At 39.4% G+C, this 60,948-nt stretch overlaps 1 protein-coding gene and 1 pseudogene across 2 annotated transcripts; both read left to right on the top strand.

Annotated features, from left to right (window-relative positions):
• The first annotated feature begins 25,085 nt into the window (after positions 1 to 25,085).
• On the top strand, positions 25,086 to 28,218 carry LOC148999275 (phosphopantothenoylcysteine decarboxylase-like). Its single transcript, XM_089141310.1, has 3 exons — positions 25,086 to 25,178; positions 26,954 to 27,322; positions 27,925 to 28,218. Exons 1-3 carry the CDS (start codon positions 25,086 to 25,088, stop codon positions 28,216 to 28,218), a joined length of 756 nt encoding a protein of 251 aa, XP_088997436.1.
• Positions 28,219 to 32,446: 4,228 nt separating this feature from the next.
• LOC148999276 (glucose-1-phosphate adenylyltransferase large subunit 1, chloroplastic-like) lies at positions 32,447 to 60,251 on the top strand (annotated as a pseudogene). Its single transcript, XR_016170982.1, has 12 exons — positions 32,447 to 32,757; positions 33,815 to 33,824; positions 37,394 to 37,486; positions 37,790 to 37,903; positions 37,979 to 38,152; positions 44,845 to 44,937; positions 45,085 to 45,169; positions 45,253 to 45,308; positions 46,028 to 46,121; positions 46,207 to 46,319; positions 46,600 to 46,672; positions 59,992 to 60,251. The product of XR_016170982.1 is annotated as a glucose-1-phosphate adenylyltransferase large subunit 1, chloroplastic-like (transcript).
• Positions 60,252 to 60,948: the final 697 nt, after the last annotated feature.

The raw sequence follows: 60,948 nt of genomic DNA on the forward strand, positions 1-60,948 counted from the left end.
GAAGAACATCAATCTAAATAAGGAAAGTGAATGAATACATGTTTTCCTTCAAAAGCGAGTGATGATCTTGATGAAGATCATCCATCAAGCTTTAGATCCTTAGGAAAGAAAGGGAAAGAGTATAGTGATAGTTGCAACAGAGATACAACATCACTTCTACTGTCCTCAATCAGAAAAGGAAAGAAATGTAATGAAGAATCAAAGATGAAACATAGAAGAGGATGATCACATACCTTTTTGTGTAAAAGCACGAGATTTGACAGAGATCCGTCAAGAGAACCACCAAGGATGCAAGGGAGATGACTTGCAGAGGGCTCTGGTACGTTCCAAAGAGTTTGGAGGCAGAAAATACGAAGTAGACTCGAGATTGGACTTACATAGAGCAAGCAAAGACCTAATCAGCAAAATCAGATCTCATTGGTCGATTGATTGGTCGACTGGCCCAGTCGACCAATCAGGACAGCAACTCCAAAACAGGGAAATGAAGGCTCAGATCAAATCAAAACATAAAGGGGCTTTGCACACACACCAAGTGACTTACCAAGTAGGTAGAAATGCCTTCGAACCAAGCCAGAGAGTACTCCAAGTCTATCAACTAATTCCATCTTCATTAGGGTGCAGTTTCCATAAATGGAACACTGACATCAACTCTCATGGATTCTAAGCCAGCCACCAAATCTTCCACTGGGATGGCCCATAATTGACTTCTTGCTTTACTTCGGGTTGTCGGACCTACAAACAACAGGGTTTCCGGGTCAAGGTTAGGGTTGGGTTTCACATTCGGTATAGCCTTCCACTCTGCATTATAAATCGTGCTTCCCGTACCTTGATTAACCTTGCTTCCTTCGGATCTTCCGGTAGCTTATCATCTCTGAGATACTGCACGATCGGGTCCATCCAGCATTGTTCGGCTTCAATATAGGATATCTCCTTTTCCTGATTGCTTGGGAATGTTACTTCCTCAATATAGACCGAAGGGTCTAAATTCTTTTGCTTGGCATTAGCTAGTCTTAATAGCTCATCTGCCATTATATTTTCTTTTCTTGGGATCTAACATACTTTCAGATTCCTGAATTCTTTCTACAATGCTTGCACCATCTCTTGATATTTTTGTAGTCGGGGTTCTTTGACGCCATACTCCCCTTGTACTTGATTGACAATAAGCTGCGAGTCACTAAAGATAGTTACCTCTGCTATTGCCAATGCTTTTGACAAGTGAAGTCCTACTATTAGAGTCTCGTACTCTGCTTCATTGTTACTTGCTTTGAATGCGAACCTTAACGCATAACGAATAATAAAACCTACTGGGCTTTTCAAAAGAATTCCAGCCCCTGCTCCTTGTTTATTGCTCGAGCCTTCCACGTATATCTCCCACATGTCGGAATACTAGGCTCGACAATCTCCTCTATCGGTGTAGTAGTTTCTACTACGAAGTCGGCCAATGCTTGAGCCTTAATTGCCGTTCAAGGCTTAAAGCTTACTTGGAATTCGCTTAGCTCGACCGACCATGCCACCATTCTTCCAGACAAATCAGGTTTACGAAGAACTTTACTAAGAGGAATTGTAGTAAATACCTCGATTGGATGTGCTTGAAAGTATGGCTGTAGCTTTTTGGCTGCTATCATAAGAGCCAAAGCCTGCTTTTCGGTTTGGGAATATCGCGTTTCCATGTCGAGTAATACGTGGCTGACATAATAGATTGGCCACTGTTTTTTGTCTTTCTCCCGAACGAGTACCGCACTTACTGCCGAGGGGGATGTTGCCAAATATAGTTGCAAAATTTCTCCCTTCTCTGGTCGGGACAGTAGCGGTGGTCTTCCCAGTGTTTCCTTTAGATCTTCGAACGCCTTTTGACACTCTTCTGACCATTTTGCCTCCTTAATGCCTCTCAAATCTTTAAGTGCCTTGAAAAAAGGTAGGCACTTTTCTCCTGACTGTGAGATGAACCAGTTCAACGCAGCTACTCTCCCTGTTAGGCATTGCACATCCTGAACAGTCTTGGGTGCTTCCATGTCTATCAAAGCTTGTATTTTGGCCAGATTAGCCTCGATACCTCTTTGAGACACCATAAAACCCAGGAACTTGCCAGACGATATGCCAAAGGCGCATTTTTCCGGGTTCAACTTCATCTAGTATCTCCGGAGTACTAAAAATACCTCTACTAAATCTTCAATATGTTTTGATCTTGCAGTGCTCTTTACCAGCATATCATCAACATACGCTTCCATGTTTCTCCCGATCAGGTCTTTGAATATTTTGTTGACAGCCCTCTGATAAATAGCCCCTGAGTTTTTTAGGCCGAACGGCATGACTTTGTAATAGAAGCTTTCACGATCATTCATGAAAGCAGTAAACTTTTAATCCTCTTAATTCATGAGGATCTGGTTGTATCCCGAGTATGCATCCATGAAACTTAATGTTTCATATCCTGCGGTGGCATCTATTAAAAGATCTATCCTGGGCAACGAATAACAATCTTTTGGGCAAGCCTTGTTGAGATCTGTGTAATCTGTACACATTCACCACTTTTCATTTGCCTTCTTGACCATTACCATGTTGGCCAATTAGACTGGGCATTCGATGGGTTCAATGAACCCAGAGTTCTTCAATTTTTCAACCTCGCCTCTAATGGCCTCATGCTTTTCTATGGAGAAATTTCTCCTCTTTTGAATAACTGGTTTCACCTTTGGATTTATCCAAAGTTTATGCTCTACAACCTGCTGATCAATTCCTAGCATATCCTCTGCAGACCATGCGAACACATCACTATTTTGCCGAAAAACTTCAGTTTCTTTTTGAATTCCTCTAGCTGCTCAGATCCGATGTAAGGTAATTCTTTTTTCATTATCAGGATACAACTGGATTCGTTCCAACTTCTCGACCGGCTCGGGTCTTTGTATCTTTGCCTCGTCCCGATCGTCTCGTACTTCTATTGGTAACGCAATTACCTTCCTCGGGCCCTCCTTATCTTTCAAATATGCTACATAGCACTGTTGGGAAATTCTTTGGTCGAGAAAACCCTGACAAATTCCCATTTCGGTTGGGAATTCTATCTTCAGGTGCTTTGTCGAAACTATAGCACCTAACTTAGATAGGCCTTCCGAGAATGACGTTGTAAGCCAGAAGTTCTCGAACCACCAAGAAGTTTACTTGAATAGTAGCCTCTTTAGGGAAGCTTCCAATTGATAAATCCAGCTGTACAGATCCTTCAGCTATTGCGGACGATCCAACAAAGCCATATAGGTGTGTGGATGATGGCTCCATTAAATCTTCATCCACTTTAAGCTTTTGATAAGCTGTATAAGATAAAAGGTCTGCAGCAGACCGTGTGTCAACTAACACTCTGTGTACCTCTCGGTGTGCGATTTCTACTTTGATGACTATGGCATCATCATGAGCTAAACAGACGCCTCTTTCATCTTCTTCACCGAAGGTGATCGAACCCTCACCATTTGGCCTTTTCCGCTTCTGCATTTCTCCGGTTCCAACGAATTTGGATTTGGCCTTTAGCTTCCTGAGCGACTCAGGTTCAGGACCTCCAAATATTGTAAGTATGGATGACCGAGTGGCATTGATCACTTCCTTACCTTTCTTAGATTTAGGAGCTTCGGTTGGTCATTTTGGACTTACCGAACATTCCCTCTTGTTACTTGTGTCTCGCGGTTCCATTCGTCTCCCCCTATCGAAACTGGACAAGTGGTCTTGCAATATCAATCCTTCGATATCGGCTTTTAAGTGCCTGCAATCATTGGTATAATGACCGTAATCCTTGTGGAAACGGCAATACCTCTTGGAAACGGCAATACCTCTTCCTATCTTGCTCCCTAGGCTTCGTGGGAAGCTTTGGTGGCCATTTCAGGATATTCTGCCTCTTGATAATGTTCAAGATGTCAGCCCGAGGAGTATTCAATGGAGTATTCTCACTCTTGTCGGGAGACCTTTGCCGCCATGCCTAGCGAGGCTTTCCAACTCGATCACAAACATTTTGCTTCGGCCTCTACTTGTTCTCAGGGGCCTTCTGTTCTTTTGTAGAGGCTTTGATGTCTCCCTAGCGTGCATCTAGGATCTCCATCACCTCTGCATGCTTCTGACACCTTTGCACCAGTTCAGCATAGGTGGTAGGCATGTCTTGAAGTAGTAACTCCAAGAGTCGCCGGTTAGTGAGTCCAGTGAACAAAGTAGTTTTAGCTACCTGTTCATCTAGATTTTCTATCTCCATTGTGACCCTGTTAAATCTTTTCAAATATTCCCGAATCGATTCACTTTTCCCTTGTTTGATAGTAAACAAGGTCTCCTCGGTCTTTTTGATCTGGATTCCACTTTGGAATCGTCTGATGAATTTTTGCGCCAACTCTTCAAAGTCCACGATCTTTCCCGACGGGAGATTTGAAATCCACTTCTGTGTAGCTCCGGTCAAAGATGAACGGAAAACCCTGCAAAGGATTTCATCTGAATTACCCGCAACAGCCATAGTCTGCTGGTAGTAACTGATGTGAGAGATGGGATCTCCCAAACCGTCGAACATGGAAAAGGTTGGCAACCGAAAATTATGAGGAAATTGATATCCAGCTATAGCCTCGGCAAACGGAGTCTTTCGAATAACCGAATAAATATCATCAGTTATTCTCCCTCTCGCCAATTGTCTGAGTCTTTGATTGATATTGGCCAATTCATGACCAATATGGATCGATCGATCACCAATGATACGATCATTATCCCGAACCGCGTGCCTAATAGTTGTTGAGTGAGTTCACACTCATGCACCCAACCTTGTTGTTGAATGAGTTGTGCTTCCTTACGGTCCTTCAAACCGCTCATCTCTTCTAGGGAGTTCTCCCGTTCTCCTAGGTTCTCTTTCTTGTCTCCGGGCGCCTTCATCGATCAGTCTTCACTCCCTTTGTGGAGAACGTCCTGGGGGGAGTGAAGTCAATACTTCCTCCCTCTGTATTACGTGCCTTCCCACTTCGAGTTGATCAGGTGCTTGCGGCACCACCACTTGCTTGGTCAACGTACGAAGTGTCTGAATCACCTCCAATAGCTGGAGCTTCAGTTGATCTAGCCGGTACTGGAGTGGATCAGGAGGATTATTACCTCCCTGATCACCATCTTCCCGTACTTCATGAGGTTGACTTCTCTCAGGGATATCTTCTGGATTATTTCCTCCTGGGAGTTGAAAGCCAGCTTCTCGCTTGGCCGCTGCAGCTGCTACTGATCTAGTAACCATGGCTTTCTAAAGCGTTTCCCACAGACGGCGCCAAATGATGCGTCCAAAATCTGCTAACCCTTAGATCTCTTGTGGATGACTTGCAAAAATGAATGTTAGATGTGGCCCGACCGTTGGGGTCAGGAGTCCACCTCTGAAGGCTAAGTCAGTTGATGAACTGATCATAAATGGCTCTACTTGAGCACAAAGCAAAAGAATGAATATTGAGAATACGATTCAGATTATATCTGTCCTCTCTACCTTGTGGGCAGGTGATGTCTTATATAGTGTGTACCTTCGAATCTCCATCATTGGATGTATTTGAGCCTTCTTCGGATAGCCGTCAGATCTTAACGAATAGATCCGTTTGTGGTTGGGCTAATAGATAACTCCTTTGATAATATGAATGTTATATGGTAGTTATCCATATAATAATGATCAGTATCTTCTGCAAGTGTTGTTAACCTTCTCCTTGACGATTCGTCCACTCCGATTATCGCGGATTTGGGCGTGCTTGTTGACTTAGTCAGTTTACTTCCTCAGCAAGCTATCTTTTGAACCCGGCCAGCTAGGAATTAAGCAGGTTGATTCCTTTCTTCCCAACCGGGGTCGAGGGTCAAACCAAGGGCGAACCCGGTTCGATTAAATTTTCTCCATATTAGATGTAAAATCAAGATTCGCCCCTACTTTTTTTTTCTTGGTGTCTGAGGTTCATTTGAGCCAGCTTGCGCGCACCTCAATTACATCCTCAAAGGGAGCTTTATCGTCCTCAAGGGTCAAACCCATGACCTCTCCACTGAGAAGTATGGATCTTACCACTCTACCAACCTTGCATTGACTCCATACATGTTTTTTCAGGATGAATCTATAGAATTCATTCAAAAGTTTTAGGCTAACCAAACAGTTAATTTTATGAACTCCATAAATTTGAAATCTAGAGATTTGAAATCTCTAGATTTTTTAAATCTTCAGACTCAAGTAACCAAACAGACCCTAAGGAAACAACCTTAGAGGTAGCAAAGTTATGGTCTAACAAGAATAAGGGTGGACAGTTCCACCATACCCTCAATAAGATGAAAGTTTTAGCCATACGGACAATATAATCTGCATAAATATTACAATCTCTAATAACAAAACTAAAAAAGACTGAATTAAAAGATTTCTTAAGTCTTAGAATTTAATCTATTAAGCAACAACATGCACAGACCAAAGAGTGGCCGCTACCTTTGATGGCATCAATCATACTCGTGCAGTCCGAATGTAGAACTAGATTAGTGATTTGCGAATCTCAAGCAAGCAACAATCTATCCCAAACCGCTTCCAACTCCACCACTGCAACTAAGAGGCCTGAACCATGACATAATTTTGCTGCCAAAAAACTCGCATGGAAATCCCAAATAATGCAGCTTCATCCTCCCTTTCTACTATGCTTAACCCAAGCTTCATCTACATAGACTTGAAAATGAAAGCCATTATTAGGAGAGTTAAGTGAAGGGGGGAATGTATTAAGTATCTCTCCAGGAGGGTTGGAAGTATATAATGTCACATCATTATAGGGAGCCCAAAGGCCGCTTCCCTTCAAACAGAAAATCATTTTGAGCTCTCCAAACAATCTTGCAAAGAGTACTCCATGTCACGCCAATAGATGAAAAATCATCTGTGTTTTTATATTTGGCATGTAACAAAACTATTCAGTCATGAAAAGATGATCTCGTAAATTCTGAACAGTTAAGTCTAAGTGGGGAAGCTTGGCAACAATATTGTGCAAAATTATAGAAAACAAGAGCATGCAATGTAAATTCAAAAGCTTGACCACACAAAAGACATAAAGGAGAGAGACAACTTTGTCTATGAAATAAATTTTCACTAGTGGGAATGACCTCACTAACAGCTCTCCATATAAAGTGTTTGATTTGTAGGAGATCGGGAATGTTCTAGATCTCCTTCCAATATGATGATGGTGAAGAAGAGACGGCCTTAGAACTAGTACTATGGGCATGTGAAAGGCATAGAAACTGAGCTGACCTCATTGTGAATTTGACTTGTATCGGTAACATCATAATCTCTTCCACTTCCAATGGGGAAAAGAGGGAATCCAATAAGAGTTTATTCCATGAATTGTCATTCCAATTTATAAGCTCACTAACATAAATGGGTCAATTAGGGAGGGGATGACTCACTATAGTTTTGTAAGGAAGAGAGGGAATCCATGTATCAAGGTAAATGAGTGTGTTAGTGTCATTGCCCACTTTCCTTCCCAATCCCGAGAAAAGCAAGTCCCTCCTTACGAGGACACTTTTCCAGCCCCAACAACAACTCCTAGGTAGTCCCACTCTTAGAAAATCTTGGTTTCTAAGGTATTTGGCAAACATGATCCTAGCCCAAAGGGAGTCAGGGGTAGTAATAAACCTCCAGGCCTATTTGGCCAACAAAGCCTTATTAAAGCAACTAAGGTCCTTAAATCCCAAACCCCCATCCATTTTCCTTTTACATAATGTCTCCCACTTGACAAAGTGTAGTCCCTTCCCTTGATTGTTTTTCCACCAAAATATTTTCATTTTCTGATGGAGTCTATTACAAAGATCCTGAGGCATCAAAATACATGACATAACATACATTGGTAGAATACAAGCCACAACTTTAATGAGGATTTCTTTCCCCATTTGGGTAAGATGTCTCTCCCTCCAACCAGACAACTTAGAGCTAAGTCTATCTAGAATGAATGAAAATGTACGAGATTTTGACTTTTCAAAGGTGGTAGGAAGTCCTAGATAGACGACATGTGATTCTACCTCCTAGATTACCTTGGATTTGGTGGTGGTGGGAGTAGCAGGACTAAAGAGTACTTTGAACTATTCAGAGTTGATGTGAAGCCCTGACACTAATTCATATTCCTGCAATAGAACATTTATTTGCAAGGCATTTTAGATAGATGCAGGGGTGGAGATGAGAGAGTCATCAGCAAAAAATAAATGATTGACTTCAGGGCCATATCTAGCTATGCTAAAGCCCGGTAGTCTGGGGATTCGAACATTTGAGGAGAGCCTTTGGCTAAGTGTCTCTTGACAAAGAATAAAAATATGAGCTCCATTTGCAAAATAAAAATAACCACAAGCACATGGTATTGTGTAGCTAACGGGTCGATCTTAAAGGGATATGTCACTTCAGAATTTAACCTCTTAATGGTAACGTTTGAGAGTGCAATGATTAAAAATTTTTACTAATTAATTAAACTAAATGAGTGGCTCTAACACATACATCTAATGCGATCGAATTAAGACTAAAAATAACACAAACATAATCTAACTATTAATCATCTAATAAATAAATAAATAAAAATGCATAAATAAAAGGCAGGAATAATAGAAAAATGCAGGAAGTAAATAACAAAACAATAAAAGAAAAACAAAAACCTTAACCAGAGAGAGGCACGACTTTAGGCTAGTTTCTAGATTCTCTAGCAATATTTTCGCCATCTAAGCAAACAACAACAACAACAACAACAACAACAACAATAAGCATTGTCCCAACTAAATGGGGTCGGCTACATGTGTCACATCCACCCAGCCTATACCCTATCTGGCATACCCAATTGTGTGATCCACAGCCCTAAAGATCAAATATCAAGGAAATCATCCTCCCACATATACAATAACATAATCATGAACAGAATATAATCAAAGTTTAAATATTATAAATAAAAGACCCAAACAATAAAATGAATAATAGTATAATCAAAGTGCGAAATGATACCAAGATGTAAACATCAAAAAGGAGTAGAGTGAGGCGGAATCTCACTCCATAATTACAGCGGAATGTAGCACATAAATCTAAAAAGAAATACAATTGTTTCTAAAGGAAAGAAAGGAAAGTTAAACTAAACTAAGAGTTTTCTATTCTATAAATAACGTCTTCAAAATAATGGACTTCATCAATCCAACACAAACGTTCCCATTCTACGTTAGGTCTAATCGTAGTACGCAACGTGATCGCTTGTGGAATCATCAATGTGATCTTCATTGTTGCCAGCACCTTGTGTGTAGTATGCTTCTTCAGCTTGCGCTTCATCATATTGTCCTTCATAGTAATCAGTACCTGTAGAGTAATCTAACAAAAAGGTTGCACAAAAAGGAGTTAGTTCGAATGAACTCAGCAAGGCAAGTTAAATCATAACAACATAAATAACATGCTGCAGAACATAACAACATGCAATGCAATATGAAACAAACAATGTATGTATGCATCTAAACTCTATGTATGCTGGTCTCTATAGGCAGACATGCTTTAAGTCAGAGCACCGTACTTCTTTAGGAAGGTCTCATCTCACAACGTCGGTTGGTAGTGGGTCCTCCATCCCTCGGGACAATCCATGGCTAGGGGTTAGGTCACCGGTCTATCACATCGCCATTGGTCTAAGTACTGGCGCATGTCAAGGTTAAGCCTAGCCCAATGCATGTCATTGACTTAGTCATATCAACTCAATTCCAGATACGTCCATTCCTCGCCCCTGGCGATCCTTTCCGGTATCCTTCGCACTAGAGTCAGCATAATCCCTGACTACGGACTCATTAACCCTATTGGTCATCCACATATAGTAAACGGGAAGCTCTCATGTCCCCTCACGGGTTGGTTACCGGTCTTGAGCGCCCATGAGCCCAAGTCTATCCATATGCAACCCTACCAATAAATGGTCCCCACAATGTAATTCCTGTCCTCTCACGGGTTGGTTACAGGTCTTGAGCGCCCATGAATCCCCATTGTTGCCACGGGTCGTTCGGTCTTAATGCCCTTCCGAATCAGGTCAGATATAACGGGGACATCCTAGCCAAACACTGCTAGACAGCCCTAGGTATGACATCCAATAATTCGGGAAAGCATCGATGGTCATCTTCGGAGAACATCCCATACTATTCCCTCCAATGTCCAAGGATAGAAGTGTCAAAAGGACACCTCCCAATCCCAAATCATACCTAATCAATCACATTCTCAGATCATTCACATCATATGTAACCGACATCTCATAATATAAGAGAATATGTAGAAACATGATCAATTCATTAACAACATACATGAGTAAACATGTATATATATATATATATAAAAGAAAGTACAAGTAAAGTACTACTATACTTACAGCAATGCATCATAGTAGAAAGTACAATATCAGTAGCGTATCTAAGAGTTTCCGAAATTAGAAACTAACATACACACAATCTATGTCATTATGGAGATAATTGTCCTTACCTTAATTATCGTCGATGATTATCCAAAGATCAAAGAGAGGTTCCAAACCTAGCAAATAAACCCCTAACAATCATAGATACAACATTAGGAATGAAGCCTAAAAGATCGGAGAGCAAACGAATCAAATCGAGCGAAAAACAGAGCTACTGACTTGATTGGTCGATTGGTTGGTCCACTGACCCAATCGACCAACTGAGTCAGTACAAAGCAAATACGCGAATTTTGATCCGAAACTCAATCTACAAGGTTTGGAACTTCACGAAACTTGGAGGAAACCTTTAGAACAATATTCTAACAGTAAAGGAGTATAGATTAGGCCTTAATAATGACTAAAAACATACTTTCCAATTTGAAATCATGGTTTCCCCAATTGGGTGAAAATCCTAGAATTTGATGAAAAATATACTATGAAATCACGGAAAAGACTAGGGATGATTAGATCTCATCCTAGTAGACGGTAATCAAAATCATACACAAGTACGTCATGAGAATTGGATTCAATCATGTTAAGAAAGCGAATCAAAAGGGTAAAATTAGGGTTTCAAAAGGGTCTTACAAGGTTTAGGGTTGAGATCGTGATGTTGATCATAAACCCTTAAGAAAAGAATGAGATTATGGAAGAGATGGTTGCAAGGATGCAGCATCTTCTTCCCAATCTCAATCAAGAAAAGATCATAATAGAATAATTCACAACACCGAAGCGATTACTAACCTTAGATTGACAGATCGGAGATGAGAAGCTTCAGATCTAGCAGAGATCCTTTAAAATCACCAAAGAGAGCTTTGAAAGAGTCTTCCCACGTTCTCTGAGTGTTTTGGAGGCAAAAGATACTAAGAAACACGAAGTTTGCTTAAATAGAAAGTGAAAAACCCTAAAATTGGATTTTCTCGGATTTAACAATCTGTTGGTCAATTGCTTGGTCGATTGGGCCCAATCGACCAACCAGTCGACCAAGCTGGTCTGCAAGGCCCAAATAGGGAATTGGAGGCTCAACTCAAGTCCAAACCTCATGGGCTTCTCCCAACACAACTAATGACTTATCTAGTATAGAAAAATGCCTTCGAATCATGTCTAACTATACTTCAAGTCCATCAGTTTGACTCACCTTCGTCAAGCTGCAGCTTTCTTTCCAGATCTGTACAGACTTCCAAGTATGGAACTCCATCATCAATCTTCATGGGTTCTGGGTCAAACACCATGTCTTCTACTAAGATGGTATATAGTTGGCTACTTCCTTTACTCCGAGTCTTCGGACCTCCAAACAACCTGGTTTTCGGGTCAAGGTCAGGGTTTGGATAGGGCTGGATTTCACAACATGTATTCTTGCCCTCCAATCAGTTCTATTTGAGGCCATGCTAGATACAAGGCCCATGCTAGATACAAGGCCTATGCTATACATATCATTTCTCACCACTTCTCCTAAGATACAAAGCAGTGGGGGAAAAAAAACATATCAGAACAATGAATGTAACTTGCATGTAGATACACTCGCAAGCAATATGATAATAAAAACTTCCTTTTCAATTGAATCAACAAGGAGATTTTGATGATGCTTCACGGCAAGCATTCTAGTCTTGGAATCTCCCATGTATACAATGTCCTATTCATGAAATCAAGAAGAACAATTAACCTGACTGTATATATGCATTCTATCAGTCACACACACACACACACACACACACACACACACACACACACACACACACACACATAATTATAATAATAATATAATAATAATTAGAAAAGAGAGCAAACCTTTCTTTCATCTGTTTCCTGAGTTGTGGTGGTGGTGGTATTGGATGCAACTGATCTTTCATGGAGAGAAGATCTAGTAGTAGGTGACTCAAAAAGAGAATAAGTAGAAAAAGATGGATATCCTCATCTTCTCTCTTTATACGCACCTACTCACCCCAAAATGAAGAGGAAGAAGCATTCATAATTTATAGAAAGTAGAGTCAACTAATAATCGTACTATATAATCTTTTTTTATTTTTTATTTTTTGGGTGAAATTGTGTTTTGGTTTCTTTCTGAATTTCAGATTTATGTAGCCTTTTTTTTTTGGGGGGGCAAAATGTCAAATCTTTCTAATATAATATATTAGTATGGTTAGAAATTAGAAAGCGAATTAGGAAACTTATTGTAAAAATGGAACTGGCCTAACCAAGAAGTACCTATCTAACCCTAACCAAAGCCAACAATTCTTCTTTGTTCTCTTCTGAGATGTCAACCAAAGTCTGACATTTTCACAGCAAAATTTGGTTTCTCACAAGATAATTCCAACTCCTTTATAACTTCTAAGCAGACCTCATCGTCTGATTCATCTGTGTTAACAAAGCAAATTCTAATTATCTGACTCATGTAGAGGTCTTGTATTTGATACTTTGAGTTGCTGGCCGGATATGGTTCATGGTTGAAGTATTGTGCCAATCCGGTGGTCCATGTTGCCGCAATCCGATTAATAATAAATTATTAGTTGTTGCTTAATTACTATTTAAGGATAAAATTAGGGTTTCTCGGATAAAAAAAATTAGACATCTTTACGTGTTTTGACCTTATTTACCATAATTTTCAGCAATAAAAATGATTCCTATCTCACCCTGTTAGGATTAGTTATTTGTAGTCTAAATCTGCCCTTCGAATAATTTTGATTTCTTGATGTTTGGCCTTATTTAGGAGTGTGGTTTCTTGATGCTTATAGAAAATGAACCAGTGGCGCCATCCATCATGATTGTTCTCTGTTTTGATTTACTGGTGTAGTTTTGAAGGAGTTGGATGATTGCAGTAATGAAACACTTTAGGGATGGGTGGGGTAGAGTGTTCTTCTTTTCTTTTTAAGCATTTGCATATGCTGTAAATCAGTTGAAATCAAGTCCCAAATGGACCTAGCTCTGAAAAGCACCCAGCAACTCTAACCACTCCTCCAATGCCAACTGGTTAGGTGTATTGGCTGGAGTATACACAAGTTTTGGATACATGAACAAAAAGGATTTATTTGCATCATAATATTTTTATGTTTGTCATTAGGGTGGCATTTGCACGTGATATAATTTTCTCATATAGACTAATAATTTTTAATTATTTAGAGATAGAGAAAAAACATATCACAATATTGTTCCTACATTTTTTTCTACGATATTGAACTTAAAAATGGTATTCCCAATATTCGATTAGAATGAGGTGTTAGAGATTATAGAAGGCACGATTCTATCTTTCCTAATGAGGATGCATTCCATTTTACTTAGAAAATTATCATTTCTTCACTTGTGGTTGTTTTTATTTTATTGCATATGGATATCTGACAAACAATTTCCAAGATCTCACTCTCTTAATCATTCATACGTGGTCACGTGCAGGGGCGGAACCAAGATTCAATATGAGGGGCCGAAGAATAGAAGTTCAGATTGGGGAAGCACCAATGCTTTTTCGCCACGTACACATATTGTGTGGGCCCTTATAAGACCCATTGGGCATTGGGGGTCTCACCTATGAATTATATTACTATATTAAGGAATAGGTCCACATATATTTTGTGGGGCCCATAGATTTTTGACAAAAATAGGTAAATTATTGATAATAATATTTTTTTCAACAAAATATAGGTAAATTAAAGCATAAAAAAATATATAAAAAAATAAAAGACTTCAACCCTAAAGCAAACCATTTTTTTTTTTAAGGTAAGAGATGCAAACTAACAGTAGTTAGTTACTTTACTAACTATAGACATTTTATTCACAATATAAAATCAAATAACAAAATTACATAAAAAATAAATAAACAAAGAATATTTAAAAAATAAGAAAGAGAGAAACAATAATTAAATTGAGAAAGAGAAAAGTACCCAATTGTGGAGAAGATTTTTTCCCAAATTTTCCTTAACCCACACTTGTAAAAAGGGAAGAATAAATATGAAAAAAAAATGGAAGAGAATAAATAAGAAGAAAAGATGAGAGAGGAGAGATGAGAGATGAGAGATGAGAGAATAAATAGGTATTGAGGAGTTTCTAATTAGAAATGACATTTTAAATATCTAATAAGAGTTTTTTTTTTCAAAAATTTCCTTTAATTCATGTTTATAGAAAGATGAGAGAATAAATTGGAAGAAAACATGTGAGAGAGAAAAGAGAGGAGAATAAATAAGGATTGAGGAGTTAGTTTTTAGATAGGGATGACATTTATTCCCATTGTTTTACCCTTCAAATTTGTTCTCAATATTGGGGGGGGGGCAAATAGTGAAATTTCACATGTAAGAAGAAAAAAACTGGGAAAATAAAAGAAATTAATATAAAAAATGAGAAAATTAAGACAATTATGAAAAAATTCTAAAAATTCGGGGGGCATGGCCCCACCCTTAGTGGGTCCACCCCTGGTCACGTGCATTTGCACGTGTGCTACTTAACTAGTATATATATATATATAACTTTTCAATTAAACGGAACTTAACAGAAACTGGTAAATTGGTTAATTCAATGAAAGCCAATCAAGAAACATCCATAATACTAGGAAGAGTTGACGCTAATTGCTACCAATGCAAAGGAATATAAATTGGATAGAGGCATTACCATAGTCTTATCTTTTTGATAATATCCTATGGGTTTTAATGTAGACTCAGTTGTGTTGAGATGGTTATTTTTGTTTAATAAAACTCTCTTGAATGGACATAAAAGTAAATTACATACAAACTTTTGTCTATCAATTGACTTCTTTATCATTTATGTCAAAGGTTAATTTTTTTCCCTCTCTCTATAAAAAATGATTAAGTAGATTTAAGAATTTAACAGATTAACTTTCTTAGACTTTTCTTAGTCTTTGATTTTCTTACAAATTTTCACCATTAATTTTCTCTTGTATTTATTTCAATAGTAAATCTAAAAATACACATTCTTTTAGGCTAGAAGTTTTTCAAAATAAGAAAACAAATTCAACAACTCAACTTTTAATTTAATAATAAAATGTTAGAAAGGTTATAATCATATTTGCACGGTATTAGATTGTCAATGGATTTGATTCTCCTATATATTTAGGAGAATCAAATCCATTGACAAATCCAATGACAATTTAATACCTTGTGGATATATACATATATGGATTTAGATGTGGATCTTAGTTAGCAATTTATGCTCCTATGACTTATTACATGATCTGATCTTCTCAAGACTAAAAAAATTATTCATTGGATTTCCTTTTACTGTTATCTCTTTTCCTTTTTTATTAAAAAAAAATCTCCCATACAAATGGATTCAAAACAACCCACACCTCTTCTATTCTTCCCAAAAAGGGAATGCAATTCCAAATTGAATTGTAAATGAAATCATTTAGAAAACCCTAGCCACTTCTTCTTAGGCATATGTGGCCAGTGTTGCTCGCTATCATCTACTCACTCAAGAAATTCGTCTCAAGGATGAATAATCCTATGACTTTCTCCTATGGCTAATCTGACTTAGATGGTAATACTAGATCTTCTTGTCCTCCCTTTCAAGGTCAACCAAATAATAGAGGCAAGCCTTATTGTAGGAGACCTAATTGCTATCATCCTCCAATTCTTGCCACACCACCTCCTCCCTTTAATGGTGGTTGTGGTTACAAACAACAATAGCCTTCATGGTCTTGTTCTCTCTCTCTCTCTCTCTCTCTCTCTCTCTCTCTCTCTCTCTCTCTCTTCCCCCCCCCTCAAACATCTCTCTCTTAATCATTGCCATGGTTTTGAACAGTAAGCAATGTGGTTATTTTTAGTGCATAATATGAGAATGGGTATCGACTAGTTCATAAAGTTTTCCTTTTTTCCTTTGGTGGAGCTGATTCATAAAGTGATACACTATCTGTATAAATCAATGGTATTGATAAATTTTGGCTTTGATTCTCCATTAAGGATAAGACTTTGACACCGGCGCAAACGAACAAACGACAGACGAAAACGGGGAAAACAACAAAACGCACGAGGAAAAGGGGGAGGGGGGGGAAACGAGCAAAGCCCACACAAAAAGCGACAAAAAGGAGAACAGTCCAACCACATAACCCAGTTGAAGTTAGATTTGATCTCTATTTTGAATCTCGGGCCAGGAAACAAAACGGGCCCTTAAAGGATTGGCTCAGTTGGTAAATACAAAATTTTTACAATATGAGTAAAAGGTTTGAATCTCTTAGGGGTTAGGGACAAGTCCCACATATATAAAATAGTTATCAGGTCCCAACCTAATATAAAGCTATCAGTTCCGACCTTTGTTTGAATCATGTTTCAGCTCTTACTTTAAAGTGTGAGTCCATTAGAGACTGAGTTCCTTTAGCTTTTTCCCATTGGTTATCTTCTTTGATTCCTTGGTAGCTATTTCTTTTTTTTGTCAAAGACTAGAAAACTTCTTTAAACTGTTCAAGCAAGGAGACTTGGACGATAACAAAGATGGATCAACCATAAATATTGGTGGCATACTCCAACAAGACCTAGTCAAAGAAAGACAACGAGCTCCCTTAGCCAGAAAATCAGCTAGAATACCCCAAGAAAGAAAGAAAGAAAAAAAAAAGTAGTTAATCTAACAATCTCTTGAACTAGACTATAACACACCCAATCCAAAGATGACGGAAAATTCTATAGAGCAAGAACTGATGGCATGCAATCCGGGCTGATTTGCAAATTTGAGATACATAAAGCAGGGGCGGACCTAGGATTCAATATTGGCGGGGGGCAAAGAATGGAAGTCTAGATTGGGGAAACACCAATGCTTATTCGTCACACATATTGTGTGGGCCCTTATAAGACCCATTGGGGGTCTCACCTATGAATTATTTTATTATATTAAGGAATGTGTCCACATATATTTTGTGGGGTCCACACATATTTAACAAAAATAGATAAATTATTGATGATGATATTTTTTTTTCAACAAGATATAGGTAAATTAAAGCATCAGTTAACAAAAAAAATATACATGACTTCAACCCTAAAATGTTAGTTGCAAGCCATTTCTTTCCCTCTTTTTTTAGGGTAAGAGCTACAAACCAATGGTAGTTAGTTACTTTATTAACTATAGACATTTTATTTACAATATAAAAAAAATAAACAATAATTAAAAAAAAATAAACAATAAATAAATTGAGAAAGATAAAGAGTACCTAATTTTAGGGAAGATTTTTTCCTAAATTTTCCTTAACCCACACTTATAAAAATGGAAGAAGAATAAAAAGGAATAAAGAAATCGAAGAGAATAAATAGGAAGAAAAGAGGAGAGAGATATATAAGAGAATAAATAGGAATTGAGGAGTTAGTTTCCAATTAAGAATGATATTTTGAATATCTAATATGTTTTTTTTTTTTTTCAAAAATTCCCTTTAACCCATGTTTACAAAAGAGGAGAAAATAAATAGGAAGAAAAGATGTGAGAGAGAAGAGAGGGGAGAATAAATAGGGATTGAGGAATTAGTTTTTAAATAGGGATGACATTTATACCCATTATTTTATCTTTAAAATTTGTTCTCAATGTTGAGGGGGAGCCAAATAGTGACATTTCACATGTGAGAAGAGAAAAAAAACTGGAAAAATGAAGAAAATTACTATAAAAAATGAAAAAACTATAGGAATTATTAAAAAAAATTCAAAATTCGGGGGGGGGGGGGGATGGCCCCCTCTGGCCCCTTAGTGGGTCCACCCTTGACCCATAGAATTCCCGAGAAACAATCCATCTCTCAGAGCTTCTAGCTCAATTGCCGTAGCTGAGTTGCCATGTCCCTCTTTGCATTGTGTTGCAACAAACATCCATTTGTATCCCAAGTAATGACTCCCATCCCTCCCTTGTTTGTCATGGTATCCGACAACCCATCCAAAAACTTTGGAAACATTCCACATCCTCCGTAAGGCTTTTCGGAAGACTCTGCTATATTCTCCCCTCATTGATAAAACCATTTAAATGGTTGTAAAATATTTGCACACAGAAACAAAAAATTAGTCTTAATAAGCACAACAGAGGCATATTTACCATGATATAGAGCTGCATTTCTGGAATTCCAATGCCCGCCACACCAATGCGCTCCATATTTGATTCACCCAGTCCATATTTTGACTTACTCTAAACTTACCTTGAAGAATTCCATCCAATCATGAAAAATTTTCCATGAAAAAATCAGCTGTATCAATATGTAAGGGAGAAAGTTTCCAATAGTCTTTGACATGAAAACAATTAAATAAAGCATGACTCATATTCTCAACACCTCCACCACAAACCAAACACAAATGGGCTCAAATATCCCTTTTTGCAAATAGAGAACTACCAATAGCCATGGCTTCATGTGAAGCTCTTCAAAGAAAATATTTGAAGTTCGGGAGTGTGGGGGTCTTCCAGATTTCATTCTAACAAACAAATGAAGAAGAGGAAGTGCAAGCAATTTCTTCTTTTAATGGGTTTGCCCCAATCCAATCCATCAATTCGGTTAGTGTAGGTATCTTGGGGGGATGTAATAAGGTTTAAAACTTGTTGGAAAATGCCATGTCAGCATTTTGCCACATCAACCTCCATTGGTTTTGATGATAACAAACATGAAACTTGAATTCACCATGTTTTGATGATAACAAACATGAATTAGAATTCACCATGGAAAAACATGTAAATAACATGCATATGAAATGAGGGTTTATTTTCTATTAATTATCATTCATATTTTCCAATCATTCATGTGTTTATCATCATCAAAAAGGGGGAGATTGTTGGGAAATGCCATGTCAGCATTTGCCACATCAGCCTTTATTGGTTTTGATGATAATAAGCATGAATTACTAATGGCCATATTGAGTTGTGATGTTTTAGTTCAAGATGAGAACAAGTGGACCAACTCCAAGTCAAAGCCATATGCTCAAGTCAAGCCAAAGCCAAGATCATGCCAAGATGGACATGAAGTCTAAGTCAAGATGACCATGCCAAGATGGAGATGAAGATAATCATGAAAGATGGAATACAAGAAGACTCAAGAACTTCAATGATCAAGACTTAGATGAAGTTAAGACTTAGGACACCTCCATATGCACTCTCATGTAATTGTATGTAATCATGTGCATATCATGTCACTAGATTGACCTAGGACATAGTAGGAAGGTGTATGAGGCTTAGGGTTGAACAAAAAGTCCAAAAACCCAAGCCAAGTCCATGTCCTAAAGTAGGACAGCAAACAAGGCACCAGACGGTCGACCGTCTGGGCAGACAGACGACCGTCTGGTTTGTTGTCAGTGATTCTAAGTCACAGAAACTCAGACGGAATTCCATCTGAGACGGATGACCGTCTGAGACGGAATTCCATCTGGGTTAAAAAATGCCTATAATGGCTAGTTTAATGGATCTTTTCCAGACGGACGACCGTCTGGGCTGAAAACAGGACAAAAATTATGTTCATTTTCTATCCGTTGGGGATTGGGCTTAGGCACTCAAAGGTGCTCTATATAAGCCCAATTCACCTCATTTGAGAGGTTGAACACTCACACTTGATCACCCACTCCCCAAGTGATCCTAAGCTCTCAAATTGCAAGAAAGCCTTGTGTTTTGCCTTTCACCTTCTTCCCAACCTTGAAGAACATTCCAAGGTATTAAGCAAGCTTGTGGAAACCAAGCTCGAGGTGACTAAAGCGTTGTGCTTTGCCTCTCACCCTCTCCCAACCTTGAAGAACAATACCAAGGTGTTAAGCAAGCTTGAGGAGATTGAAGGCGTCGATGGTGCATACATTTTCATATGAGCATACAACTCACATTGCATCACATTCACACAAGAGGTAAAGTGTCACACCTCTTGTAAGGTAACATCCTTCCTTTGTAACTGTTTCAATTCTAATCTAGGTTGGTAGATTAGAATTGGTCATTGGGTGCTCTTGCCCGTGAACAAAGATTGCTTGGGTGCTCTTGCCCTACTTGCTAAACAAACATTGTAAAGGGTTCTCTTGCCCCTTTACAAAGATTATTGTAAGGGTTTGATCTCTACCCATTGTATTGACAAAGATTATTGTAAGGGTTTGATCTCTACCCATTGTATTGAAAGAGAATCAATAGTGGAATACTCTCTTGAGGCCAAGAGAGGAGTGGACGTAGACTTGTATAGTCGAACCACTATAAATCCCGTGTTGTGGTTGTTTGAAATTGTCTAATTCGTTTGAATTTTCAATTTACATTGTATTTCCGCATAAACCGCAAAATAGGGATATTGCACTAGTTGCAACCGAGAAGGACCCCCCAAGGTTGCACCAACAAAACTCATTTTCAACATCTTCAGTTTTGTTATGTAAATAGGTTGAACAATGTGTTAGGGATAATGGATGCACAACCACGAACAGAGAAGAACACAAATAAAATACACAAGAAGGATTTAACGTGGTTTGGTAAAACCCTACCTACGTCCACCAAAGAGAAAAGAAGTTTTTTTTTTTTTTTTTTTTTTTTTTTTGTATAAAGAGAAAAGAAGTTTCATTATTGCAGAAAACCTCATACCACTCTCACACCCCTAAAGTATTACCCTTTACTTGCCTTGGCCACTCCCTATCAACGGGATGGGTTCCCCATTCCCTTATAGGGATTGATACCTATAGGTTATCCCACAGAGACTATTTATAGGGAAACCTAAAACACTAATCCCAATATAATTATAATTTTACCCCAGTACTAGTAACCCAAACTCTGTTTCAACTACAAAATACAATATAAAACCATAATTACATGTACCCACTATTAGAGTAAAATCTAATTTATGGGCAATATATTAAATAAATTAATATGTATTTATGCTATCTTATAACATAACATATTAAAGTTAGCAGTTTAGTTATAAAGCATCGTAAAGTGTGGCCTCCTATGTGTAGAGACTAAAATGCAAGTTAAGGTTATTTATGAAATTAATCTAATTACTAAACTTTATGATGGGTTAAATTAGTAATTGAAATTGCTCATATTGAGTAGTATATAAAGGGTCATGGTCCCCAAGCCAAATGCATTGCTTTTCTCTTTAACTCACGTCATTAGAGAGAAAATAGAGAGATCAAAGATCTTCTCAAAAGGAGGGCTTGCATTCAAGGCTTGGAAGATCAACGATCATCATTCAATCTCAGGGATTCAGATCAACGATCCAAATTGAATTGTTTCTAAATCTTATGGATTCAGGTGAATTTCCGCACTTAATATTTTCTCGATGATTTGACATGTTTGATCCTGGGTTAATAAAGATTCTACACCCACAAAACACAAGACATCCAAACCCAACACAATATTCATGTTGATTTTCTAGATAGAGGAGCTAAAAAGTTTTCTTTGAGTCATGTGTGGTGGTTGTCCCCAGCCCCCTTCCTTGTTGGACAGGTTTTAACACCTCTAGTTTGGGGCTGGAGAGTTTAATAAAATTTTCAGCTGGATCATAAAGGCAAAAAAAAAAGAAAAAAAAAAGAGAGAATCATGTCACCATCTGGTATTGAGATTGGCTTTCAAAATAAGACTATGTTTGCATATGAGTGACACACAGAATATTAATACTTGAAATTTGGAATAGATTTACTATTGATTGTGTTGTAGCCTTATTATGTTTATTCAATTACTTTGGAGAATTTCTACCAAAAGAGTCTTTGAAGCTTCCCCCTCCCCCCTCCCTTTGTTGTAAATAAGTCTATCTATTAGTATATCAAAGTATTTTAATTCGGGTCGGTTTATACAATTTATTTTTTTCTAAAAAAATAATAATAAAGTTGACATAAAAGATTTGCCCCCTACTCATAGAATCAATTTGTAATAATCTTATGTACACAGATGGTCGATAGGTCTTCCCTTTTAGTTCTTTTTTTTCTTTTTTCATCACATAAAGAAAGTGATAAAATAAAATTTTGGGTTGCAAATTGGTGAAGTTAGGTTAGTTGGAATTGGGAATTGTCATAGCCAATTATAGTACAAATTGGTTGATTCCCCACATTATTTTTGTGATAAAAGTATTATTTGATCAAATCAACCTTTTAATGAACCATTCTTCAACAAATTCTATTTTTGTGAAGTGTTTCTAGCAATTAAGGGTGGCCAACAAAGGGTGAAAGTTTACTCTATTAGGAGACTTAAAAACAAAGTTGAGTGTAGGAGATCCATTTTGATTCATTAAGGATTGAGAGTTGACTGAAGGATATTAGAGGAATGCTATTCTAATTCCACACAGTTCAAAAGCAAATGAAGGAAGTGCAGGGAAAATCATGATTTTGTTTTTTTCATCCGCTCATGTAATCCTTCTAAATGGTAACAGAGTTAAGCTTGTAGGGGAGAAAATATCATCAATAACAATAACAACAATAAGCCTTGTCCAAACTAAATAGGATCAATTACATAAATTCTTATTTTCCAAATCAACTCCATTTGAGACCGTACTAAACACGAAGCCAACAAGAAACTAACCATATGACTTCTTCTTTTTTTTCGCTAAAAGGGTCATTGTATAACGAAAAGAAGAAAAAGAAAGAAATACAGCAATTAGTACTTACCTTGCTCACCCGCAACAACAGTTGCCCCCAATACACCCTTCCTCACTTGTTCCTACTCATAATTGACAACAACTAAGTCATCAAAAACGAAATGTAGGACGTCTAGATGCATCCAAATCAAGATCTTTAAGTAAAGCTTCATAACAATAGTTACATAGCAGCACTATCCTCTCCCAATGGGAGGCTCGATGCACCTGTGGATACTTTCGCTAAAGCTGCATCTACCTTCTTGAATTCCTCTGCTATAGAAACCTTTTTACTTGTTACTACTTTCTTCACTGCGTGAGCCTTCTTCTTCGGACGACCAGGTTTCCGACGAGGAGAACCTTCAACCCGCACTGATATAGACGAAGACGAAAGTGGAAGAAGAAAACATGTTATGGTTAGTGGGATTATCATAAGACATTTCCTTTTGCCTTTGACATCTTATGTCTCAAACCTCAAACGCTAAAATAATAGGACTAACTAGTTGTTTGGTGTAGTATATATACCAAAATAGAAATAGAAACTCAGAGAGACACTTTGCCTTTTTTTTGGGGGGGAGGGGGGATGGAATTTGAGGTTAATCCATGCCAATTTATGCATACCATGCCTACATCTTCAAGGTAAATTTTATATATAATTTAAATATACCATCAAGAGTTGAATCCATGACCTAGTTACGAAAAAGAATTGGTTATTGGCAACTAAGCAACCCTATGATAGTCTTTTGGCTACTTTTCCTAATGCACTTTAGAAGAAATACTCGATCTTCCATGGAGACTGGCCTCTGGGGGAGAGAGAAATTAACAATTTGAAATATATATATACTAGTAATGATGCATGTGCATATGCACATGTGATGTGTTCTCCCTAATCGGTTTGAAGGAAGAAGAAAACATGGATTGTGATCTAAATTATTACCGTCCACATTGTTTTTGTTTGAGCTTGTTTAATTGCAAATATTTTGAACGAAATTAAAGTTTAGACCATAATTTGAATTGCAACATGCTATCTATGCTTGACCTAAATTAGAAGGCATACAACCCAACTTTAGAGGACAATGAAATGGTTGAATGTCATGTGTGTGTGTTTATTGAGTATTTAATTTTTGAATCACAACTCCAGTTCTGCAGTTGTACCATATGAGCTCCTTTGAAGCTTTGACTAATATAACATTGTGTAATTCCTCCGACAAGCTTGATTACTAGAGCCAAACTTCTACTATATTACTCCTACCATACCTGTATATTATTATCCTTCATGATGCAAAACTCTAATATTATATTTTCTTTGGCTAAAAAATCCTTTGTGTATTGGTTTTTCTGTAGCAATTGGAGATTTTACCACACCATTGCTGAAGAATATACCAGGTTATCCTCCTTTTCTGAATGAGGACCACCACTGCTATAGAATCGCACTCAACCCAAACCTTCTTCACCTGTAATTGCATTGCCCAAATTATACCATATATAAAATCCTCCAACTCAGCCTCAAAGTCCAATTAGAGAATCTAAATTTGATAAAAGTTTGATGTATGGTATGGTTCTAGATGATGGCCAACCTTACAAGACAAAGCTTTGTCCGATTTTCAGCAAAATTCGTTGTTTCTCTAGTTCTTCCGAATGGCGTAATAGCAAAGTTCGTTATCGCACATTGCTTAAAACCAGTGTACATTGTGTTGGCGATATATATTTGACACACGGCGATATATTGTCGTGCCGGCTGGGGGCGACACAATTTCCCCTAGCGACACGAAAAAAACATAAAGTCAGCTGACGGTTGATTTCTTCGACGCCAGCACCACCCACTATCCCGACGGTTGACATGTCATTCGTTTCCTCATCTCTTTTCTGCATCTTCCAACCCAATTTCTCTGAGAAAGCAAGCATCTTCTCCTGACTGAATTTTGACCTGAACCTCTTTTGTCCATTAGGAGTTGCAGTGTTTGCTCCTGCAGTCACTTGATGACTGTAATTATTAACCGGTTGAAGGGGAATCTGATGGAGCAGAGACCCGAGCTCAAAGCCAATAACATGTGAGGTGCTGATGGGTAGTAAAAAGAAGAAAGTGGAGGTGGGGAAGGTGAATTGGGGCTTCGAGCACAAGTGGTGTTAGAACTTAGAAGGTGGTGGTAGTGGAAGTCGAAGGGAAGGGAGGATTCTTCAGGTTCATGATGGTAGAAGTTGCGATGGCAACCACAAGCGGCACATTTGAGGAGAAGAAGAAGAAGATGAAACACGCACCTGCATATCACCAAAAGTCGCCCGACACGGCGGCACAGGTCAACATATCGGACCTTGCTTAAAACTATGATTATGATTAGATGCCATAAAAGATAAGCGGAAGAAGCTGGAATATACGGATCTAGCATGTTTGATACGAACCGTAATGGGCTTAGGTGATCCCGATTGAACTGAGTCGACACAGTGAATGGACACCGAGTTTCAGTTAAGTAGTTGGTTTACCAAAAAAAAATACGAAAAATCGCAGCCATAAATGCAAGAAATGGATACCGATAGTTTGACTTGCATGCTGCGCATTAAATGCGCAGCATGTGCAGCGCACGGTCGAGATCGAAATCTCGACCGTCTGTCTCGACACCGAGACGGACGGATTATAAATGCGCAGCACTGAAGCACGACCCGGATACCGAAAGGATAACATATTTATGTGAGGGTATTTTCGTCCTTTTCACTTAAAAAGGCAACCGCCAACGAGAAGATGAAATGAGTTTCGAAGGAAGAGCATAAAGCTCTATTTCCTTCAGTTGCGTTTTGATTTCGTCTGATTTTTTTTATCGCTGTTGAAGAATGCGAGAGATAGCCAATCAACTCAAGATAATCATTCTTGTGTTCTTGTCGCCGGCGAAGTCAAATTTGCCGTTAAACTAGCCATCGTTTGAAACTTGAGTAGCATTCAATGTACTTCCCGATGCTTTCCTTCTGCTTTCTGTGTAGATAATACATAAATTTCAGTTTATCGGCATGTGGTTTTCCCTGTGTTCTATTCTGTCTTCTAATTGTTGGTTTCGTTTTTGGTGATTTGGTCAAAATTAATCTGAGTCTGTTTACGGTAGTGGTAAGGTTTGTAAGTCTGGAAGAATTGGAGTTTATTTTGGCTCCATAGAAATCAAGATTGGTTATGACCAAATCAGAAGTTGAATTGTAGGGCTTTTAAACGTCCCACGTATCAGAAACTGGTCTTTGTTTTTCCTTGGAGTTGTGATCTTAATACCGTTTCTTTTACTCACTAATTGTTAGGTCTCTCTCTCTTTCTCACCTTTGAAGCTTGGAGTTCAACTATCTGTGGTTTCTGGTGCAGTTGAGAATTTGTGAAGGCGAAGTAAGTGGACCTTAAAGTTTCTTCCCCCCCCCCCCCCCCCCCCTATTCTTCGAGTGCTGATGTGATTATCTGATCTTCCTATGAATTCTACTAAAAAGTATATACAGGTTTGGCATATTTGATCATTTCTGAGTCCTTGGTATTCCTTCTTCTTCTTCTTTGTTTTCTTGGGTTGTCTTTAATCATTATGGATATGCACTCAGTCGTATTAGTAGAAACTAAATATTTATGATGAACACCTTTGATCCCCCATCTCTATTTGATTTTTATATGTTAATCTGATTTCTTTTGAATTTTCATTCTTGTTCAATCTTCATTCATTACGTAGGGAGCAGAAAATAAACCAAAAATTGTAGCTCTGAGACTACATTGAATAACATTAACTCTAGCAAGATTTGAATTCTTGATTAATCAAGAGAAAATTGAAAACAAGCATCAGACTTTTGTGCTTTCAGATTTCTATTTTCACTCTCTCTGTAACAAACTCACCTACGGCCCTTACCAGGATTCTTGGAGATAGATTGAGTCTGTTCACAGATTCTGGTTACTATTAATTCTTGATGTGTTAATGGGACAATCTCATTTCTTTCTGCGAGTTTTCCTGCTTGTCCATTGTGGTATTCAGTTGCTTGTTAACAGAACAAATAGCACAATGTCGTGCGACAATATCTTGATTTTGCTTTTATCTCTGACTCTGGGAGTGTTCCTGTGTAGGTTATGGCCCGTCAGGAATCAGTTGGTAGTTCCGTAGGGATTTCGATACAAAATAATGTAGTTCCTACAATTAGAAGGCCTCGGATTTTATTAGCTGCAAGTGGAAACGTACCTCCTGCGCATGCAATATATTTTCAGGCTTTAACGCGTTCTGTCTTTTACTGGACAGACATTGCAATGCTCGTCAGCAATTCATTTTTACAGTTAATTGATGTACAAGAAGTTCCTACAAGTATTTATTTTTACGTTGATGACACTCAATGGCTTCTTCGGAATAAACCAGGAGAGTACAATTTGCTTCATATTGCGCTTCGTGATTGGGCTGATATCATGGTTATCGCACCCCTGACAGCCGATACACTTGGCAAGGTACATGTTTTCTAATTAGTAGACTACGGTTCACTGGGTTCTTGATTTGTGGTAAACTAGTGAAATAATTCAGGGAGCTATAATATATTTAGAAGGCTATCAATTCCATCTGGAGTTATATATTTAGCATTTTTGGGTGTTCTCTGGTCTTGTTCATTTATGCTTCTTAACGAATTAAAGCCTAACATACCTTCATTTTCGTGTGAACTGTTTTCCCTGCATACTTGAAAGTAGGAACTCATAGCTGAGATTTTCTTCATTGGAAACTCAACTGCTAAATTTGGTTAATGCAATTGAAAACGATTTTCATGTCAAGTTTACTTGAGCTGAATCTAAACCTGATTATAGACTTCAACCCCCTTCCCGATTTGAGTTAGATATAACTTGCACAACTCTTTTAATGTTTACAGTACCATCTATGTTTAGTTCAGTTCTTCCCGTCTTGCCCTAGAGGTTGTATAAATCATTAATATAGTTCAGGTCTAATTGTTAAATATGCTTGAAAAATCTTGTTTTTATGAGTTAGCAAGTCTTTGTGTTCTGTTTTTTTATGTAATGTACAGTGCTCAATCTCATGTTGGTTCTCCTCTGGATTCTGATAGATTGCACTGGGCTTTAGTGATAACCTCTTGACATCCATTGTTGGAGCCTGGGACTTTAGTGATAAGCCGCTTATCATTGCACCATATATGAATAACTTCAAGTGGTGCAATCCTCTCACACAAGAGCATGTTGAGATGATCGAGAGGCGTGGTGTTCGTCTGATTCCTCCAACGATCGCTGATGCTTCTGGGAATTGTAGCGCTGATGCAATGGCAGGGCGTCCTTCCATCAGTGGTGTGTTGCTAGACTGTTTGGTTTCAACTGGTTGGACAATATTAAGAGCTGCATTATAAGTAGAGCCTAGTGGCTGTTGTAACAATTTACACACATGGGTGGGAATTAATGTTGGCAGCTCACTGTTTCATTCCTGGAATCGTTTGATTTGACCCAGTTTGCACGACTGAATTTTTATGAACGAATCCCTAGAATGAAAAACACATTGATAAATTGTATACTTAGACAGATGTATACATATATCCACAATGTTGAATTTATTTAGGGTTCCGCAAGTCATGACAGACTAGTAACGTGATAAAACCTCGGCATTGAAGGTTGCAGGCTTGTTCAATCTTAGGGACCTCACCACTGAGACCGAGGTGGTACCTAGAAATTTAGTTATTAATCGTTCAATGGGTTATGCAGACTTGTTCAATCTTAGGACAATTGCCAGGTATTAGGAAAATTTTCAGATTCTCCACCTAGATGGAGACAAATCTTATCTCATGAAAATTTTTAGAGAGTTAAGAGAGTCTAGATCCACGAGGAATTATCCTCCAATTACATTGAGAAAGAAAATTTTCAAACCACATGATTGCATTCATAATACATGTTAAGCTTAAAAGTAAGATCCCTTTTTTCTTTTTGGTTTTTTAAGTAAATTAACCAAAATAGAACTTTCTTTTTTGGTACAAAAATAGGACTTAATTGCCTTCCCCCTCCCCCCGGCAAACAAAAAAAAAAAAAGAACTTAACATTATGCACCACCATTTCTTAAGAGTTTTTTCAGGACATCCACTTAAGTTAGGCTGAAACTCTTGACTATGCTCACTTTTTACAGACTGTCGACTTTTCGTTTTTCAAAAAACCCACGGTTAACTTTTCTATCATTGACCGTTATATTTTTAAATTTAAGTGGTTAACTGACCAAAATACTCCACATATAGTCAAATTACTAAAATGCCCTCAAACATTTCCTGGCTCACTCACTCCCCTCCCATCGTCTCTCTCCACTGGCAACTCACTGTCACTGACCTCCAGTAAAGACTCTTCCATCACCGAGAACAACTGGTGAAGCAAACAATCCTAATTGCCTTTAAATCTTTCCTACGGCCCAAGTAATCAACGAGATATGAGATCGTCTCATCGTCGTGCTTGAAACTAGGTCGAAATTGTTGCTTCCTTCGGATCTCTAGTGATCTACAATCATAATCTCTAGTTCCCCAGAGATGTGAATAGCCTCTTTAGGCGATTTTCTTTGTTGCCCACCTTCGTCGTTGTTGCAAGTGCTATGGCAGTATTTGCAGGAACTATTGCTCCATCGGTTTTTGCAGGAACTATTAATGCTCCAACGGAAGGTGAGAGCTTTTTGGGCTGATGATAATGGTAAGGTTGAGGATTTTGATAAAGCTTGGTATGATGAGGAGAAAAATTAACAAGGCTTATTAGGAAGCTTTGGTGGTAGATCAAAAAAGGTGTAGATGTCAAGAAACACAGCCTCATCAGATCCTCCATGTCTTCGTTTTTTATGGGCACTTGGTGGCTTTAGTGGGTTTTTGCTTTGTGATGAACTGTCATTGGTAGACTGAGATTTTCTTGGCCAAAAGCTTTGACGTTTGAAACTATATAAAAGCATAGCTCCACAACTAGACGACTGGAAAATATATTTTTGGTAATAGATTACTTTATTAGAAAGAAAAGCCACGAGTACAACCTAGTTCCATTACACCAAAGAACAGAAGCCAACGTAAATGAAGAGGAGGATTTCGGGTGTATAGAAAGACATTCTGAGTGGAAGCACCCTCCTTAGCCAAAGCATCAACCACCATATTTGCTTCCCTGTGTAAGTGTGAGAAGGAGACAAACTAGAAAGCCTGTGACACACCTTGGATATCTGAGATGATGGGAAAGATTTCCCATGGCACCTTTGAGACCTACTTCTTAAGGATGGCAATTAGGGCAAGATTATCACTTTTTTTGGCAATATGGGTTAAGGAGAAGTCTTGTGCTCATACCATTGATTGTCTCATGGCCATGGCTTCGATAGTAAGAACATCCTGGCATATTGTTCCCTGACCAAAACCAAACAGCATCTTACCCTCGTGATCTCGAGCTATACCTCCATAGCTAGCATGGTGGGTCTCTTTGAATAACGACCCATCAACATTGATCTTTGGAATAGGATAATTAGGGGCCGTCCATTTGATCAAATTGTGGTTGTACTTCATCTCTAGATCCTTCAGAGAGTTTGAAGAATAAAATTGAAGACCTTTCCAAATCAGAAAACTACAGGCTACCATCAGCTGATTTGAGGCTGATTTCAATTTTGATGTATAGGATTTCCACGGGAACTAGAGAATAAGTAGTATGTCCATTGTTTTTCTGCTAGCTCCTTTGTCTAGCCAAAGAGATAGAAGTTGAAGGCCTTAAAAGACATACATAACATATGATCTAGAAATGAATCATGTTGCCCATAGAAGAAACAATGAGTCGAAACAGGAATTCCTCTAGCTGCAAAAAGAGATGTGGTGGGAAGCTTTTGATGCAACAATATCCATAGGAAGTGAATTGGAAGAGGATGAAGAGGGAGTCCCTAAAGTTTGAGCCAAACCTTCGGATGTGAGTGTTGCAGAGACTGATCATATATAGAACTATAGGCAACCTATAAGCCGATTTCACGGTGAAGTTTTCTGATGTTGTCCAATGCCATATGAGACAATCAGGGGTGGGCAATCGTGGTAAGGGGATAGCCAATATTTTTTCCATAATACTTTTGGGCCACCAAGATGAGAGAAGCTCTCAATCCCAATTCTGTGATAGAGGGTTAATAAACTGGGCCACTGTAGTGGAAACATTGGATGCAAAAGGGAAGCAGCCCACATCAGGTGGATGATCAGGGATCCAATTAGAAGTCCAAGGGTTGATGAGAGTACCATTGCCAACTTGAAGAAATATTCCTTTCTTGATAAGATCTATGCCCTTTAAAATAGATCTCCACCCCCAAGAGTCCATCTGTTGGGGTTGAACTTCCATGAAGGAGAGTTGTTTGCAATATTTTTGTATCATTACTCTACCCCATTAGGAGTGTGGGTGAATGAGTAATTCCCATGCCTTTCGAGCTAGAAGTGCCAGGTTTGAAGCTTGAATATTTTGAAATTTAGACCCCCTTCAGCCTTGGGGTTACAAATTGCTATCCAGTCCACTGTATGAACATGTTGTTTTTCGCCGTTGGACCAAAAAAAGGATCGTATTCCTTTGTCAAGATCTTTTAGAACTGCTGCTGGCATTTGAAAACAAGACATAAAATGATTTGGCATTGCTGCAAGAGTTGCTTTAAGGAGCCGAATAATATAGAAGTTGTTGGTGCTATTTCTGCCGATCGCCTTGAACCGTAGTTTTCCGCACCGAACTCCTCAAATCTGATTCGATCTGGTTTGCTCTTCGATCGATCAACCTCTCACTCCTGAAAGAAACAACAAGCTTTGATTTTTGCTGGCAATTAGAGTAACGGTTAAATTCCTCTTCCTTCTCTATCTCTTCTTCTTTCCCTCTCCATCGGCTCTGAAGATTCTTTTATCTGCTTTCATCAAGTTTGGACCCTTTGATTGCAGTAATTCTTTTGCTATCATCTTGAAGAAGTGAAAAAGAAATTTTGTCTTTTCTTAAATCTCACTCTTTTCCTGTTTCTAATTCCATCTTGAAGGATACAAACAAGAAATTCCCACATATTTATGTTCAGTGAATCTCTCATAAAAATCATCATTTTTTATCTAAGTCTCTCGAGAAAATCAATTGTTTTGAATCTGTAGAAGAACTATATTAGATAAGAAACAGAGGAAGAAGAAAGTGTTGAATATGTAGAAAACTATATTATAGAATAAACGGAGGAAGAATAAAGAGATGTTTTGGAAAAAAAAATTCTTTTTCTTTTACATAAAATTGTTTTGGTAAAAAATTTTCTTATTTTCATACGATATGATCAACCTATGCCAGTGGGTTTTCTTCTACATTTGGGGGTTTTACTTCTCCCAGGTATCTTATATGATTGATTCTCATTCACTAGGATCGAAGAACTTAACCTAGCCTGGATTTTTTTCACATGAACAAAAGAAGCATGGCTAAACATGAAAACTACCTGAAACATGGCTAGTAGTTATTAAGACATGGCTGAAATCTCTGGTAATTTGGATAATTTGAATGGTCTAACAAAGGCGCGGAACTCGTGGACAGAGTTGCGTTTGGATAACGCCAGCCAAATCATCTTAGAGGAAAACAAATTCTCAAGCAAGCATCTCTCTCTATCTCTGTAAAGCTCTACTCCTCCACACTCCCAAAGTCGTCAAATCGAACTCAAGGAGTAATTCATTCCTTCCTTCCTGCTTTCCTATTCTTTTTTTATTCCTCTTAAATTCTTCACTTTGAATTGTTATTGAGGTAATAGAAAAAATGGCATTTTCCGGCGATTGCCGGATATCGCTCTCAGCCATGGGCCACTTTCGTGGCAGCGGCAATAGTTCTGGGCTAAAGATGGTAGGAAGTAACAGTAAGCTTGTGAAGTTCTGTAATGGAGAGTTGATGAGGAAGAAGCTCAGTCTCGATCACCTTCAACGTCAGGGGTGTCACATCCCGCCCTAAATCCACTCAGGGGGTACCCAATCTGGGTTACTCGGGAGTGATCCACAGCCCAACAGATCCAGTTTAGGATCGATCATATCCACTAATCACAATAATATAATCAAAAGCAAGAACAATATATAGTATTCAAGTAATCTAATAATAAAGGTTAAGAAATGATCATAGAAGGATTACAAACAACATCAGAGTGCGGAAATGATTCAAGTAGGGTAAACAGTCAAGTATGAAAAGGAGGGAGGAAACCCGTCCTATAATATTAGCGGAAGGTAGATCGCTTTAAAATTTAGGTTTACAACCGGTTCCCAAAATGACAAGGGAACAAACTAAACTACGGTCTCGACGAATCAAATAAAAGGTTAAAAGAAAATGGGACGATATCCCAATACTTGCACACAAGTGCAAGGGCCGAACTGCTCCAGATAAGTCCCAATCTCGGACTGCTAGTCTTCACCAACTTGTACACCGTGACCAGTAGGGTACAGGCAAGGAAAGAAATTTCGGCAAATTTCGCTGAAATATCGGCGAAATTCGCCAGTTTCGCCCCCTGGCGAAACAAAACCAGGGGGCGAAACGATATTTACCAGATATCGCCGAGAAATCGGCGATATCTGGCGATATATCGCGATATTTCGCGATATTTCGCGATATTTCGGAAAAAAATATTTTTGTTATTTTTTTGTGTGTGATTTTTATACTATTTCTTGCACTTTTTAGGCGATTTTCTCGCGATTGTATCACAATCTTACCAATCTTATCACAATGATTCAAGACTCAATAGTTAATGTATTAAATGTAATTTGGAAGAAAATCTATATAGAATAACTTATAAATAGAAAAACTTTTTATAGCAAAATCATCAAGATTAATGAGCAATCTTACCAACTATATTCTAGTGATCTAGTTCTCAAAAGTTAACATGCCAAATGGGGTTAGGGAAGAATATATACATGAAATAATTTATGGAAACAATTTACATTATGAAGATATTTTGTAATAGAATCGTCAGTTAATCTTTCCAACAATGCCTGAATGATTTAGGCCTGAGAAGGTAACACATTAAATGTGGCTAGGCAGGAGATTTAAATGGAAATATTTATTAAGAAATAATTTAAATTATCAAAGTCAACATGCCAAATGTGATTAGGGAAGAGTGTATACATGAAATAATTTATGGAAACAATTTAAATTATTGATGAATCTTATAAAAGAATCTTACGAGTGATTTGATAATCGTTCCAATTATGTCCTAATGATGTAGGCCTCATAAGGTAATATATTAAATGTGACTAGATAAGAGAATTTAAATGGAATAATTTTTAGAAATAATTCAAATTTACCACATATTTACATCAGATTAGGATAAGTATCAAATTTATCAAAATTATTGGTTAAAATATTCAAAAAAATTTGGGGGCGAAATTTCTATATGGGGGGGCGAAATTTCGCCGAAATTTCGGCGATATTTCGCCGCCATGATTAACCAATGAATCGGCGAAACAACCGAAAAGTCGTTCCTTGGGTACAGGTCATCAACTTGGTCTTCAGAGTGTTGACCATCATAGTCAACAGTAGTAGTACCTGCAGTAGAGTCTAACAAAAATGTTGCAAAAGGAGTGAGTTCAAAAGAACTCAGCAAGGCAGATTATTCCACAATAACATAGATACATGATACAAAACATAGCATGATGCAATATGATATGAAACACATGATGCAATTATGATTCTAACTCTATGTATGCTAGTCTCTAGGGTAGACATGCTTTAAGTCATAGCACCATACTTCTTTGGGTTGTCAGTCACTCCCCCTCAATCATACAAGATATCTTGGGTCTGCCCGGGGAAGTTCGGTAAAGTCATCTCCAAAAAAGAACCATGGTAGGGGAATCAGTCACCGCTCTCTCACATCACCGTTTAGTATAAGTACTGGCGCATGTCACAGAAAAGCCTAGCCCAATGCAAGTCATCTACTCAGTTGTATCAACTCAGTTCCAAATACGTTCATTCCTCGCCCTCGGCGATCCTTTCCGGTATCCTTCACACTAGAGTCAGCGTAATCCCGGATTACGGACTCATCAACCCTATTGGTCATCCACAAATAGTAAACGGGAAGCTCTCACGTCCTCTCACGGATTGGTTACCGGTCTTGAGCGCCCGTGAGCCCAAGTCTAGCCATTTGCAACCCTACCAATAAATGGCCCCTTTCAGGTATCCGTAGCATGGTTTATGTCCCCTACCGGATTGGTTACCGGCTCAGAGCGCCCATCAAACCATACACTACCACGGGTCGTTCGGTCTCAATGCCCTTCCGATTCGGGTCTAATACGACAGGGATATCCTAGCCATACATCTAGACAAGTCCTATGTATGTCATCCAATGATCCAGGAGAGCGTCGATGGGCATCTTCGAAGAACATCCCATACTATTCCCTCCGATGTCCAAGGACAGAAGTACCAGTAGGGCACTCCCCAATCCCAAATCATACCTAAGCAATCACATGCTTATTTCCATCCATTACATATCAACAATACATTATCATATTGAAAACATGTCATAACATCTCATAATACAATGTATAAATAAATGACAAGAATAAGTAAACATGATAAACCAAGTAATTAAGCATGGTGCTACTGTCATAAGATAACTACAGTAGTCATATGATGTCTGAAATCAACTAATAAGTTATGTCTACTAAGTTACTAACAACAGTGTAAAAGTCATACAGTCTATGTTATATGGCAATAACCGTCCTTACCTTAAGTCACGATGATGATAATCCAACAATCTCAAAAGAATGATCCAAAGATGGTAATAAGACCCTAGACAAACATAAATGAAAGGTTAGAAAAGAAATCGGGAAAATCGGAGGTCGAACGGATCAAAATGGAGCAAGGTTGCTGTCAGCAACAAGTTTGGTCGATGGTCTTGGTCGATGGTATCGACCAAAAAGATCGACCAAAATTGTCTTCGGGACAGAATAGTTGATTTTGGGGATTTTGGTCCGAAATGGGTCTTCCGGGGCTCGGATTGATCTGAAACTTGGAGGGATGATTAATAACAATGTAAGAACACTACCTAGAAAGTATTATCACAATCCAATGGTCCAAATGAAAACCCCCAAATTGAGGTCCTATGTTCTAAAGACAAGAATCCTAGCATTCATGAAAAATTGATGAAATTGAAAGGGAAGCTAGAGAATTAGTTGGGGAATAGGTTAGGAACAGTAGCAGGAGACTATGTAGCAAGAATCAACATGATCCATTGATCAAATTGAAAACCCCCAATTTGAAGCCTTAGGTTCAAACTTGCAAGAATCATGTTCATTAATGAAATCGATTGCAATTGCAAAAGAACTTAGGAATTCAATTAAGGGAATGATGAGCAGTAGATTAGAGATACATACTAACATATAATCAGAACTAATTGAAAGAGAAAATCAGATTAAGAGATGAATTCATGTTGTAAAGAAGAGAAAAATCAAAATAAGAAAGCAAGAACACCATGTATGAGAATCATAGCATGGAAAGGGTGAAGAGAGGTTTAATCAAAGCAAAAGAGCTTGTAGAAGAGGTGGTTGCAAGGTTGCAGCACCTTCTTCACAAACTCAGTAGCAAGAACAAGATGAGGTAGAAGTATATCAGAGAGAGAGTGAGAGATTACATACCTTGGAGAAGAGATTAGAGAAGAGAGACAATGATTTTTGTAGAAGATCATCACCCAAGCCAAGGAGGAGCCTAAGAGGAGCTTTCCTACGTTCTCAGGTGTTGAAATGAGTGAAATATCGTTCTAGGTTCGAGGTTTCACTTAAATAGAAGAAGGAATATCCAAAAAGCATCTTTTTCTCGATTCTGGGCAACTTTGGTCGATGGTCCTTGGTTGATGGCATCAACCAAAAGGATCGACCAAAACAGGTAACAGGTTTCAGCAGAAAATCCAGAAATAGTTCAGCAACTTCGAACAGGGATTCGGAGGGCTATACAAGGTCAAATTGAGTGAGGTTTTCTCCTACAAGTCAATCAAGAAGTCTAGTTTCCAGTAATACATTTGGATCAAGCATGTGAGGTCATTAGGTCCACCAAATAAGCTCACCTTCTTCGATGCGCAAGCAGGATTTGCCAGACATAGTTCAGCAACTTCGGACAAGGATTTGGAGGGCTATATGGGGTCAAATGGAGTGGGGTTTTCTCCTAAAAGTCCATCAAGAAGTCTAGTTTCAGGAAATATAATCGGATTGGGCACAGGAGTTCATTTGGTATTTCAACTAATTCACCCCTCTTCGGTGCGCAGATTCAAAACTAACACTGACAATGCTCTCAAGTGAGGGGCATCATTGTCAATGTCCAAGGGCTTGGGTTCCGACACCAAATCAACAACCAAAAGGGCCCACAAGTCTCATTTCCCCCACTTCAGGTCTTCAAACCCACAAACATAACAGGTCCCGAGCCGGGTCAAGGTTAGGATAAGGCCAGACATTATAGATCTACCCTAAGGGAAAGGTCTGACATGGCTTCCTAAGGTTTTCAAAGATAATAATATTGAAATTAAAGTCCAACTTTTAAGGTCTAACATTGAACCAGTCTTTCTTTATCCCAAAATAAATAGGGTGTCCGGGCCAGGTTTGGGCTGGATGTTACAAGGGGCCTCATGGTAAGTTGCTTAGGCCTTACCTCTGCATGTCTCTCACAGCCGCTGCTCCCTCCGAAGCTAAGGTGAGCTCAAATTCAGGTAGTTTTTAGCTTATATATATTCATTGTGGAAAAATTTTCTCTGCAATCTGAGGTTCTTGAAGCCCCATTTAGCACCAACTCAGAATAATTCTCTTCCCTTTCAAAATTACACTACAAACATTCCATCTGATGCATGTCATTGGGTAGCAACAACATGGGTTGGAGCCAAATTATGTTCATCACTCATAAACTAAGATATAAGATGTTTTCACCCTAAAAGAGAGTGCAATGGGTGTACCCTGCTGCCCTAATATTGGGTTTATGGAACTGGATGGTGTTTTGTAGCTGAGGGACTTGGAGATGGAAAGGAGAGACCCACGGACCGTTGCAGTAGTTATACTTGGTGGAGGTGCTGGGACTCGTCTCTACCCACTTACCAAGCAAAGAGCCAAACCTGCTGTAAGTCTTCTCATTTCAGAACATAACTTTGCTCATGATATTTTGTTAATTTATCAATGCAACTTCCAATCACAGGTACCCATTGGTGGTGCATATAGGCTTATTGATGTGCCAATGAGTAACTGCATAAACAGTGGGATAAACAAGGTTTATATTCTCACTCAGTTCAACTCTGCATCACTTAACCGGCATCTTGCTCGTGCTTACAACTTTGGAAGTGGAGTTAGCTTTGGGAATGGATTCGTTGAGGTATTAAATTGGACAATTTCTTGTGCTCTCGTCATAAATTTTCTTCTTCTGCATCTGTCATGAATTGCTATGTATTTTGAGATTCTCTTCGTAGGATTTATGATCAAAGAATGTTAGATGGTAAGAAATAACATAAAAACTGTTAAGGATTATCAACCTTAAATGCAGCGGAACAGAAACAAGATACAATGAAAGAAAGAAAGAAACAAGACACCAGTATTTTACTTGGTTCGGTCAACTGACCTACGTCCAAGGATGAGTTAACAACTCATCAAATCATGCAATCATCCAATAGGTAGAGAAGGAGGTTACAGCCCATATCAATCTACCCAACAAGAACCCCAAGCATGAACTAATCAAGAAGAAGAAGGCAACTCAGAACATGTGCACCTGATTACACAACAGCAGCCACTCTTTTCTTCAAGGCTTAACGAGCACGCCAACAGCAAGGAGAACTCACACCTTCAGAAGCAAGAAAGCTTCAAGCAGTCCAAGCTTTAACAGATCTTGAAGCAGCCGTAGGATTAAGCACCGAATCCCTTCAAGCCCTAGATCAGAACCTCACATACCAGAGCAAAACCGAGAGTAGAGAGAACAGAGAGAATGAACCGTAACGAATGGCCTCTCTCACCTCAACCCCTAAACTGATATACAACTTAAGAAAAGGTGAAAATACAATGCTGCCCTTATAACCTTTTACATAAGACCTCCATGTCCTATTCTAAACCAAAAGACAGAAATACCGTTTACAAACAACATTCTCCACCTTGACTCTGCTTATTTTGATAATTGCATGTACCTGAGAGTAAATATTAACCCATCAAACAAATATAAAAAACAATGTAAAAAACAAACTATAGAGATAATAATTTCAATGAATTTAAGGCAGACTTAAACTTATTAACAGGTACAACCTTAGTCATTATATCAGCAGGGTTAATAGAAGTATCTATCTTACATATATCAATTAAACCCTTAGCAATTATATCTCTAATGAAATGCAATTTTACATCAACATGCTTTGTTCTCTCATGAAACACACTGTTCTTAGCAAGACACAAAGCACTCTGGGAATCACAATAAACAAGAGAATGCAAGTCATGAAAACCAAGCTCCCCTAGAAGCCCCTTAAGCCACATGCATTCCTTCACAGCCTCAGACAAGGCAATGTACTCAGCCTCAGTGGTTGAAAGTGCCACCACATGTTGGAGTGTGGACTTCCAACTCACTAGATTCCCACCAAGAGTAAATAAGTATCCAATAATGGACCTTCTCTTATCCAAATCAGAGGCAAAATCAGAGTCACAATATCCAACAATATCTAGCTTATCAACACAAGAATTATCATGAACAATTGTATAAGATGCAGAATTTTTCAAATATCTCAACAACCACATAACTGCATCCCAATGTGAATCACATGGCCTACTCATGTATCTACAAACAACACCAACAGAATATGCTATATCAGGTCTACAACAAACCATAGAATACATGAGGCTACCAACACATTCTTGATATGGTCTATCAGTTACAACAGCATTAGAATCCATTCTAAGCTTAAAATGAGCACCAATAGGAGTATTAACAGTCCTAATATTATCATGTCCAAACTTGTTAACAAGTTTATGAATATATCCAACTTGAGACAAGGTCAAAATACCACTAAGCCTATCTCTATGAATATCAATGCCAAGAATCCTTTTAGCAGCCCCTAAATCTTTCATTTCAAACTCAGATTTCAACATAGATTTAAGCTTACAAATCTGAGATTTATCCTTTGATGCAATAAGCATGTCATCAACATAAAGTAAAAGATAAATGAAAGAATTAGTGCTAAACTCACAATAATAAATACAGCAACTATCATAGGAGCTTCTCTTGTAACCATTCTTAAGCATGAATACATCAAACCTTTTATACCATTGCCTAGGAGATTGTTTCAAGCCATACAATGACCTTAACAATAAACAGACCTTTGTCTCACTCCCCTTCACAACAAAGCCCTCAGGTTGAACCATATAAATATACTCATCTAACTTACCATTCAAGAATGCAGTTTTCACATCTAATTGTTCAAGTTCAAGATCAAAGAGAGCAGCAAGAGCAAGAAGCACTCTAATAGAAGTATGTTTCACAACAGGTGAAAACACTTCATTATAATCAATTCCTTCAACTTGGGAATACCCCTTAGCTACTAATCTTGCCTTATACCTTGGTTGTTCAACACCAGGAATACCAGCCTTAAATTTATAAACCCACTTACAATCAATTGGTTTCTTTCCTTTGGGTCTATCCACAAGAGTCCAAGTCTGATTTTTCGTTAAAGATTCCATCTCATCTTTCATGGCAACAAGCCAAAGCTTGCTGTCCCCACATTCAAGAGACTCTTTATAGGTTCTAGGCTCACATCCCTCAAGTTGGTCAGCTACATTTAAAGCATAAGAAATCAGATTTGGACTCCCATTAGATTCACACATATTAGCATATCTAGAAGGTCTCTTTATCTCTCTTCTAGACCTATCTCTTGCCAACAAATAACCATCTAAAGGATCCTCATCTTTAAGCTCTTCTTTAACATTAAAAGAATCACTTCCAACTTCTAAATCATCATCCTCAATCTTAGGATCAGATTCATCAACCACAGTTTTAGACTTATCCCCTAACTCCACCTCAAATATAGCCTTGTCTAGATCATTGGAGTTAGGTCTAACACTTGATGAATCAATTTTCAAAAATTCAAGTTCATTGAATTTAACATCCCTACTAATTACAATTTTCTTATCTTGTAAACACCAAAGCCTATATCCTTTAACTCCTAAAGGATACCCTAGGAAGATACACTTCCTACCCCTAGGCTCAAGTTTACCCTTGTTTTGATGAACAAAACAAACACAACCAAAAGGTTTCAACAAATTGTAATCAGTATGCACTTTACTCCACCTAAAATCAGGTGTTTCAAAATCAACAGAGGAACAAGGAGATTTATTAATGACATAACAAGCTGTACTAGCAGCTTCAGCCCAGAATTTCTTACTTAGGCCAGATTCAATCAACATGCATCTAACCCTATCCATGATTGTCCTATTCATCCTCTCAGCCACTCCATTCTGCTGAGGAGTATAGGTGCATGTTCTATGTCTAGTAATACCATGTTCCTTACAAAAAATCAGAAACTTTTCATTCACAAATTCAAGACCATTATCAGTTCTAAGTTTCTTGATTTTCTTTTCAGTTTGATTTTCAACCAATACTTTCCACTCTAGAAACTTATCAAAGACAGCTGATTTATCCCTAAGAAAATACAGCCATGTCTTTCTAGAGTAATCATCAATAATAGACAAGAAATATTGGGCACCAGAAAGAAATAAAGGTACATGTGGACTTCCCCACAAATCAGAATATATATATTCAAGCACATAAGAGGTTTTATATGAAGAATGAGGGAATTTAGTCTTATGGAGCTTACCCATGGCACACACATCACAAAAAGTCAAAGGGCTAAATTTCTTAAGACTTATTTGGCCACTTTTATACAAGTGTCCAAGCCCCTTACTACTTATATGACCCAATCTCCTATGCCATAACTCCACCTCACTAAGAATCCCACTAGAGACTGATGCAGCCCCTAAAACCACACTTCCATTTAAGAAGTATAAACCATTCTTCAAATCAGCAGTTAGAATTACACTATTACCCCTCATAACCCTAAGAGAACCCTCCCTAGGTGTATGAAAAACCCCTAGAATCAAGCTGACTCAAGGACAACAGGTTTCTCCTAAGTCCAGGTACATGTCTCACCTCCTTTAAGTCTCTAACAGTCCCATCATTCAATTTAAGTCTTATTGATCCAATTCCCATAACATCACAAACATGATCATTACCCATTAATACTTTACCACCTCTAATAGACTCAAAAGTGATAAACCACTCCCTTCTAGGAGTCATATGAAAGGTACAGCCTGAATCTAAGATCCAAGCATCATGATCACTACATGATGAAACCACTAGTGCATCACTAGTAACATCAGCCACATGTGTGGCCTCCATTCTCTCATTTCCATTCTCACTTTGCAACTTTTGAAGTCTCTCTCTACAATACTTCCTTATGTGTCCCTCTTTCTTACAATAATAACAAACCCTCTTGTTATTATAAGATTTTCCATTAAAATTATGATTTATATTAACATTAGTGTTCTTTGCAACAAATTTCTTCTTTTTCTTATTATTATTGTTGAACTTCTTCTTAGTTTCATGCATGGTTTTATTATCAGAGTTAACAAACAAACCATCACTAACATGTTTTACCTTCCTCTCAGTTTTCAATTCTATATCCCTAATTTTCAATGCTTCCATCACATCATCAAGGGTTATAGATTGTCTACCATATTTAATAGCATTTTTGACACCAACATGAGAATCAGGCAAAGATTTCAACAATAGGACAGCAAGGGTATTATCAGATAACTCTTCATCCAAATTAGCCAAATCACATGATAATTTATAAAAGTCTTCTACATTATCAGTTAAAGACTTAGAAGCATCCATCTTGAAACTAAACAATTGTTCTTTCAATAATGTAACACTAGGAATAGAGGCAGCCATATATAATTGTTCAAGTTTAAGCCAAACCTGAGCAGCCGTCTTACACTCTCTTACCCTTCTCATTACGGTGTTACTTAGGTGCAAAATAATACTGCTATAGCACATATCTTGCATATCTTCCTTTTCTTCATCAGTCATGGAAAAGGGAAGTTCTTTATCAGTCTTTAAAGCCTTATGACACTTGTTTTGTACAAGAATAGCATGCATCCTATTCTTCCACACCATATAGTCTCCCTTACCATCAAATTTCTCCAACTCATACCGGGTAGGAGCCATGACAAACAAATGAAGAATATACAATCAGATTGTATCTTAAAACAGTAACACAAGATATTACTAACTTTATCAAATTTCAGAATTTAAATAATCCAAAAAACTGAAATAATGATATATAATAATATCAGGTTTAGACCAAGAGAACAAGGGATAGAGTTCTAATGTTTTATCTAAATCAAGAGTTCAATAATAATCACTAAGAAATGTTAACTGTAATAAGTTAACAGAAAATCAAATTTCAGAATTTATATACAACTATAATCAGAATAACAAATCAAATTGAATTTCAGATTATAAACTAAACTCAAACAATAATTACATATATGTAATCTATTTAGCACAAAATCCCAATTTATTTCAAAGAATCAAGGCAGCCAAACCACTTTTCAAGTCAATCAGCAAAATCAAATTCTAATTTCAAACAATAAATCTGAGATTTGATATGCAAACAAGTCCAAGAATATAGTAGATGCAAAGCCCTAACCCAATTTCAAGAAACCCCCATGGCCGAACCAATTCATAGGTTAAGTTGCCAAATCAGAAAATGATTTCAATGAATTGAGAAAGGAGATTACATACAATCAACTTCAATTAATCAATTATAACAAAGCCCCAACCTAATTTAGGTAAAACCAAGAATTAGGGTTTAACAGAAAAATTAATTGAAGCAATGGAGATTCAAGAATCAATCAAATAAATTAGCATACAAGAATCAAAGTAAACAGAGAACACAAATTAACACAATAATCAGGTTAACCAAGAGTTAACAGATTCAGGCAAGAAACGAACAAAGGCTCTGATGCCAAAACTGTTAAGGATTATCAACCTTAAACGCAGCGGAACAAAACAAGACACCAGTATTTTACTTGGTTCGGTCAACTGACCTACGTCCAAGGATGAGTTAACAACTCATCAAATCATGCAATCATCCAATAGGTAGAGAAGGAGGTTACAGCCTAATCAATCTACCCAACAAGAACCCCAAGCATGAACTAATCAAGAAGAAGAAGGCAACTCAGAACATGTGCACCTGATTACACAACAGCAGCCACTCTTTTCTTTCAAGGCTTAACGAGCACGCCAACAGCAAAGAGAACTCACACCTTCAGAAGCAAGAAAGCTTCAAGCAGTCCAAGCTTCAACAGATCTTGAAGCAGCAGTAGGATTAAACACCGAATCCCTTCAAGCCCTAGATCAGAACCTCACATACCAGAGCAAAACCGAGAGCAGAGAGAACAGAGAGAATGAACCGTAACGAATGACCTCTCTCACCTCAACCCCTAAACTGATATACAACTTAAGAAAAGGTGAAAATACAATGCTGCCCTTATAACCTTTTACATAAGACCTCCATGTCCTATTCTAAACCAAAAGACAGAAATACCCTTTACAAACAACACAAACAAATGTAAAAAAAAACCAATGGTTATGAGCAAATTAAAGCAGAAATAGGAGTAGTTTTGACACATGATTAAGCTGAGAGAAAGCCACTTGAGGTGCCATGGACATTGCAAGGTAGACTAGTGCAATAGTAAAGAGGAATGATATAATTCAGAATGGAGGAGTCAAAATATTCAGGGCAAGCCACGGAAGACATGCATAGCTTAAGAGTCATAGTAACTAGTGAGTATGCATGGCCAACCCCATTCAATTGGGGTAAAGCTGAATTGAGTTCAAAGGCTAGGTGTAGAGAAATTTTAGCATTCTGTCCTCTACAGTCTTCTTTTCTTTTTTTTTTTGGTAAGATCCTCTACAGTCTTCATTACTAATGAATTTGGAACCACTCAAAATTTGATCTTGTTCTACTCCAGGTTCTAGCAGCCACTCAGACTCCAGGAGAGACAGGTAAAAGGTGGTTTCAGGGTACTGCAGATGCCGTGCGGCAATTTCATTGGCTTTTTGAGGTACTGCCAATGAATTTTATTACTGTCCTTCGTGTGCTGTCTGGAATAAAATGTTAAATGTCCAGCCATGTATTTTAGCTCCAAGGATGGTAGGTAGGTTACTTCCGGATGTGATGCCAGTGTTATGGTCTAATGAAAATACTGTAGGATGCCAGAAAGTAAGGAAATAGAGGATGTGCTTATTCTTTCTGGAGATCATCTATACAGAATGGACTACATGGACTTCATGCAGGTCAGACAGCAAATGCTTCAGTTGAGATATTTTCCACTCCAGACTTTTGCTTCAACATTAAAATTTTTCGCTTAATTTTCCAGAATCATTGGCAGAGTGGTGCTGATATTAGCATTTCTTGTATACCTATGGATGACAGGTAGTTTACCCTAGACTACTATTTATTCCTATGTACTCTGGAATTCCAAATCCCAACTAATTTCACAGTTCTCTTTTACAGTCAATCATGTAAATGTAATACACAAGGCTAAGAAATACCTTTGCAGATTTTTAGACACACTTTGGTACCATACTTAACCCAATGCAGAATCAAATATTGGCAGTATTCGAAAAACTTCTTTTAGTAATTCCTGCAAATCAAGAGGCTTTGCCCTAGTCAACCGTCCTTCCCTCAGCTTTAAAATCTGTTTCCATTGAACCCATTTTTTTTTTTTTTTTTTTTACCACTGTTGACTTTTCAAGGACAATAAAAATTCTTTAAATACAAAATGAGTCTTCCAGGACAACTCTTTATCTCTTATGATAACTTTTTTCACATCAAGATGCAGGACTCCAACTCCCCCAACCCTGTCTTGTTCAAGCAAATACAGCCAGCATCTTGAACTTCAGTCCTATTGTTGAAGAAGTTAGTAATCATCTTCTATCAGTAGCTAAAGAATTTCAGCTGTTCATTAATATCATATGTCTTGGAATGGACTCTTGTTTTCCTTGTGATTTTTCAAATTTCTTCATTATAATTCTTTGTTCCATTTATAGCTTCTTTTGTTCTTGGATAGAATAGAATTCTATTTCATTCATTTTTTAAGGTTCATTATGGTCACAAATTATCTCAGAATCCTTTGTCTGCTCCTACTATAGCCGTGCCTCAGATTTTGGTTTAATGAAGATAGACAACAAAGGGAGGGTCCTCTCATTTAGTGAAAAACCAAAAGGAGCAGATTTGAAGGCAATGGTAATTATTTGTTTCAAGTTGTCATTTCAATCTCCTAGAGGTGAAGCAGTTCGGAGTGGCTGCACTAATTTTACGCACCATGTAGGAAGTAGACACGACAGTTTTGGGGTTGTCACGAGAAGAAGCTAAAAAGAAACCATATATTGCTTCTATGGGAGTGTATATCTTCAAGAAGGAAATACTTTTTAATCTTCTGAGGTAATGATTATTTTGGATTTGTTCTTTCTGAATTTTACCACATGAATAAAAATGTCATTAGGGAAATCATGTGGCACTATCTCCAGCTGAATTGGTCAGTGAATGAATGGGGGAAACCCTATGAAGTCTCTAAATCAAAACTGCTTGGGACTTTGTCAAACTCCATTCATTTTTGGGCTGATTGGATCGATTGGATCAGATGATGGCTTTCTGTCGAAATAAGAAATGAAAGTAAATTCCAACATAAGCACTAAGTATTACTGCATCATTGTCAGCTCAGATGGCGTTTTCCTACAGCAAATGACTTTGGGTCTGAGATAATCCCTGCTTCAGCTAAAGAGTTCTTCGTCAAGGTCTGTATCAAATCTTATTTAAGTCTTGATGCGTTCAAAATCTGCTCAGCCCTTAGATCTCCTCATGATGACCTGCAAAACGAAAGCGTCAGATGTGGCCCGACCGCGGGGGTCGGGAGTCCACCTCCGAAGGCTAAGTCAGTTGATGAACTTAATCATAAACGGCTCTGCTAGAAGCACAGAGCTAAGGAATGAAGAACTGGGAAAGGTGATCTAGATCGTAAGCCGCTGATAGTTTAAGTCTATCAGTATGTATCTAAACCTGAGTCTCAGATTGTGTGTTTTCGATCCCCCTCACCTCGTATGGTAGTGAGGTTTATATAGAGTGTACCTTCGAATCTCCTTCGTTGGATGCACTTGAGCCTTCTTCGGGTAGTCGTTGGATCTTAATAGATAGATCCGTTGAGCAACAGACTTCTACTAGTTTGGACTAGTAGAGGACTCCTGAGATAACTCTTTAGGTTATGCAATGATTATCCCTTCGATAATGATTAGCCGCAGCCGTCAATTTTAGTCTGCCATCATTAGGGTAATTACCCTAATCCATAAGTAGGATTAGGGCGTGCTTGTAGCTGAATCAGTTTTCTTCTTCAGCAAGCCATCTTCTAGATCCGGTTCGCTCGGGAGCGAGTCGGTTCCCTCTGCCTCGACCGGGGTCGAGGGTCGAACCAAGTATGAACCCGGTTTGATCATAATTTCTTCGTATCACGAGCCCCCCCAGACCAAGCATTCGGTCGATCCCGAGGGCTTGGTTTTTAACTGGGTTCTTTGTCAGGCGATAGACTCTGCGTGCTCCATTAAATGTCGTATCACATTTAATGCGGTGGTCACTTTTCCTCGAGCGTTGTGAGGGTAAGGCCACGTGTCACCTTGCAGTCGATCTGTCGTGGCTCACGTAATCCAAGCAACGGTTTCCAAAAGCCTGTTTCGGATTCGTGAGTTCAAACTTTCAAAACGTCTTTCAATCTCGATCGTTGATTTTGAATCAATCTCGATCGTTCAAATTCCCGAACACTCGTGCGGGTGTTTTAAAAGCGGTTCGTTGTCTTCGTAGGTTTCATTCTTCCTGTTTGGAATTTGAACCTTTGTTGTCTGCTTCGCGCCTTCTTGCTCTCAAGCTTCTGCCTCACTAAATCAGTAAGTTTACTGGTCTTTTTCTTTTTGTAGTTTACTGAAACAAGTAATGGAGGACAATGGGGCTTCTCTGGTACCCAGTGTTGGTAATAGTAGTGAGGCTTTTGCTTCTCCTGCTTCCGAACAGTCGGATAGTGATAACAAAATCCTAACTGTCCTCTGGCGCGAGTTTGCTGAAGTTTCTCAAAAAGGTTTAGAGAGAAAAACTGAAACTCCTCCTGCCTTCCTCGAGTCCTGGATCTTCCAAGATTGTCGAGTCTTCTAGGCAGCCTCAAACTTCCAGGTCCGATGGTGGACCTGGCTCTGTTCCCTCCATTTATAATGAGGAAACCCTTCTTTTAGCCATCCAAGATTTTGATTTTCCTTCCTCTTATCAGGTTAGGGCTCCCCTTTCTGATGAGGGTTGATTCAACCCTTTCGAGTGAATTTTCTCTGTACATAGATGCACTGGAAAGCGAGGTTCGCTTTCCCTTTTTTAATCCTTTGTTCTCCGCAGTTCTGAATCATTGGGACATTTGTCCCGGAATGCTCCTTCCCAATAGCTGGCGTCTCATCGTCGGCTTCTTGGGTTTGTGTTTTGAACTTGGCATTACGCCATCTCTTTCTCTCTTTGTACATTTTCATATTCTTTCTATCTCTCATCCTCCCATATTGGTTTTTCTGTCCAAACGCAATAAGGCTGAACTTGATTGGAGGGGCAGCATCCTTGCCAAAGGAACTTGCCCTTCTAACCACAAAAGATGGCGCGAACGATACTTTTTCTGTCGAGCGCCTCCATCGGATCTTAACTTCCCAACCGCCTGGAGGCGGTGTACTTCTTCTTCCGAGAATAACTGAGGCCTCCCCTTATCCAAAGAAGACGAGGCGGCCGTCAGGAAGATCAAATCCATTCCATGGTATCAAGAAATACATGGACTTGAGGTGGAGTATAACTCCATTCTTCAGTACTGGGGCTTGGCTCATTGTGAGCTTCTAACCATCATCCTTTAATTTTACTGAAGTGATATGTCTTTAATTCTGACCCTTGTTCTTCTTCGCAGTGCCTCCAAGAATGAACCCCGAGAACCTGCGAGTGAAGGCCGCTAGGGCCGTTGCAACAACCGAGCAACGATCACCCAGAGCCTTGACCGTAGATCAAGAGGCTTCTGCTCCCTCTCCCGACCCCTCTTATAGGGGTATCAGGAATATCAGGCCCGTGGCTGATGCTTCGGGTAAAGGGAAGAAGCCAATGGTGGAGAGGTCCAATGTCTCCTCCTCCACCCGAACCAAAAGGAGGCATGATACAATTGATGCTTCCTCCCATAAAAAATCCAGAGCTTCAACGGATTGTGAGGAGGTCTTCACCCCCCAGTGGACCCTGAAGTTGACCGACAGGGTGACTCGGGACCCTGAGAAAGCTGCAGAGTGGAGCTCCCTCAGTCTTGTTCCTTCTGATCGCCAGGAATTTGAAAACCTGGATGACGTTGCCCTTATTAGTCAATCCACAAGGTACCGGTCTTCTTGCTTACTTATTTTTTCATAATTTCTTATGACTTCTTCTGATATTTTCCGCCCTCCCAGGAATGCTGTGTTGAGATTCTATCAACACATGGAAGCATTGAGCCATGTTGGCCGCAACAGCTCTTTGCTGCAAACCTGTGAAGAGAATTTGGCCAAGGCCAATTCTGAGATAGATCGGCTGACTGCAGCTGCTGAGGAGCTGCAGAGAAAGCATGAGGAAGAAGTGATCTCCCTCAAGGATGCCCTCGATGCTTCGAAGGCTCATGCCACTGCTGCCGAGCGCGAGGCCAGGAAGCAAAAAGAAGCTGCCACGTTGTTCGGTGACAAGCTTGAGTTTCAATGTAGGAAGAACGAAGAATATCTGAAGTGGGCGGTCCCTAGCAAGCCCGATCATATCAAGCCAGAGCTTCGGAAGGAGTGTGTTCAGAAATACCTGAACAGCGTATCTTTCTCCGAGCTGCTAGGTGCCTACAACATTCAAGCTTATCGCTTGGGGCAGAACTAAGGGTGTCAATTGCGTACCGAAACCGTTTAACCGTACCGAACCGCGCCGTCTAAAACTGCACCGTACCGTACCGTTCAAAATTCGGTACGGTACATACCGAAACCGAATTTCTTCGGTACGGTTCCGGTTTTAGGTACTCATACCGTCGGTACATACCGAAACCGTACCGAATTGGTACCGTACCAAATTAAGAGATATAAATTGTAATTTTACAATTAAAACACTTAACATTTTTCCTATCCCTAATTCCCTATTTCAATTTTTTGTTTCATCATTCACTCATCTTCTTAGATTTACTTGTTTTGTCTCTGTTAATTAGATTTATTTGCTTTATCTATGTTAATTTCAGATTATATCAATTGGTTGATCACAATTTCATTAGGATTTTAATAAACTAATCACAAAAGTGGCATAAGTTCTTTCGTACAAAAAATGTACCGCACTAGATACCATGTTTAAACTGTTTTTCCGTACCGATTTAATACCAAAACCGTACCGAACCATTTTTGTAAATACCGAAACCATACCGTACCATTTAAATTCGGTACGGTACTGTTCTGGCTTTAGGTATTCAAAGTCGATACCGTACTGAAACCGTACCGAATTACCGAAACCGTACCGATTAACACCCTTGGGCAGAACGACATTTGGGAGCGGATTCTCGCATCAATCCCTAATTTCGATACTGCTCCCTTCAGTGAGGTGTGCCATAAAGAGGTCTTCGGGAAATTAGGCATGGATCTTCCGGACTGAGCTCGGGAAGAAGATGATCCTTTTCCAGTTGACCCTCAATATGAGGCATACTTGGCGGACGAGCCGGCGCTTCCAGAGGAGAAATCACAAGCCGAGTCTCAAGCTGCTGCTATAGAGGACTCAGCCAATGTCATTCTTGAGAAAGGCTCTTCTCAAGATCCTGAGAAAAGTCCTCCCGACCAGGGTCCCTCGGGCAACAATGAAGAAGAGGCTTAGGGAGTTATCTTTTGTTTCTTGTAAAGACTGACCTCCTTGTTAATGAATAGACATTTCTTTTTCATGTTGGCCTTTCCATTTCCCTATATCCTGCCGAAATCTTGTCTTGAATATCAAAGTATAAATGATAAAACTTATCACTCAACTTCACATTCCTCGACGAATAATAATCTTGTAGAAATATTGTGAAGATGCGTTTCGGAAAGATGCATTAATCTTCCCCACTACTTCATTTATTGCAAAGTCCACACGTTTCCCCTTCGTGAAGTCCAAACGTTTTCTTGCTTTTGTATACCATTCACTGTTTCCAATGAATCGAAAATACTCCCATTATTATAATGGCGGTGCGACGATTGGAGGTATCTCTGCATCGGGTGCTCGCTTCCACATGTTTCCATGTGGCATCCCTCCGACCATTGATCTTGCTTTCTGCGGATTTCGAAGCGTCATTTCGATCTGCGTAGTTGGTTGTCCTTAGCCTTCAACCGTCGTCTTAATACCTGAGGCTATTTAAAGCCTTCATGGGTACTCTCCATCTATCCTGCTATCTGCAAGTTAGATTTGCTAAAGCGACATTCCGTCCTTCTGCCTTCTTCCGTATTCCTCGTACTCCAACAATAGCTCTATCAACTTCTGAACAAGTGAGTTTTTTTTTCTGGTTACTCATCTCTTTCCCCACTTCCCCCCTAAGTAAACTGCACAGTAGTAGTACTTGGGGTTTAGTTCGAGTTTTTCTGAAGTGATAATGAACTAGGGTTTTCCCCTTCTTCTTTTTTTTTGTTGTCATTGGATATTTGTACTGATACGGCTTTTCTGTTTGCATAGTGGCTCCCAAGATCAACCCGAACTTTATCAGAGCGAAATCTAGCAAGAAAATCGTTCCGTCGGTGGTGGTTGGGGCCAGTGAGGTGGTTTCAGCTAGTGAATCCTCCAAGCGTAAGGCGACTGCTATTGGTGAATCTTCAAGTCAGATTCCCACAGTTTCTATTGATGCCGCCCGTACGCCTCTTTTGCCCGAAGTGATCGCTCGTCTTTCCCAGGAAGATCTTGATCACTCCTTTGTTGATGGTGCTGCTGACGCCCCTACTGCAGAGACCGTTGGTGCACCCCCGAAGGAGACTCTTCGGGCATCTGAGGCAACTATGTTGGCGTTTGATGAAGGTGTGGTCCCAGCAGGCGCTGCTCCTATTTCCAACTCCAGTGCTTGTTTGGCATCCTCCTCTCCTTTGGAGTTGGAGGATTTTGTCACCAGGAAGTGCCGTCGGGTGATAGGTGATGCAGCTCATCCTTCTCTTGATGTAGCTCATCCTTCTCATCCTTCGCCCGAATTAGTGTCAAACGAGTTTGACAGAGCGTTGGAATGGTGCACTGCTGCTCGAATGACTTCTGAGAGCACAGTTCTTTCCAAACTTCCAGATGAAGTCTTTACGAAGTCACTGGTGATGTAAGTCTTTCTTCATTATCTTTTGATTCTGAAAAATTACTCTTTTGCTCCTTTTTTTTTTTATAACTCGGAAGTTATTTGCAGGAGTCTTACTGGTAACTTCCACAACCAAGTGGAAGCAGCCTCTAGGCTCAATAGGTTGAGCAATGAAGTTTCCAGGCTTCAGGAAATCTCTAAAGCTAAAGATGCTGAGATTGCTCGCCTTTGGAAACTAGCTTGGGAGGTTGCAAGAGAAAAGAATTCGATGATCGGTCGTCTTCAGTCGGAATTTGATGATGCCAGGGAGAAGATCCGGCAACTGGAGCGAGCATTTGGAAAGTCAGGAGCCAAAGGATCTGAAGCGTTACCACAAAGGCAAGCTGTCGTTCCTTTGCCCGAATCCCTTCCAACTGATGTTCGCAGAGCCTGCGTCTTCAAGTATTTACACAGTAAGCCCTTTGTTGATATGCTGAATGCTTATAACTTGCAGGCGTACCGGGATGGTGAGAACGAAGTATGGGAATCAATATTAAGGAAGGATCCTCATTTTGATGCGACTCCCTACAGTGCTGTTTGCCATCCTAAAGTATTTACCGACCTGTGTATTCCTCCTCCTGACTGGACCAAAGATAAGATTGATCCTCCACCTTCCGATCCAGATATTATGCATTATCTGGAAGATTCTCCTGTTTATTCTCCCCTGGAAGAAGTCAATTATGACGAGCTCGTCTTGATTGCAAGTTTGGTCGAGGACCATACTTCTCCTGGACAAGCTGGACAAAGAGTATGAAATTGCGGAGGATTTTATGCATACCGAAATATTTTTTGTAATCCTCATTTCTCCTCTTCTTTTCCTTGAATCCACACCAATGGTTGACTCATATGTTTGTTCTAGCAAAGTCATGTCGATCTTGTATAACTTCTTAACAGTCACCGATGATGACTTTCTTTTTTGACCGAAGATTGTATCCAGCTCTTGTAATTGTTTTGATACTAGCCTCTTTCGATCTTTTGAAGAAATAAGAAATTAACATCATCTTGAGCTTTGCTAGCCACTTGAATTGCTGTTGAATTAGGTCTTAGTTGTTTGAAACAATGCCTTTACTTAAAAATTTCCGGAGAAATACAATAAGTCTGAAAAGGAACTCACTCGGGTTTTAAACCGATGCCTTTACTTAAAGATTTCCGGAGAAATACAATAAGTTTGAGAAGGAACTCACTCGGGTTTTAAACCGATGCCTTTACTTAAAGATTTCCGGAGAAATACAATAAGTCTGAGAAGGAACTCACTCGGGTTTTAAACCGATGCCTTTACTTAAAGATTATTCGAAAATTCAATAAGTCTTGAAGGAACTTACTCGGGTTTCAAACCGACACCTTGCAAAAGGAACTCACTCGGATTTTCATCCGATGCCTCGACTTAAGAAGATCCGAAAAAATTCCATAAGTGTTGAAGGACCCACACGAATTTTCATCCGATGCCTTATAGTTGGATATTGTTCTTGAATGTGGTGTATGATGCCTCCCAATCAAAAAATAATTTGTTGAAAGCCAAAAATTGCATTGATTGAGTTGAAAATGTTTACATCGCGAACAAAATTTAAATCATCATCAAGGATAAAACTTTTTGAGATACCTGGCATTCCACGACCGATCCAACTCTTTCTGGGTGTTGATGTTCTTCAGCCTATAAGCTCCTGAACCAACTGGTTTTACAACCATATAAGGTCCTTCCCAGGAAGGGTTCAATTTTCTTTGGTGACGCGGGTCGGAAGCTAGGGTGTTTCTCAACACCAAATCTCCGGCTAAGTACCGGCGATTCTTCACTCGAGTATTATAATGAGGCACTATCCTTCTTTGATAATGTTGAGTTCATGCTATTGCCTTTGCCCGAACTTCGTCCAACAGATCAAGACTATTAAGCAGTCCTTGTTCATTTGCTTTTTCCTCGAACTCACGATCCCGTAATGTCCCCGCCATTATCTCCACTGGTGCCAATGCTTTGGATCCATATGCCAACCTGAATGGAGTTTCTCCTGTGGGTGTTCGAACCGTAGTTCTATAGGCCCATAGTACATTATGAAGTTCTTCGACCCAAGAAGCTTTGTCAGCTTCGAGACTTCTCTTTATTCCTTCCAGTAGCGTTCGGTTAGTAAAATCTACCTGTCCATTGCTCTGGGGGTATGCCACTGAGGACATACGATGCTCGATCATATATGTTCCGCAAAATTGCTCAAATTGCGGACAGTCGGGCGAGTACCATGGTCGGTGACGATAATCTTTGGAATCCCAAAGCGATATATGATTGATTCAAGCACGAATTTCTCCACTTTTTCTCGGTGATTGCTGCCGGTGCACGCTTCAACCCATTTCGTGAAGTAATCAATTGCTACTATCGAGATATTCCCGTCCCTTTGACGCCTTGGTGAATTTGCCCATGATATCAATTCCCCACATCGCAAAGGGAATGGGATCTAGAATTGAAGTCATGGTTTCCGCCAGGCGCTTCGATACTGTAGCATGAATTTGACAGTTACCACACCGACGAACATATTCCATAGCAGCCTCTTGGACCTTAGGCCAATATGACCCAAGTCTCAAAATTTTGTGAGCCAGGGCTTGTCCACCCATGTGAGCTCCACAAATTCCTTCATGAACCTCAGCCAAAGCTGATTTTGCTCCTTCGGGGCCTATACATCTCATAAGGGGTCCAGAATAAGATCTTTTGTATAGTCTCTCATTTTGAATGACAAATCTAGCTGATCGAATCTTGATCAACTTTGCCTCTTTCGGATCCTTAGGTAATTTGTCATCTCTCAGATACTCGATTATCGGATCCATCCAGCAACGCTCTGCTTCAATATAAGAAATTTCTTTCTTATGATAACTTGGAAAAGTTATTTCTTCAATATAGACCGAAGGGTCTAGATTCTTTTCTTTGGCATTGGCTAGTCGGGATAGCTCATCTGCCACCGAATTTTTATTCCTCGAAATCTGAGATATCTTCAAATTCCGAAATTGGTTTTGAAATGCTTGCACTATCTCTTGATATTTCTGCAAGCGAGGTTCTTTAATACCATACTCCCCCTGGACTTAGTTGACTATAAGTTGAGAGTCACTATAAATAATAACATCTGCAATAGACAATGCTTTTGACAACCGAAGTCCAGCTATCAGAGCCTCATATTCTGCTTCGTTATTACTTGCTTCAAATGCAAATCTCAAAGCATATCGAATAATAAATCCTGCTGGACTTTTTAATAGAATTCCAGCTCCTGCTCCATCTTTATTACTCGAACCATCCACATACCTCCCAAGTGGTTGGTATAATGGGATCCTTGATGGTGGGTTCCACCGGTGCAATAGTTTCTACTACAAAATCGGCTAATGCCTGAGCCTTGATTGCAGTTCTGGGCTTAAAGCTCACTTGGAACTCACTGAGTTCAATTGACCAGGACACCATCCTTCCAGACAAATCAGGTTTATTAAGAACTTTACTAAGAGGAAAAGTTGTAAATACCTCAATTGGATGAGCCTGAAAATATGGCCTTAGCTTCCTGGAGGCCATCATGAGAGCCAGAGCCTGCTTCTCAATCTGCGAATATCTTGTCTCCGCATCTAGCAACACGTGGCTTACATAGTAAATCGGCCACTGTCTCTTTTTCACGAACAAGTACCGCACTGACCGCTGAAAGGGACGTCACTAGATATAGCTGTAATATTTCCCCCTTCTCCAGTCTGGACAAGATCGGTGGTTGTCCAAGTGCTTCTTTTAACTCCTCGAAAGCTTTACGGCACTCTTCGGTCCATTTTGCTTCCTTGCTGCCCTTCAAGTCTTTAAGTGCCTTGAAGAAAGGCAAACATTTTTCTCCAGACTTGGAGATGAATCGATTCAAAGCAGCAACTCTCCCTGTTAAACACTGCACATCAGTCATGAAAGCCGTAAACTTCTCATCCTCCTTATTCATAAGGATCTGATTATACCCTGAGTAGGCATCCATGAAACTTAAAGTTTCATATCCTGCAGTCGCATCTATCAAGAGGTCAATCCGAGGCAACGGATAGCAATCTTTAGGGCAAGCCTTGTTAAGATCTATGTAGTCTGTACACATCCTCCACTTTACCACGTTGGCCAACCAAGTTGAGCATTCAATTGGTTCTATGAAACCAAAATTCTTGAGTTTTTCAACTTCGCTACGAACGGCTTCATATTTTTCAATGGAGAAATTTCTCCTTTTCTGTATCACTAGTTTCGCCTTAGGATCTATCCAGAGTTTATGCTCTGCGACAGCCCGATCGATTCCTGGCATGTCTTCAGCAGACCATGCAAATACATCTTTATTCCGTTGAAGAAATAACTTCAACTTATCTTTAAATTCCTCCATTTGTTCGGACCCGATATAAGTAATCTTTTTCTCATCCTCGGTACACGGCTGGATTTGTTCCAGACTTCTCCTTTGGTTCGGGTCTTTGCATCTCTGCCTCTTCCCGATCGTCTCGAACTTCTATAGGTAGGGCAGTTACCTTCCTCGGGCCCTCCTTGTCTTTTAAATAGGCAACGTAACATTGCCGAGAGATCCTCTGGTCAAAGGAGACTTGACCAATTCCCATATCAGTCGGGAATTTTATCTTCAGGTATTTTGTCGAAACAATAGCACCTATCTTGGATAAAGATGGTCGCCCGAGGATAATATTATAAGGTGGCAGTTCCCGAACCACCAAAAAATTGATTCGGACGGTTGTTTCCTTAAGAAAACTTCCAATAGATAAGTCCAACTGGACCGATCCTTCCGCCACTACAGATGACCCTGCAAAACCATATAGATGTGTGGATGAAGGTTTCATCAAGTCCTGATCCACCTTCAATTTTTGATACACTTCGTAAGAAATTAGGTCAGCTGCAGACCCTGTATCAACCAAAACTCTATGCACTTCCCGACGTGCAATCTCTACCTTGATGACTATGGCATCATCATGAGGTAAACAAACATCTCTTTCGTCCTCCTCGCTAAAGGTGATAGAATCTTCACCATTCAGCTTTTTTCGCTTTTGCGTCTCTCCGGTTCCAACAAATTTGGATTTTGTTTTCAGACTCCGGAGTGATTCGGGCTCTGGTCCCCCGAAGATGGTAAGGATCGGTGACCGAGTAGCTTCAATCACCTCCTTGCCCTTCTTAGACTTCGGGGCCTCCCTTGATAGTTCTAAACTAACCGAACGATCCCTTTTAGGAGCAGCCGCACGTGGCTCACGTGGCTCCTCCCTCCTTCTGCTAACAAAAATGGACAAATGTCCCTGAGATATTAATCTCTCAATATCTGCTTTCAGATGACGACAGTCATCCGTATAATGACCATAGTCCTTGTGGAATCGGCAATACTTTTCTCGATCCTGCTTGCTCTCGGGTTTCAAAAGAATTTTAGGCGGCCACTTCAAGATATTTTTTCTTTTGATGATATTTAAAATATCAGCCCAAGGAACATTCAATGGAGTATACTCACTTTTACTGGGAGACCTTTGGCGCCAAGCCTGAGATTTTCCAACCCGATCACGGACATTTTTCTTTGGCTTCTGCTTACGCTCGGGGAGCCTTACATTCCTTATTGGAGACTTTATTATCTCCTTGGCTCGCGTCTAGAATCTCCATGACTTCAGCACTGCTTACGGCATCTCTGTACCAACTCAACATAAGTCGCAGGCATATCCTGTAGTAATAACTCTAGGAGTTTCCGATTAGTGAGTCCCGTGAATAGAGCGATTTTGGCTACTTGCTCATCCAAATTTTCTATCTCCATCGTTACTTTGTTGAATCTTTTCGGAAACTCTCGATTGATTCGTTCTTTCCTTGTCCGACAATAAACAAGGTTTCTTCCGTTTTCTTGACTGTATTCCCTCTGGAATCGCCCTATGAATTTGCGTGCCAATTCATCAAAGTTTACGATCCTTCGAGAGGGAGGTTTGAAAACCACTTTTGTCTTGCTCAGTTAGAGATGAACCAAAAACCGCATAAAATTTCATCGGAATTACCTAAAGCGCCATGGTGCATTGGTAATAGCCGATGTGAGCTATTGGATCTCCGAAGCCATCGAATGTAGAAAAGGTAGGCAAACGGAAGTTATGGGGAAACTGATATCCCGCAATTGGCTCGGCAAAGGGGGTCTTCCGAATGACTGAGTAAATATCCTCGGCAATCCTGCCCTTAGCCATTGCCCTAATTTCTCATTGATGTTGGCCAATTCCCGACCAATGCGGGTCGGGTGATCTTCGACAATATGATCACGACCTCGATTAACACGATCATCCCATGCTATCCGATCATCACGAATAGCCCGTCCTTCCCGAACATTCCGCTCGTCGCGAACTGCTCGATCATCGCGAATGGTTCTTCTGACAGTTGATGAGTGAGTTCTTACCCCTGTATCCAACCTTGTATTTGAATCAGTTGTACTCTCTTGCGGTCTGTCGAACCGATCGTCTCGCCTAGGTTGATCACCAATCCTCCTAGGTCCTCGGTCTCCTTCACGAAAATTCTGACCGATATTCCGGTCTTCAGCCAATCTTTGATCATGTGGTAACGCACGTCTCCCTGAATCGCATTGATGAGGTTCTTGTGGTAAAACCACTCGTCTGGTGAGCAAGCGGAGTGCTTGGCTCACCTACAAAAGTTGAATCTTTACCTGATCCAATTGATCTTGGAATGTATCAGGAGGATTACGTCCTCTCTGACCATCATCTACCTCGATAGGATTTTGGCTTCCCTGGGGAATATCTGGATTATTCGCTCCAGGGATCTGAACACCGAAATTGCTCTGTGCAGCGGCTGTTGCGGCTGCTGATCTAGTCACCATGGCTTTTCAAGTCGTTCCCACAGACGGTGCCAAATGATGCATTTAAAATCTGCTCAGCCCTTAGATCTCCTCGTGATGACCTGCAAAACGAAAGCGTCAGATGTGGCCCAACCGCGGGGGTCGAGAGTCCACCTCCGAAGGCTAAGTCAGTTGATGGACTTAATCATAAACGGCTCTGCTAGAAGCACAGAGCTAAGGAATGAAGAACTGGGAAAGGTGATCTAGATCGTAAGCCGCTGATAGTTTAAGTCTATCAGTATGTATCTGAACCTGAGTCTTAGATTGTGTGTTTTCGATCCCCCTCACATCGTATGGTAGTGAGGTTTATATAGAGTGTACCTTCGAATCTCCTTTGTTGGATGCACTTGAGCCTTCTTCGGGTAGTCGTTGGATCTTAACATATAGATCCGTTGAGCAACAGACTTCTACTAGTTTGGACTAGTAGAGGACTCCTGAGATAACTCTTTAGGTTATGCGATGATTATCCCTTCAATAATGATTAGCCGCAGCCGTCAATTCGAGTCTGCCATCATTAGGGTAATTACCCTAATCCATAAGTAGGATTAGGGCGTGCTTGTAGCTAAATCAGTTTTCTTCTTCAGCAAGCCATCTTCTGGATCCGGTTCGCTCGGGAGCGAGTCGGTTCCCTCTGCCTCGACCGGGGTCGAGGGTCGAACCAGGTATGAACCCGGTTTGATCATAATTTCTCCGTATCAAGTCTATCAAATAAATTCTTGACAATTTGAACTGTGTAGTGGTTATATGTAAGGTCAGAGATTAGCCTTGCCTTTCATCTCAAGAGTATCTGATATGTTGGTGGATCCATTACTCACTATTGAGTGATATACATTCAAAATATCACCTTTTGACTGTAATAATTTTGACAAGCAAAATATGTTAGCATTCTTCAATGATCAATCTATTTATGAGATGTCCACTGCAGGCATATCTATTTAATGATTATTGGGAGGACATTGGAACAATTAGATCCTTCTTTGAGGCGAACCTTGCCCTCACTGAACATGTATGTACAGAATTGCATCTCCTTTCAACCCTTTATTTAATTTGAAATATATGAATCCCTTTATCTTCCTAATTATTCTGATTACGCCTTCATTTCTGGAACTATGTAAGTACCCTTGTGCCCAATTTCTGTTTCTGGTTCCTATGTTTTTGATCAATGGATGCCCTTGTATTTCATGTATAATGGATTCTGTTGGAATTTCCTTCTGCGTAATGGTTGCAATAGATAGAACTGCCCTCTGGTAGTATCTCGGCCAATCAACAGAAAGGAAATTCATCTTGTCAAACAAGCTATGCCTTTTATGAACAATGGAGTTACCCTATCATCTAGAAACAGCTTCTCTACAAAATTTGGGGGGGAGGGGGGGGCAAGGCTGCGTATATTATGACAATCCCCAGACCCTGTGATGGTGGGTCCGTGAGAGCCTTGTTGACTGAGTACACCCTTTTTAATGCCATGTAGACTACCTGTTGTGGGAAAGAAGGTCCCGATTCCCCCCCCCCCTCGGGAGAGATGCACCCCCCCTCGGGAGAGATGCACCCCCCTCGGGCTGGTGCATCTCTTCCCTCATAAAGGGTCCCGAGTGCCTCACTCGGGACAGATGCACCCCTCTTTGTTATCTGGTTTCTTCCTTGAAGAAGGTCCCGAGGGCCTCATTCGGGAGAGACACCTCCCATGTGGGATGGCTCACCTCATCCCTAAAGAAGGTCCCAAGGGCCTCATTCGAGAGAGACACCTCCCTCTTGGGCAGGTTTATTTATTCGTTGGAGAAGTGCCACACTTGGGAAAAATATACATCTATATCCAACTCTAGCATTTCTCAGAAGACTCTCTTGACTAAGTCAAGAAGAGTTAGTTACGCATAAACACTCAGCA

Source organism: Hakea prostrata, unplaced genomic scaffold, assembly GCF_041222555.1.
Source record: "Hakea prostrata isolate BN-2017 unplaced genomic scaffold, UWA_Hpros_2 contig_18, whole genome shotgun sequence".
NCBI lineage: Eukaryota > Viridiplantae > Streptophyta > Magnoliopsida > Proteales > Proteaceae > Hakea > Hakea prostrata.

Excerpts from the sequence above, each read along its gene's own strand:
- LOC148999275 (XM_089141310.1), top strand. The coding sequence starts at position 25,086 with ATGGCAACCACAAGCGGCACATTTGAGGAGAAGAAGAAGAAGATGAAA. Across the intron at positions 25,179-26,953 it reads CGCCCGACACGGCGGCACAG|GTTATGGCCCGTCAGGAATC; the intron begins GTCAACATATCG and ends GTTCCTGTGTAG. Across the intron at positions 27,323-27,924 it reads CAGCCGATACACTTGGCAAG|ATTGCACTGGGCTTTAGTGA; the intron begins GTACATGTTTTC and ends GGATTCTGATAG.